The sequence below is a fragment of the Peromyscus eremicus genome, chromosome 1, assembly GCF_949786415.1.
Source record: "Peromyscus eremicus chromosome 1, PerEre_H2_v1, whole genome shotgun sequence".
Taxonomy (NCBI): domain Eukaryota; kingdom Metazoa; phylum Chordata; class Mammalia; order Rodentia; family Cricetidae; genus Peromyscus; species Peromyscus eremicus.
Genome location: NC_081416.1, coordinates 57,583,551 through 57,654,036, shown reverse-complemented (window position 1 = coordinate 57,654,036; position 70,486 = coordinate 57,583,551). Strand labels below are relative to the sequence as shown.

Below are 70,486 nucleotides of genomic sequence, written 5' to 3'. Positions count from 1 at the left end.
ATTCATGCAGTGTGCACAGGATTCAGGCTCCATCGGGCCTGATTTGCTTCTGGATGCCCAGCGGAGAAGAGAAGGCCAGTCTGATCCTGAGGAAGCCGAGGCATGGCCTTGATGCTGCCCCCAAACAGGTGTGGGATGAGCTCTACACTTTAAGAAGTGGCAGTGGGGGAACTACCTGGGAACCAAAGCAGGACTAGATGGTGGTTGCTGCTGTGAACGTGCAGCGCTTGCCTGTGTGACACTAACACTAACAGCAGCTTGCGTGTCTCCCATGGCATTCACAGGCAGGTCTAAGGTGAGCTGTCAGGAGTAGGCTCAGTGTGCCCATGCATTTCACAGGTGTGGACACACATGACAGCATGTGTTGATATGCCTCCTCTGTGTGGCCCCACTGTATCTGACTATCCCTACTTCAGTTCCAGGGCAGGATGTGAAGGGGTCACCGTGGATGCATGCCACTTGGAGTTTTGAGGGTTTTTTGGTTTTGTTTTTGTTTTTTAATTTTGATTTTCTTTTAGAGACAGAGCCTCACTATATAGCCCAAGTTGGCCTTAAAGGGTGATTCTCCTGCCTCAGCCTTCTGAGTGCTGAGATCTCAGGCCTCTGAACCTAGGACACTGTTTTTACTATCATGTATGTCATAGCATCTTGATAGAGTAGGGACCTCTGTACAAGCTGGAGCTCCTGCCTCATTCCATCAGCCCAGGCAAGCCGGAGGGAGGGATGATGCTGGTGCCCGAGGCTTGGGGTGCCATGCCTCTGCTTCCGAGTCTGGCAGCAGCCTCTCAGGAGGCCTGCACCGTTCTCCCAGCCGCTCCCAGGACCAGGTGCTCTTCAGGGTGCTTCTCTGGGTGGTAAGCTCAGAGAGCTGTGGCTGCTCTTTTGACCATTTTACTTTTCTATTTGGAGAAAAGAATAAATGTGTATTTTAAAGTGATACTCTGCCTGGGATCATTTGTACTGACAGCTGCTGCGGTCCCCCAGTACCAAGATGCTGAGGTGTCAAGATCTTGGTTCAGAGCTGAGGGCCCGCCGTGCCTGTCACATTCTGCCTGGATTTGATACCACAGTAGCAGTTACTAGTTCCTCTCTTGTCTCTGCCCCCTCCCCCCCTCCTTGTACATGTTAGGTATTCCAGTTTCCACCTACCAGCAGAGCCACAGCTGCCTGCCTGATACCCCCTGTGTTCCCAAGGTCCTCATCCAGTCCCCAGCATGCTTTGGTCACCCCAAAAGATCTTCTGGATCAGTGTAGACAGAGACCATTCTGCCATGTGGGCGTGCCTCCTCTTCCCCCCACTGAGATGGTTGTGTCTGCTGTGAAAGGAGATGTAAGTCATGAGGAGGATGCTGTTACTTCTAGATGCCATCCCACGTAGGGGACACTTGGAACTGCCATAGACAGCCACGGGAAGCTGTAGTGAAGCTGTTCTTGAGTGTGGCAGAGTCAGGCACCACTGGAACCTGTGTCCTTACTGTCACTCCTGAGCTGCTAGCCAGTCCCCTGCCTTTTCAGACCACATCCTGTGAGCTGTAAGTGTCCCCACTGCTGGACTGTTTTCTGCTACCCATCCCACCCTGTCCTGGCTGGCTTTCTGGCAGATTGACCTTCCTATGACTTTAGGATTGATGTCATCCCTTATGAATGTCACTGTGTCACATGCTGGAGGCTGGAGGTTTGAGACAGAGGTGTCTGGGTTGGCTTCTCCCCAGTCTCTCCGCTGAGCTTGCTGCCTGCGTCTCCTGCACAGCTGTGTCCTGACTGAACAGGGACTGTACCAGTGTCTCCTTCTCCCTCAGTCACCTGCAGATTTATCTCCAGTCACAGGGCAGGGCTTGTGACGGTCAACTTGACAGGATCTGGAATCACCTAGGAGACACACCTCTGGGCGTGACTGTGAGGGTATTTCCAGAGAGGCTTAACTGAGGAGAGAAGACCCGCCCTGAATGTGCTCTGTCCCATGGACTGGAGAAAGCAAGCTGGATACCAGTGTCCATGTCGCTCTGCTTCCTGACTGGACATAATGTGACCATCTGCCTCGGGCTCCTGTTGCCATGCCTCCCCACATGATAACTGTCACCTTATAAACTGGCCAGAATAAACCCCCTTCATCCTGTAACTTGCTTCTTTTGGGTATTTTGTCACAGTAACTAAACCCAGGGCCTTAGGCCTGCAGGGACACAGGCAGCCTGTCTGTGACTGTGGGACCGATTTCAGCCTGAGGCTAAATACTGAATGAAGTTCTTCCATGCAATGCTAGTGTTAGTGAGGATTTTTAAACATAAAGACTATGGTGGCACACGCCTTTAATCCCAGTACTCTGGAGGCAGAGGCAGGCGGATCTCTGAGTTCGAGGCCAGCCTGGTCTATGGAGTGAGTTCCAGGACAGCCAGGGCTACACAGAGAAACCCTGTTTTGAAAAACCAATATACATAAATAAATCAGCACAAAGGAAATATATTTGCCCCAGAGGGACAAAGGACAGGGAATAAGAGACAAAGACAGGAGACAGAGGAGATGGGGAAGGGACAAAGGAGATGGGGAAGGGGGATTTGCTCTGGAGGGACAAAGGACTGTCTCTCCACAGAGAGGAGACAGACGTGGCCCATAGACAGATGGAAGTTTATAAAGGGAAAGGGGAAACGCTATGTTAGAATGAGGTGTTTAATTTTGACTGGGCATCTTAATTAGGAGGACCACAAGGGGTCTTTTGATCACAGGACTTCAATACTTTGATAGCTGGACCTTGGTAGTCGGCATAGGGGGTAGATGGCCATATAAGGGCATAGACCTTGGTGGCTCGCTTTAGGGATGTAATCTAATGGTTTAGCAAGGCAGAGGGAATGGGGAAGAGCAAGGCCTGCCAGAGCCATGTTTGCATACTTGGCCTGCTAGAGCCCTTCAGGGTGTATGAATTTTTTACTTGCACCACATGGGGCAGTGCCTGCGGAGGTCAGAAGAGAGCATCAGATCCCTTAGGACTGGAGTTTCATAAGGTCGTGAGCGACCATGTGGTGCTCCAAACCAAAGCTGGGTCCTCTGCAAAAGCAGCAAGCACTCTTTTTTTTTTTTTTTTAAACATTTGTTTATTTATTATGTATACAGTGTTCTGCCTGCATGTATACCTGCAGGCTAGAAGAAGGCGCCAGATCTCATTACAGATGTTGTGAGCCACCATGTGGTTACTGGGAATTGAACTCAGGACCTCTGGGAGAGCAGCAAACACTCAACCACTGAGGCATCTCCTCAGCCCTGCTGTTCATGAAGTGTGATTTTGTAGGATTGTAGTGATGGGACACGAGTGAGATAAAACACTCCAGAAGCTCCGGCTGGGGCTTGCTCTCAACTCCACAGTGGCTAATGATGGAGCACCCCACACCCTAAAACAGTGGTTCTCAACCTTCTAATACTGTGACCCTTTAATACAGATTTCATGTTGTGATGAACCCAACCATACAATAATTTTCATTGCTACCTCATAGCTGTAATCTTGCTACTGTTATGAATCGTAATGTAATTATCTGTGTTTTCCAATGGTCTTAGGTGACCCCCATGAAAGGGTTGAGAACCACTGCCCTAAAGCAAGGCCACAGTTCATTTTCTGATTATGTGGTATTCACTCTGTAGTAAGATGAGGAGGAGAAGAAGGGGCGAGAAGTTCTGTTTGCCGGGTCCTGACTTTTCTACCCCATTAAGTCCACATGTGCCAGACTGCAGAACGGCATCGTGGGCTGTGGAGTGACTGCTGGTGGCTGCAGTAAGTGGCCAACTCCAGGCTGGACAAAGCACGGTCGGGGAGAGTGGTCTGTGCCAACTGCTCCGGACTGGCTTCTTGCTCATCTGAGCCGGTGGCAGGTCTTGTATCTAGCAGATCCAGGAAAATGGGGTTATAAAGAAGGAATCCAGGGTTGGAGAGATGGCTCAGAGGTTAAGAGCACAGACTGCTCTTCCAGAGGTCCTGAGTTCGATTCCCAGCAACCACATGGTGGTTCACAACCATCTGTAATGAGATCTGGTGCCGCCTTCTGGCCTGCAGGGATACATGCTGTATACATAATAAATAAGTAAATTTAAAAAAAAATCCTTACAAAATTAAAATTAAAAAAAAAAAAAGGAGCCTGTTTCAGGAGGAACAGTGAATGAAGGGGCTGTCAGATGCCCCAGACCCTTTTGTGGGCTTGCTTGCCCTTCTTTCCTCCCTCCCTCCCTCCCTCCCTCCCTCCCTTCCTTTTTTTGAAACAAGGTTTCTCTGTGTAGCCCTGGCTGATCAGGCTGATCTACCTGCCTTTGCCTTCTGAGTGTTGGGACTAAAGGCATGTGCCACCACCGCCTGGCCCATGGACTCTTTGATGATGGATGCCATCACCTTCTGGGAGCCTAGAGGTAGGGGAGCACTCACCTATGCCTGAGGAGGTGCAAGGGAGGTTCCCATGTCAACTTTGGGGTTCAGCCTAGAGATGACCACAGTATACCGACTAGGGAGATCACCTCACTCTCCACAGTTGTTCCCATCGTCGTGACAGAGCCAGGAATTGGTGTGTATCTCAGGAAACTGAAGTCACAGGGCTAACTGTCAGAGAAAATGACATGTTGTGGGACCCCAGAGTCCTGGCCCCCGGGATCCAGCCCCCAAAGGTCAGTGGCCTGTGGCTCTGTGTCATAGTTCACTCCGCCACCATCTTACAGTGGTGTAGAGATGTGGTGTAGGTAGTTGTGGAAATTAGTCAGAGATAACCAGGTCTAAGGTCATGGTAAGGGGGATGACACCCCATAGGAGAAGGCTGGGTGGGCCCTGGGGTTCCAGCCATTACTTCTCCTTGCTGTTTCCAGCAGCAGAGATCTTACAGGATGCTAGAGTATACAGGAAATAGGGAAGTGGGGCTCCATTATCATGAGATCCTCATCTGTGATGGGGTGGGACTTTGTGGTGATGTAGCTGTTTGGGGTCTCCATGCTCCTGGAAATCACCACCCAGAAACTCATTAGTTCACCAAGTTGGACTTTGGCAGAATTGTACTTTGGTCTGTCACTGGGGCTCCATCTGGAGTGAATAGAGATTTGTTCACTTCTCCCGAAAGTTAAGCCAGCGAGGACCCCGAGTTAGCTTTCCAAGAAGGGAAGTCACTCCTTGCCTTTCTGTGATCAGCCCCCCAAGGCTGCTTTCCCAAGGCCCTGTCCACCCCTGCGTTGCAGGCTGGAGTGGCTGTCCCTGTTCCCCATGGAGGGGGTCCTTATAGCCTCTGTTGGAGAGCATGCATGACTGAACCCAAGGGTCTGAAGACAGGACTACAGACTTGGGAGTCCTGGGCCAGTTCTCCTAGCGGGGGTCTTACTGTTGCCAGTGGGTGTGTACCCCTGAAACCAGAGCTCCTGACCTGCTCTTGAGCTCAGAGGCCTGCTGCAGGTCCACTGTATCTGCTTTGGAGTAGGGTCTTAGCCATCCTGTTCAGATGGAGTCTGCTTGTGTTTGTACTTGAGTAAGGAAGGCCTGCTCAAGCATGGCTGGGACCTATCACACTTGGTGTCTTAGTTGGGGTTTTTATTGCTGTGAAGAGACGCCATGACCACGGCAACTCTTATAAATAAAACATTTAATTGGGGTGGCTCGCTTACAGTTTCAGAGGTTCAGTCCATTATCATCTGATGAGGAGCATGGCAGTGTGCAGGCAGACATGGTGCTGGAAAAGTAACTGAAGTCTTACATCTTACAGGCAACAGGAAGTCAACTGAGACACTGGGTGGTGTCCTGAGCATAGGAAACCTCAAAGCCTGCTCCTACAGTGACATATTTCCTCCAACAAGGCCATACCCACTCCAACAAAGCCACACTTTTTAATAGTGCCACTCCCTATGAGATTATGGGGCTATTACATTCAAACTACCGTACTTGGTATCAGCTGGGAAGCAACTGGCTCCTTTGAAAAAAAGGGAGAGGGGAAACCCTGATGAGGAGTATGGTGGTATTTTATTTGTGCTGAAATGTGATTTTATTTGTATGTTAATAAATAAAGTTACCTGGGGTCAGAGCTAATAGCAAGTCATTTAGCAGATGGTACCACACGCCCTTAATCCTGATCACATGACAGGCAGATCTCTGTGTGTTCAAGGACACAGCCATCATGGAGACACATGCCTTTAATCCCAGTACCAACCACAGAGACCTGGAGGTCTGTATAGACAGGCAGTGATGAGGAAGTCATGTGGTTGGGTTTAGAACCAATGAGAAGGCAGAACAGAAAGGCAATAAAAAGACAGACACACAGGAGAAGGTCTCTCTCTCAGGGGAAGGACGGCAGCGGCATCGGGTGGTAAGAAGGTGGTCTCAGCTCTTAGCTACTGCTCTCTGACCTCTGGGCTTTAACTCTGCATTTGGCTCTGTGTTTCTTATTTAATAAGACCGTTTAGAATTACATCTACAGAGGAGGCCACGAGAAGCTGCAGCACACAGACCTAAGGTGGCCTGCAAACAGGAGGCCCAGATGAGTAACACTAAGGCTTGCCAGGAACCCACCAGGAGCAGAGGGTGGCCCAGCCACACACAGCCTTACCCTTTAGCCCCCTGAACTCCCACTATCGAAACTGTAATTTATCATTTGTCAGGGCTGTCCCAGGACACTGACACCAGGTCTCTCTCCCTATCAGGGTTGTTATTTCTCTATCCACATGTGAAGGAGCTGGACACACACACCAGACCCAGCCTGGCACTATGGGTTCTTCCCTGAGGGACTGACCTTAGCTTCCCTGGTGTCTTCTGCTTCTGCTGGTAGGTGGCAGGAGTGCCACATTTTAGAGGCAGACCAGGAGGTCTTAGGTCTCATGGCTCTGCATGGGAGTGACCAGGAGGTGTCTGCTAGAGACGGCCACCCACACCTCCCCTGCCATCAGTCTGTGTGGGCTGAGCAGCCTCGCCTGCCGCTGGGGAGATGGCTGATGGTCCAGCAAACGCTCTCGGTTTGCATGGTCATCTGCAGCTCTGGGTTATACACAGTGTGCCTGGAAGAGGGGCCTGACTCAGAACAGAGGCCTTTCTAGATAGAGCAGCTCCTCATGTCTTCCATGCCTGCTTTGTGTAAGGCAGAGGTAATCTAGTGCCCAGCTTCTTAAAACCATGGGTCTCAATTCCGTGTGGGGTCACACAAACTCAGTGTAGGGGTCCCAAAAAAACATGGGAATAGTAAGAGATTTCTAACATGCAATGAATAAAAAATAAATTAAAAAAACCAAACAGACAGATATACCAGGCATGGTGACACACGCCTTTAACCCCAGTACCCAGGAGGCAGAGGCAGATGCCTCTGCAAATTTGAAGCCAGCCTGGTCTACATAGTAATTTCCAGGCCACTCAAAGCTACATAGTGAGATCCTGTCTAAAAATAAAGTACACCAAATGCTTAATGAATTGAATTTCGGGGTGTTTCTAGAAACACTCACCTGTGTAGGGGCCCGTGACATCACGACAGCCTCAGTTCTGCACCCTGCTCCACTGGATCACTGCATCAGTACCAGTGCACACCACCTGAAGCACCTTGGTTCAGACTAGTGTCTTAGGAACCACAGTGTTCCTATTGTGTACACAGTTCTCCGCTCTCACAGAGACATGATGGCTTCCTCAGAGTAAACTAGGACTTTTTTTTTTTTTTTTTTTTTTAATTCAGGTGGTAGCGGCACACACCTTTAATCCCAACACTATCGATGCAGAGGCAGGTGCATCTCCAGGTTTGAGGCCAGCCCGATCTACACAGCAAGTTCCAGGACATCCAGGGCTATACAGAGCAATCCATTCTGCAAAACCCAAAAATCTTAAACAGCGGTGGTGGTGCATGCCTTTAATCCTAGCACTCAGGAGGCAGAGCCAGGCAGATCTCTCTGAGTTCAAGACCAGCCTGGTCTACAGAGCAAGATCCAGGACAGGCTTCAAAGCCACACAGAGAAACCCTGTCTCTAAAAACCAAAAAAGAAAAAAAAAAAAAACTTAAACAATAACAAAAAAAAGAACAAAGGATTAAAATCACTTTATGGGCTCTTTGTGGTTTTTGGCACTGAGGTTTGAACTTAGGGCCCCTCACAGAATAGATAAGTACCTCACTGCCAAGCCACACACCCAGCCCTTTCTTTATCAAACTAGGACTTTTAATGTGTTGTGCTCTCAGGCCTCGGCAAGCATGAAGTTAGAATAACTCTGGATTGTATTAGAATGTCTGATTTCAAAAATTACCGACTTTCTTTTCTTTTTCTTTCTTTTTTAATTTTTAAATTTATTTATTTATTTATTTATTTATTTATTTATTTATTTATTTATTTGACAGGGTTTCTCCATGTAGCGTTGGCTGTCCTGGAACTCGCTCCGTAGACCAGGCTGACCTTGAATTTACAGAGATCTGCCTGCCTCTGCCTCCTGGGTGCTGGGGTTAAAGGCATGCACCACAGCTGCCTGGCTGGCTTTATTTTCATAAAAAATTGTTCAGAGAAATTTGTCTTGGGATTAGGACAGAATTCCCACTAATTTCTGAATTGGCCTTGTGCACACTTTTGCTCTCGCATACTATGTATTTATGGGAAGTGGCACTTTCAGCATTGACCATTATAAAATCAGAATGTTTGACCAAAAAAATAAATTTTTTTTTTGAGCTGAGGATCGAACCCAGGGCCTTGCGCTTGCTAGGCAAGCGCTCTACCACTGAGCTAAATCCTCAACCCCTAAAAAAAATTGTTGTAACTCTAAAAAAATATTGAATATTCAGCCAAGATTTCCTTCTTTTTTATTTTAATTTTATGTGTATGCGTGTTTAACCTGCATGTATGGGTACCATGCCTATGCCTGGTGCCCACAGAGGTTAGAAGAAAGTGTCAGATACCCTGAACCGGTGTTACAGATGGTTGTGAGCTGCCATGTGTGCTGGGAACCAAACCTGGGTCCTTTGGAAGAGCAGCCAGTGCTCTTAACCACTGGGCCATCCCTTCCGGCCCTAAAGGATTCTCTTGACTGGGCTGAGATGGGAATACCCACTCTAAACGTGGCAGACACCATGCTACGGGCTGGGGTCCTGGACCGAATGAAAAGGAGAAAGCACGCTGAACCCTGTGTTCGTCTCTTTTTGCTTCTCTTGTGGATGCGGTGTAAGCTGCTGCCTCGGGCCCCTCTCTCCATGCTTTCCCACCAGGATGGACCAGACCTTCACCTGTGAGCCAGATAAAACGTTCCCCCTTAAGCTGCAAGTATCTGGTATTTATCACAACAATAGGGAAAGGAACTAAGGCGGTCAGAGACTTGGCCTAGCCACTCGAGACAGAACAAGGGAAGGAAAGATGCCCTGTGAGCCCTGAGCTGGGAGTCCCCACACAGATGACCCCAAGGGTGAGGCTTCTCAGTATTAAAGTGGCTTCCAGCTGACAGGCTGTCTCATGGGGACAATTCAGAGGCTTAATGGATGCCACAGTCTGAGAGGCTCAAGGCCCGCTGAAGCCCCTTCAGCAGAGCATTCTGTGTTCTCTCTGTGTGTCCTCTTCGTGTGCCCTGTGAGTAGCAACGCCCCCAGATGTGGGCCCCAAGGTCTGCAGCCCCAAGCTGCCTGCCCACCATCCCCACCACCCCCAGGCTATTGTCTGCTAGCCCTGTGGTGTGTGCTGGGCTGCAGGGGCCCTGTGAGCCAGGGCACTGGGAAGGGATTAGAAGTCCTGCGCTCCCTTGCTTCGCCCTCTTGCACAACGGTTTGATCAAAGACATTCCTGGGATGACAGCCCTGAGCAAGAGAGGCCAGCTCAGCTCAACCAAGGGTACTGCATCCCATCAGTACTGTGCTGTGCCCATGTGGGGTCCTTGTATACAAGCCTGTCCACCTCATGCTAACCAGCCTGTGTACCCCACACTGGACACACATAGGCTGTCACATCAGACCAAGTACAGGTTTGCCTGGCCAGCACACCTGGTAGTGCCAGCTCCCAACACTGGCCTTGTGTGGCCTGCACAGCCGTGCCGCCAAACACAGAGGCCAGGTCCAGTCCTGTAGAGCCTGAGAGGCGTTGTCTGCCCCCTGGGCCGCCATGGCAAGGGCTCTGGGCACTGCCTGGAGGACACCTAGTCCCAGTCCTCTGCCTTGTGTCTCACCCTAGGAGTCCTCAGCCCCCACTGCTGGCATTTTGTGGGCCCCCGGAGCCCAGATACTCTGTAGGGTCAGTGAAGTTGGTTTGCTTTCTAAACAAAGTGTAGCAGTTGGGTTGGCCTGTGAGCAACAGGCTAACTTCCTTACACTTAGTCCTAGGATGTGGAGGCAGCAGGAGAGGCCATAGCCGCTTGTGTAATGTGATGCAGAAGCTTCACAGAGGCCACACTCACTTTGAGCCCTCTAGGACAAGCGGAAATGAAGGTCCAGGCAGTGAAGTAACCTAGAATGGGGAACCGGGGCAGTCGTCAGTGTTCAGGGAGCTTGAGGCACACAGAGGCCAGGCAGGTTTAAGACCTTGGCCTCCCTGAGAGGGGTGGGATGGCTCAGCAGGCTGGTAGGAAGCTTGGCAGAGAATGGAGAGAACGGACTTGGGCTTCTGAGAAGACAGTTGGGTGGGCTAGCTCCCTGAGTCTTTGTTTTGGAGAGTCCTCAAAGAATGTTGTACCATCACCCGATGAACAGGAGTGTGTAGACATTCTCCTCAGGGGATCTACCCTCCAGTGTTATCAGTACAATTTGAGGGTTAGAATCAGAACCTAGAGTGGCCAGTGCTATCTGGGGTTACACTGTTGAGCCAAGGAAAGAGGCTTGGACGTCCGCCATAGCTGGGCGCCACAGACCACTGGATGAAGAGACCAGCCAATTGCACCTTTAGAGACCGCATCATGGTGTGAACACTCTGCATTCGATGGTGATGCTTGACCACTCCAATTGGGTGTCCTTCCATGACCACCCTTGATAGGCAGTGGTGGGAAGCAGAAGCCTGCCTTCCTGAGTGTGTATGCTCAGCCCCATGCTATTTGTGTCTGCCTCCTTAGGACCCCTCTGCTGCACATGCGCCAGCCTGCTCCATCCCAGCATATTTTATTCTGTCTCTCCCACACTATCCTTCCCATCAGCCCATCTGAACATAAGCTTGCTCCACAGTGCGTCCAAGATCCAAGGAGAAAGCAGCTCTTCCACATCAGTGCCCTTTGGCCTGTTCCTGGAATGCTGAAGTCCCCATGTCCACTCTCCTGGATGATGTAAGGCTGTGAGGAGAGATCTACCGGTTCCTGGGTCCCCACCCTTATTTATAACAGGCTCTGATGCTCAGATGGAGCTGGGCTGCCAAAATACCTTTCTGGACCCTGCCCTCAGGGGGATCGTGCTTTTATAAGCCACCAGAGGGGACACTGGAGTCTCCTTTGGCTCTGATGTTCCCTTAAACTCCCATGGGCTGGCAGGGGCTTCATCTGCTTTTGGGTCACTGTGGGTCTCCCCACCAAGTCCCTTTCTGCTTTCATCCTCAGATCAGCCCATTCAGGCCAGGTGTCAACTACATCCCCGCATTCCAGAAGGGCAGGGGCCAGCCTGGCACCAACACAGCCAACCTGAGATCTAGAGGCCACCTTGTAGATGATGCCTAAAAGGGAAGACCTGGGTCTTCAGGTGGCTTCTAGATGGCTGCATGGGGTGATGGCAGTGTTAGGGAGTGTCATACCACCCACTCCCCCCCGGGTTGGGAAACAATGACAGTCATAAGCAACTGCCACCCAGAGGACGTCAAAGGAGTCCAACCAGGCCACTCAGGTCCCCAGGAACTGTGTGAAAGGCCACCTTGGGCCTTGGCCTTAACACTAAGCATCGCTCTCTGGGCACTTGGCAGCACCTAAGGATGGTGATTCACCCAGAACAAACACCCATTTGCGCCAGACAAGGGGCAGTGAACGCGGGCTCTGTTGATCTTCCATCTGCAAACAAGCAGGAGGGTGAGCTGGCAGCAACAGACCCAGAGCCGCTTCTGATCAGTGGCTGCCGCTGGCCTCCCTGACGCCAGAGGCTGCCACCCTGGTCAGCTGCCACCTGCAAACACCCTTTCCTCTGGGAATCCCAGGCTGATGCCAGGGTCAGAGATGCCACCAAACACTCTGGGATGCAGAAGACAGGGTGGTCCCACATGGCCATGGCATCAAAATGGTACATGACCCACTCCAGTCTCCAAGGCCCAGAAAATACAGGAAACACTATGCTGGGATTTTACCAATTTTATTTCTAGACTTTTTATGTCTTTTTTTTTTTTTTTTTTTTTTTTTTCCTGGACCATGCTGGTCACATGTCCGTGCTGGGAAGCGCCATGGTGTGTCAACCAGAAATACATAAACCCAACCTGGCCACCAGCCAGAGCCCCTCAAAGCCTTTCATGTCACAGGGCAGACTCCGGGGACCCACCACCAGCCTTTGGCCTTTTGGCCAAACCCTTACCCATCACCATGAACCCAGTGGCCCTGCCTGGTTCAGATGCCTCAGCTAGGCTGGTGGTGACCGTGGAGGTGACCATTTTGGTTTGGCAGCTAGCTAGGGAATTTGGAGGCCCGCAGCACTGGGGCTGGCTTTGCCAAGGCTGAAGTCTTTAAATTAGCACAATGCTGTAATTGACACAAAACAAAACAACAGAACACTAGAACCTAATAGAATAAATGATGCACCGGAGACGCAGAACAAATTCCTCCGGGCCCAGCAGCATGGTGGCATGCACAACAGGCCGCTACAAATATAACAATATTGATAATTAACAAAGAAAAATAGAATTGTCCCGACTGCTGTGATGCTATATGTCCCAGATCAAATGAAGGGCCCAGCGTGACAGGTGCAGGGGGATGATCCCCATCAGACCAGTCCCAGGGTCTCTGGAGGCAGATCACCTGCCTGCTAGGCCCGTGCATGGCTAGGTGAAACATGAGGTATTGTGAACAGGAACCTGTTTTTTTTGGAATACAGCGGCAATCACATTAAGCCAAAATTGATCACAATTTAAAAAGTACAAAAAAAAAAAAAAAAAAAGGGTATCTGTAAATACAATCTATGAGGAAATTAAAACTTGAATATGGCAGTCTATGACATTGTAACAAAACAAAACAAAACAAACCCTCCAATAGCAGCGAAAACAATGTGAAAGATACAGAGCGACGCGAACCTGGTTCTGAACGTCTGGGATGTTGGGAGTCATTGGTAGCAGCGCTGTGTGGAAGGAGCTGCAGCCTGTCCCGTGTGGTCCCTACCCTCCACACTTCCTCCCTCCCGTCCTCTCTCCAGCCTCCCTCTCGTCACCTTCCTTCAACACTTCCTAAATAGAAAAGCACAGAGCCAAGGGGTACAAATTACCTACTGTTGTGGGGGTGGGGGCAAGAATGTGCCGGAATTAAACTCCTTTGGGATCCCCTGTTTTCCTCAGTTTGGATGGCTCTCCAATGGGGTCGTTGGGGTTTGGAAAGTTAAGCAAACCGAATGCCCATCCTCATATGGTTTTTGAGGATCTGCTCTCCCCCCCACCCCCAATAAAAGACCAATCTCTCAGACATGGCATTGAACCTTCGCCAGCAAGGGCGGAAGGTGTGCTCTTGAATCAAGGGAAATCACATTGCTTTAAAAATCACACTGGCCATGGGCAGCCTTTCCAATAAATACTCTTCTGTAACCTTAAGTATAAATTAGACATTTTAGTGTTTAAAAGCCTCCTATGTGAAAGACTTCCAGAATCTCCTCCTCCAAGTAATGCTATCACAGTTCCTACTTCCAAACACCAGCTGGCACCAAAGGATCCCTTCAATCCGACTTCTCTATAGGACAGATCCTGGTGGTGCAAGAACAGAGTTCTCTCTTCTTGACCCAACAAAACTTTCCAAGCACCCCATGCGACCAGCCCCACCATGCTACACATCCATTGTGCGGCCATCTGAATGAGTGTGTGCCTATCCCCCAACCATCCCATTAGGAACCGCCCCCACCCCACCCCCACACCAGCAACACTGCCTCCAGCTAGCTGACCGAAAGTGCTTTGAAATGGAATGGTTTTGGAACACAGAGAAGGAAAACACAACAAAACAGAACAGACCATACACACAAAAGAAAAGCTGTGGGTTTAACCTGATGTGAGTGGGCTGCAGGGCCGCCAGGCAAAAACCAGCAGCTCTTTAAACAGGAACTACAAAATAGGAAGATTACAAAAATAGAACATATGATGTCACTGTCTCAGCCCCTCTCTACTGGAGCACACTGCCTAGAGTGGGACGCCTACTGCCGTGTGGCCGGCACTGTGAACCTGCAGGTTGGGAGAGGGCACAGATGAGCCCTGGTGCCACACGCCGTGAGACCGCTAGAGGTCGCAGCGGCCATCAAGAAGGTGAAGAGGTCGCCCCATCCCTGGGACAAAGCACAGGAAACAGGTGACAGGCGGCGGCTGCACTGAGCAAGCAGGGAGTGAGGCTGAGGACCACGCCAAAGCTGTGCCTTTCAGCAAAGCGAGTGCATCTCTACCTAAAACTCCCTTCTACTTAACAACGAGTTTCTCTATTGGCCTTTTTTTTCCTTCTTTTTTTTAAAGCAATTTTTCTTAAGCTTTTTAAACACATAAAATCAAAATCCTCCTGGAGACTTCCTGTGTGTTAATCCTATTCTTACAACAGACAAGCACATTAATAGAAAACTAGTTGATTATTGGGGTATAAAATCCTAAATTGGTAGCACCCCCCTCCTCCCTACACTCAGGTGATGCAAATTCTATCTCTTTCTCTCTTTAACAGTTTTCAGGTATTTTTTTTTTCTCTTTTGCTTAAGTCAGATAGAAAGGAGAAAGATTAAAGAAAAACAACCAACAAAGAGAACAAAACTTCCCCTTCTGGTAACAAATGTCCCCAAGAGGGACGTCATCAGGAGCACCCCGGGCTGGCTCCTTCCTCATCGCGGGCTGCCACTACTTGGTGGCACCCGCCTGCCCGGCGGCCTTCAGATGTCCACGTCTCGCACGTCAGTGGGTGTGCAGGCCAGGTCAGTCTCTCCCTCCGCTTCCCCCTCCTCTTCGGTGGCCTTGGGATCAACGTTCTGCTGGGCTTGGCGCAGGCTAGACTCCAGAAGGGCTTCAATCTGTTCCTGGCAGGCGCGGAGGCAGTCCTGGAGAGGCGGGCGGAGATGGAGGGGGTCCTGGTTTAGCCAGAGGCTAGTGGCCAGGGCCTTGACCTGCGAGGCAGGCTTTGCTGAGGGCAAGGCTAGAAGAAAGTCCTCGAGCCATCCCCAAATTCACCGAGCAGTCAGAGAGCCGCAAAGGACCAGGAAGCAAGAGCATCACCTTTGGTTCCCAGCCTTCAGCCTGGAAACCTCGGTCCCGTGCCATGGGACAGTTGGCTCTCGCCTGTAGGACACTTACCTGCTTGTCCACCCCAGGTCTACCCAGCAGAAATTCCTCCCTGGGCTCCCCACAGCACTGCCTGATATATTTCCCTTGCTTCAACAGGGAGGTCCTGGGAACTCCACATTTCGGATGCAGTTTCTGTAGGTGGTTCCAGGAGGAGAACCCAGCCCAGCATGAGCCCGTGACAGGTTCTGCATGGCCGAGGGAAAGCACCTCCACCTCTCTACGTCCCGCCTCTGGGGGAAGCCAGCTCCAGTGTCACCACTGGAGCCTGGACAGCATTTCACCAGGAATGAGACTCATGAACTTGAGTCCTGCCTAGCTGGGATGAGGCTAGGGCACTGCCTACATTCCTCAAGCCAGCAGTACTTCTGCAGAACCCCTGGAGAGCCCCTACATTCAGAGCTTGCTACCCTTTTGTTTGATGGATACCGTGGCTAAGGAGGGTGGCAGGGCAAATGGCCCCATTTTACAGAAGGGGCAAACTGAGGCCCAGGTGGTTTGGTATGGACCCACAGGCACCCTTGAATCCCTCTCTGAAGCCCACAGGCTCCCACCTGCTCACATACCCTACCCTCCGTTCTCAGGAGCCCTAGATGGTGCATGCTGAGGTACACTTGAGTGGTGCAGGAATCAGGGTCCCCGCGGCTGATGTCAGACAGGGCAGAGTCTGTCACACATGGAAGCCTTGCGCATGCCCAGTGGCTCTGGCCTCCACTGAACCTCCAGCTGAGTCCAAGCTAGAACTGGACTTTTGTCTGTCCTTCTGGGTATGCCAGCCTGCGACGTCCTTGGGGACGCCTTCGTGGCTAGAGCTCCATCAGCCATATTCCTCAGTGAGAAGGTATTCACATGTGGCCTAATGCACAGCCCCCAACCCCCACACACACTAAGAAAGTTCTAGAGTGTGTCTTCTGCAGGTAAAAGGTCTACACCAGTCCTCTGTGGACTCCACCCCCAAAGGCCGCACTGAGGGAGATGTGGTCCTACTGTAGCTGGGCCAGACTTCAGCTTTACCTGCCAATTACACCATGCCCCCGCCCCCTGCCTTTAGGATCAATGGCTTCTGGAAGCTCCCTCAACCTCAAACCTGGAAAGAGGCTAGTGAGGGAGCCCAGGTTCGGCTCCCCCTTGCAGTAGAGCCCCACCCCTCACAGCCCCAGCCTGGTCACACAGTGTCTTGACACTGCCCCCCAGCAGGGTTCCCTGGCCCTTGCCAGAGGCAGCAGCTTCCCTTCCATGAGACTCACTCACCGGGTCACACTTGATCACTCCGGAAAGAAAGTGCGTTGTGCAGTAGCACGACAGGAAGTTGTTGGGGCTGCCCAGGTTCAGGCCTTGCATCGCGGCCACCACGCTCCCAGCAGCCACCATGGAGGGGGGGTTGGAAATGAACTTCACATCTGCAGCAGAGAAGGACAGAGGTGGCTGTGAGCTGGGACAGCTACAGGCCCGTGATTCAGCTCCCACCCAATTCTCAGCGTAGCCTCAACCTGTCCTCCAAATCTCCCCATGCAAGCATCAACTCCAGCTCCTTTGGAGACCCCTAGGTGGCGCTAGAGGTATGCGACCCCCAGCACTGGGGAGGATCAAGAGTTCCAGGGCAGAGCCTTGGCTCAACTTTCAGTAAGGCCTTGTCTCACTTTAAAAAGCTGAGCCGCGGGGCTAGAGAGATGGCTCAGAGGTTAAGAGCACTGACTGCTCTTCCAGAGGTCCTGAGTTCAATTCCCAGCAACCACATGGTGGCTCACAACCATCTGTAATGAGATCTGGTGCCCTCTTCTGGCCTGCAGGGATAACACTGTATATATAATAAATAAATAAATCTTTAAAAAAAAAAAAAAAAAAAAAAAAAGAAGCTGAGCCGCTGACCCTGGCCTGGGTTCCATCCCCAGCACCTCAAGCAAACACCAGGAAGAGTAGGTCATGGCCTGCTTGTCCCTTTAAGCACTTCAAAGTTTAAGAGGGCAAAGTACAGAATCCAAGGTGCAGGCTCTTAACCCTTTAACCCAGAGCTAGCTTTCCTGGTTCACTGATGCCAGGTTAGGGAAGAGGACATGTGACCCCAGACCAGGTAAACCAGTTGGAAGTAGCCCCAGAGGGGGCTGGAAATAGTCACCCCAGAACTCCAGGCCAGGGTCTCTAGTGAAGGAAGCCTCCCTCACCCCCAGTCCTGGGGACTCTTTCATATGCACAGGCCCCAGGTGGGAGGTAAACTCCAGGGTAATGGCAGCTTTGTAGTCTGTCCCACTAGTAAATGTTGGGGTCAGGTCCCCCACAGTGCTGCAGCAGGGTGTTACTTTAGGACTTTGTCCCCCTCTGCCACCCAAATGGACTCAGCTGCTTTCCTGTCACATCCAACAAAGTGGTGCCAAGGACAGCCACTCAGCCTGTGAATCGGGGGTTCCAGGCCAGAGGACACAAGGAAGAACAGGTGTCAGCGCCCATTACCCCCTCTGGTGTCACCCCGTGACTGGGAACAGGGAGGCTTGAAGAAAATGAAAAGGAATCACCAGGGGAGAGCGCTGTTATTGTGAGGCCCTTTGGAGACCACCCTGACACAGTCTACAGCTCTGGCTCTGTTGAAGGTCAGAGGTACCAAGAAGGGGCCAGGCAGAAGAGCAGCCACACAGAAGGGAGACAGCACCTCCAGGTGGCACACTGAGGACTCAGCTCCGTTCAGTGAACCAAACTTGCTATGGGACAAATTCAAATCAGATACCCCCTTTCCAGAAAGAAACTCCAGCCAGCAGCTAGCACATGGGCCGGGGTCCCCAGCCCCTTCCCAAGTGCAGTAGCATGATCCATTACGTCCTGTAAGGAGCCCTAACACCTGCTTCCACACACTGCCTGGTTGCTGCTGGCACAGCCGTCACCCAGCTCAGCGACATGGTTGACACTCACCAACACCCTCCATTTAGCTCAGTTCCCATTGTCTGAACCCACATAAGGGTACATTCTGGCCACCTGTACATGCCTGTGTGTAACCCCAACCTAGGTTAGTGCACTGTTCACACGAGCGGGACCCAGGTCTGGGGGCATCCAGAAGGGAGAAGACAAGTCATATCCTCCCATCTCCTGTAAGGGGAAACCTTGCCACATAGATGGCAGATCTCCCGGCCTTGACCTCTGGCCTCTTTCCAGAGTGACCTCTTTGTGACAGAAGAGCTGGTTACTCCTCCAGGGGGACAAAGCCTCCAGGCCCAGAACATTGGCCTACTGCAGTTCACCAAGCTGTGCTCTACCTCCACCTGTCTTTTGGGGGCTCTTAGTGGACCCTATCATAGACAAAGGCCATACAGTAAGTAAGCTGAGTCCAGCCACACCCACGATGCATTAATGCTTGTTGGCTTCCCTGCTAGCATCCAGGGGTCCTGGGAGGGGCACGTTGCGGCCAGAACCGTCCTGGGGAGGCTGTGCCACCCCATCCCTCATGTTATCTCGGGGAAACTCTGCAGCTTCTCCGAATCCACTTTCAGCTCCATAAAAGGCTTCCTGGAGCCTCCAAGGGCTCTGCTCTCCCCAGAGGAACCCCAGCCAGACGCCTGCCTGCCAGCCAGCAGGGCCACCCCCGCCCCTTAGATCCTTCCAGGCTACTGATGGCCTTGGCATTCCCATCTGCCACCCCCCTTGCTTGGCAGGCCTCTGGAGAGGGGCTGGCACCCTCAGCAGGTAGTTGGGAGGCTAGAACCCCCAAATCTTCACACCCGGCACAGCTGTGCAGAAAACACCAGCCACGAGGAATGCCAGACATGAGAAGATGCCACAGAGATGGCAGGTAGGAGAAGACACTACCTGCCCCTTACACCACGTTGCCTTTCGGCCGCCCTACAAGTCACCCAGCCTGAGCTCCAAACAGATGTGGCAACCCAGGCCTGATCAGGGAAACCTGGGTGGAGGGGTCCTAGGCAGGTGGGAGAGAGTGCAGCACCCCCTTAGCATCTCTAAACCTCCTGGGCGGGGCTTCCAATTAGAGATGGAGAAGCAGCTGCCAGATGTGTATCAGGAACACCCAGAGGCAGCCAGATGTCTGTCTACCCTCAGTTAAGTCAGCCTGTCTACCTGGGGTCTGGGTACAGGGAGGGTCCCCTGGAGGAGCCATGGGGAAATTCTTGTCTCTCTGCTTCCAATCAGCCCTCCCAGGACTCTGCCAAAAAGAACTGGCCTGCAGCACCCCTGGGGAAGGGGGGGGGGGGGGGAGAGAATCTAAGCCCCTGAGCTGGTCACCCTGCATGTCGCACTGGGAATGGTGTCATTTGTCCTGCCCCTGTTAAACACTCCTGGCAGGTGGCCAAGACTGGAAGAAGCCAGGAGCCGCCCCTCCGCGCCCCCCATAGCTGGCTCCTTGAAGACCCAGGCAGGACAGGAGGTAGGTGGGGGCAGGCAGCCCAGGAGCAGAGGCCAAACCCTTTTCAGAAAGCATGCAGTGGTCACACCGCTACCTGGCGGTGGAAAGCTTGGCACAGGGAGGCTGGGCCATCCAGTTAGGTCTCCAAGGCCCTTCAGTGTGACCCCCAGCACCATCTATCCCCAACAAGCTCCCTGGACCCTGGGCTCAGAATAGAGATGCGGGAACCCCCTTTCTAGACGTGCCTGAGACCATCACCTGGTACAGAAAAGACAGCCAGAGGCATTAGCCAGGGAACCGCAGGGAGTCTGAGATCTCCCGGGGAAGAGTGGGGGTGGGGGCCTACCTGTGGCACAGAGAGCCACAAAGGTTTGCGCATGCTTGCGGATGATCTGCTTGTTCTCATCCGCCTCTGGCATTTTGGAGAGGAAGTGTTCGATGAAATCGTGGGGAGTCATGGCAGCCAGGTTCCACTTGAGCTTGTTCACCAGAAGCAGTTCCATTTGCTGCAGAAAATGGAGAACAAGGTCAGTAAGAGGTCAGGCCGGTTGGGGGGAGGTGTAGAGAGTGGGTTCAACCGGGCACCACAGATAGGTAAACAACAAACTATAGACAGACTAAGTGGGCCACACGCGCTAGACAAAAAGACCCCCACCGCCAGCGCTGCGGCTCCAGCGCCGCAAGGGGGCGCACACCGTCCACATTTCAGAGTGGCTTCACGGCCAGACATGGTGGGCAGTCCAGGAGGAGAGGGGGGCCCACAGAGGTGGAATGGGTTTGGGATTCTGCCCACTGCCACTTCGGTGTCTACAGTGTGGGTGACTTCCATGGGGCTGGAGATGTGTCCGAGGCTGGCTGGGCCTCCCATCATTTGCAGCTCCCACCACCCAGGGGTCGCGTAGCTAATGAGGGATGGCGGGTGGTGGGGTCCTCGGTTACCAGCAGCTCCTCGGGCCGGATAGAATTGTCAGTGTAGATGCACAACTTCTCGGCGGTCAGGGGAATGGTCTCCTTCATCTTGGAGGCTACGAACATGCAGGCGGCCCCCAGCAGCTGCAGGCGGCTCTTCTTCAGGGGCTCCAGCGACAGGAAGCGGTCCAGGTAGTTCATGGCCAGCGGGAAGACCTCCTCTTCACACTTCTGCTCCTCGCAGACCTGCGGGGACCGGGACCATGACCGTCAACGGGGGTGGGGGGGAGGGGAATGAGGGAGGAGGAGGGAGAGGGTCGTGGCTCGATGTGATCCTGCATCCCTTTCCTAGATAGATTACATAGCGAATGAGTGGTGAGGGCGCGGAGAGGGGTCGCCGTGGCACACTCCCCGGGATGCGCGGGAGCCCAGGACCCACTCACCCTGAAACTGAAAGGGAAAGTCCCTGGGCAGCTGGCGCTGGGGAGCTCAGCAGTGGTGGCCTTGGGGACCCCGGCCCATGTTGGAATTAGAAGGCCGCAGGCCAGGGAATCCCACCGCGGAGCTGGCAGGGCGCCGGGGGTTGGGCGCCGCTCGCGCACGCGAGACACAAAGGTGGCGTCCCAGGCCGCCGCGCCTCATTTCCCAGACGTCATCTTTTCAAAAAATATTTAAAAATATTAAAAAAATAACTAGGTGCCTAAAAACGGCCCGAAAATAACCATCAGGCGACCCTTGATATAACCCGAGGGTCAGGAGCTCGGTATACGTTGGAGAATGGGCCCCAGCGACTCAAACTCTGGGGCCCCCCTTTTGCTGGGTGCGGGTGCCTCTGCAAGGGCACCATGCCGCACTTTAGAATTTATTTTAAAATATTTTGGGGCCCTCGAGCCTCCTATTGAACATCTGAAAATGTGCTTTGGTTCCCCGACTTGACCTGGGTAGGAACCCCCAAGTGCAGACCCGCGCGGACGACGGTCAATCTCTAGCGACTAGGGGGCCACGCGACCTTGCAGACTGGCGTGCTCTCTGGGCCAGGCAGCCTGTGCGGGGGTGCCCAGGGGTCCGCTGCTTGAACAAAGGGTCCCTCCCCAAAATCCCTCGCTATGTGCTATTTAGTGATTCCTGGCTGCCGCGAGGCCCCTCGTGCCTGTCCCAGCGCCCCTGCCGCCGCTCCCCGCCCTGCCCCCAATTATTAATAAACACTTTTGCTTTGCAATAAAGGAGCAAAGATGGCGCATAATACTGGCACGAGCGGCCCTTGCATACGTGTCCACGGATATTAATTTAAAAATCAAATCTATGCCCCCTTCCCCCCCGAGCTGGCGGCTACGAGCGGAGGCGGCCACGGCCGAGGCGCAACAGGAATGGGGCGCAAGCGGGGGCCACAAAAGGCGCCCAGTCCGCACCCTCTGGGGTGTCCCTGGCACCCTTTGGCACGGTCCTCTCTCGAAGGCACTCCTCCCCGACTGCCCCCTACCAGGAAAAGGAATCCCCATCACCCCAACTCCTACACTTTCCTCAGTCACAAAGACCCGCAGTATCTATTTATTTTGAGAATCCGGATTCCTAGCAACACACCGGCAAAACTCCGTGTCGGAAAGGAAAGGAGGAAGATGTGGGTGGGAGCAATAAGTTGCCAGGGGATCCTAAGCCCCTGTAGCCCCTTACCTCCAGCATCCAGGTGGCCACGATTTTCCGCATGGACGGCACAATCTCCCTCTGCACGCACTTGAAGTAAGACACGGAGGGCGCGCAGGTCTCCTCGGTCTTGAGCATAGCTCGCAGCACTCGGTCGTTGAGGAGGTTGGTGTCAGGGTACGCACGGCGGATGGTCTCCACTTCGCAGCACAGGAGCTGGTGTTCCATGGCGCGGCCGCCTGGGGAGGGCTGTGGACCTGGTTGGGCTCCGGTGGCTGCTGCTGGCGCGCGCTGCCTCGCGCTCTACTGCCGGTCTCCGGAGCGCGGAGTCTGCTGCTCTCTGCTACTGCGCCGACAGCCCTCTGGAGGCTGCAGGACTTTGCAACTTCAACAAAACTCCCCTGTAGTCCGTGTGACGTTACTGTTGTTAAGCAGAGATCAAAGTTAGGCAGAGAAAGGGAGGGGTGAGGGGGGAAGGCCGGGGCGGGCGCAGGGGGAGGGGGCTCGGGAGCTGCGAGCGGCAAGGGGACAAGCCCAAAGCACCCCCCCTCGACCTTCGTAGATATGCAAATCGCTCGGACTGCTTCTCTCCAAGCTGGGAAAGAGCGGTGCAAGGGTGGTGGTGGGGGTGTCTTCTTTGCCCAAGTGGGTCCTCCGAGACCTGTGGAGGTGGGGTGGTGCTGGCTCTGGACAGGACAGCTAGGAGGGAGGCCAGGCCACACACAAGCCAGGGAAGACTTGGATGGGGGATCCTGGGGACGAAAGGACACCCTATATTCAATCCGGGAGAATGGGCACGTTTCCGAGGACGCCACGAGGGCACCCACGGGCGGACCGACTGCTTAAAAATCCCGGCGTTCCCATCTTCTTTCAATTTCATCAACACGTGTAAAACTCAGGAACTGTTTAACACGTGAAGATGCCGGACGAGCCCTAAGCTCCGGTGCAGGCTCCATCCTGGTGCACTGGGGGTCGTTGCAAAGGGCCAGAGATGTAGCTCTGAACTTCAAAGGCTCCCCAGCCTAGCATGCGCTCGCTCAAAAATAAAATAAAATCTCGAAAATCCCCAGCAACAGCTCAAGATGGTGGCCATTATTTCCTTCATCCATTCCTCACCGAGGGGGAATCTTCGATTTGCCTTCTCACGGTGACCAGCTCATTCTGTCCAGGGTCCTCCAGTGCGGGCGATTTACCCAAGAAAAATAAACCTTTTAAGGAAAGGCTGATACATGATGGGCTTTTTCCTAATTTATTTTTTAATTAAGAAAACTAAATCGGTGAAAGTATTAGTCGCCTTGCCAGGAACCAGACCACCGGAAGCTTTCCGATTGGCTTTGTTGGGGGTGTGGCCGTTCCTCCACCTTTAGAACTGCTGCTGGGGCCGCATCCTTGAGTTCCGGGGGGCTAGTCAGAATCAAGACAAATGTGTGCGTCGATATGACATTTAAGAAAACTTACGGATGTCCGTGGTTACACGAGTGGATTCCCAAGCGTCTCTAACATTTAGTCAAATAAAAGTTTTTAGGATGAAGGAGTTCCACCACCTTGGCCCATTTAATCCCCTTGTCTTTAAAGTTTTCACAATCCCGACCCCAAGTCAGGTGAACTATTCACATATTTTCCCATAATAGTTTTGTGTCCCCAAGAGTGAATGGGCGAAACTGGAAAAGGAGAGCACGGGGGGAGGGGGGAGACAGGCTACACGCAAGAAGTGGACCCCCTTATCTTCGGAGCGCATTCCTCCCGATCCCCCTCCCCTGACATTGGGGTCCCTAATATCTAGATCCTGTGGGACAGTGATCCCATTGCGGCTCTGAAGGTGGTGGGTGGCCCGGGCAGTGCGCCCACGCTTGCTCGGGCCACAGGCCCCGCCAAGCCTGGGAGCTTCAGCCTGAGCACGAGGGCGGCCCAGCTGCCTTTTCATTCATAAAATCCCTACCGGGCGGCAGTAAGCATGATTTATGGGGCTGCGCACTATCACCCGCGGCTGAGTGCCTGTGAGCGGAGCACGCGGGCCTGGCCAGGGTGCGCCATCGAGGGCAGCGGGGCATAAAGGGGCTCGCCCACCCGGCAGCACGAGCTCGGGACCCGCAGCCAGCACCCCCACCACCACCACCGCGGGAAAGACCAGGAAACTGGAATTAGCATGAGCCAATCCGGACGCAGCGCTGTTACTAGGCGGACCGGGCAGATCTCCACGAGGAACTTCGTTGATCAGTGCGCTCAGGGACGGGCGCAAAAGTGCAAGTCCGGTTGGCGGGCGTGCAGAGCCGTCCAGGAACCCGTGGGGGAGGCGCAGGAATTTGGGACCCGATGGGGAGCGCCCATCCCCCATCCGGGGAACCCCGCTCGGCCAGCTCCGGAGCCCTGGAAGGGGACAGCAGTTCAGGGTTCTTTCCGGGCCAGTTGTTTTAAGAATCTCAGAGAAAGCGTTTGGATTTTTAATTTTTTTTTCCCAACGAAAAAGTAATTCAGCACACACTTTTCTCTTGTGATTTTAACTTCTACACTGGCAAAAAAACCCAACCAAACAAAAAAAAAACACCACCTCAAAGCAGGAATTGCACGCTCTGGGCTCACTTAAAGTGCTCTGCGCTTATTTTCGGTAACCTTTTGGAGACAAAAGGCCACTCGACCAATCGAGAGGAGACTACGTTATTTGGAAAGAAAATTTCAAAGTAACTTTAATCTCCTTTCCGACTTCCTCCCTCCTCGACCCCTCGCCCCGGGCCAGGGTTCCCGAGAGAGCGCGGACTCTGCGGTAGACTTGCCACCGTCCCTGGCTGTGGGAACTTCATTGAGAGGGGGAAGGGAGCATGTTCATTGAGGAACCCGCGCCGCCTAGCTCGGGGCTCTGATCCGGAGGTGTGGAGCTGGGCCGCAATCCTGAGCCTCTGGCAGCAGCCCCTCAGGGAAAGGAATCGGCAGTGAGCAGACGCACCTAGGTGGGGTCACCTGCACCCAAATACCTGGCGAAAACTTGAAAGGATTTCGTTGATTCTGTTCCAGTTAGCCATTGTTAATTTAGTCTTTAAGTCGCCTTGGGAAACGCTTCCGAATATTGGCCCCAAGGTTCCGGCACAATGCGGCTCTCCTCCCTACACCCTGCAGGCGTTTTGGGGCGTGCATGGCAGCCCACGTGCTACGCGGCTGCTCCACTTAGGTTACCCTGAGCTGATCCCAGGCACCCTTAAGCTAAGGAGGGGTGTGTATGCTCAGCTCATCCTGTGCACACCTGGGGTGGCCGTATCCCATTTTCCGGAGCTTGCATTTCCGAGTTAGTTTCAGTCCCCCATATCCAACCCCCGGAGCGAAGCTCCCAGCGCCGGGGAATTAGCACTGGAGTGGCCAGGCTGGCTCTAGGGACCCCGAGGGTGGAGCTGTAACTTTAGGGAGGGGTGGCTACTCGGTTGGTCTCCAGCTCTCCGAACGCATCAGATGCCCCGAGCAGTCCGAAACCCAAAGTCCTTTTGGGGTTTGTCGACTTTATTGCTCTGGCCCACGTCTCGTCCCAGACTAAAAGGTGGGGAGCGGGCACCCAGGTGGAGAAGAAAACCCTAACAATCGGGCCAGTGTGAGCTACCTGTGGTCAGGCAGGACCACGTGGCCCAATCGAGGGTGAGCAAGCCCTAGGGCCTGGGGCTGCTGGAGCTGGGGGCGGCGCGCCTCCGGCATTGGTTCCTCTGCACCCCGAAGGTGGTCAGGGGGAGAGAGCCTCCCTGGCCTGCTTCCTGCAAAACCTAGGCGTCTCCATTCTTCACTTAGGCCAGTGGGGGACAGTGAGGGCTTTAGAGTTCTGCGGGTTCCAGATCTCGGGACACCGGCTGTGGCGGGGCCCGAACAGGAAGGGCAAATTTAGCTCCAGGTTCTCGAAAAGGCTGTCTAGCTTCACGTGCTGAGCCCTCCCCGGGGTCCCTGCTCCCTGTGGTGCTTGGTGGGAGGGCACGCGGGCGGACCCCAGGCTGGGTTCCGCGGTCCCCCGGGGTCACGGCTGGAAGCGCGCAAGGCCGCACCGCGCATTCCGCGCATTCCCGCCCGGCCGGTGTTTCGCCGCCACGTGGTCGTCCTGCGCGCCGCGCTTACCGTAAAGTTTGGAGGCGACGCGCAACAGTGGCTCGCGAGCGCCTGCGGAGGCGCCCCCGAGGCGAGCTGTAGGTGTGCGCTTCCACAGAGGCGCCTAACTCGGGGCGCCCCCGCTGGGTAGGTGCCCTTCCACGTTTATAAGGAGCACTATACTGCCCTGGCTCCGCTGGTATGTGTAATAAGGTGACTGACTGACCATCTAAGGACCTGGACTGGTGGTGACTGACCGAGGAAGAAGACCGAGAGGAGCTGCAGCCTTTGCTTCCGAAAGTTCAATTTTCATCATTCTTCCAAGTTAGTTGGGGCTCAGGCCAAGGCCCTGTTGTCAGGAGGCTCCAACGGAGGGTGCGTAGCAAACAGAGAAGTGTCCATAAACCTGTTATAACTTTTTTTTTTAATGAGTTAGAGTGAAGTTGGATAGATGGCTCAGAGCTTCAGAGTGCTTGCTGATTTTCCAGAGGACAGGATTCAGTTCCTAGCACCCACATCAGGCGGCTTCCAGCCACCTGTAACTCCAGCTCCAGGAGATCCTACTGGACTCTGGGGGGTACCTGCACCCGTACATGCACATAGATACACACACTAATAAACATACACACACACAAATAAATAAATAAATAAATAAATAAATAAATAAATAAATAAATAGAATTTAAAGGTAAGATTCAGTCCACAGAGGAATGACAGGTTCTGGCCTTAACCAATGGGATGGAGGCCTGCCTTGGCCACATCAAATTCAGCGAGTAGTTGGACCCTGTAATGGTTAGTTTTAATTGTCAACCTGACACAGCCTTGAATCACCTGGTTAGAGCGTCTCAAGAAGGCCTGTGGATATGGTTGTAGGTGATTGTCTTGGTTGACTTAATTGATGTGGGGAGACCCAGTGTGGAAATGGGGGGGGGGCAAATTCCCAAGGCTTGGGTCCTGGGCTGAGTAAGAATGAGAAAGATAACTGAGCACCCATGCATTCGCATCTCACTGCTTTTGGTGGATGTCATGTGGCCGGTGGCTTCAGGTTCCTGCCACATTGATTTTCCTGTAATAATGGACTGTAAGCCCGGAATTCTGAGCCCGAATAAGCCTCTTCTCCCCCCTAAGCGGCTTTTTGCCATGGTATTTTATCACAGCAGTAGAAATGAAGCCGAGACAGGCCTACTGGGAACATGTCTGGTTTGTGACACCCCAGAGTCCTATAGGGGTCAGAGATTTTGAGACCTCTCTCGGATCATTCCTCAATCCCTGCTTTGACAGATGGCTTCTTTTGCCATCAGGAACAGGGCAGAAGCTGCTAGTGGACCCGAGGGCCTCCTGTGTGCCCCCAATGTAGCTCTAGATGAGATGGGTTCCAGCCCATGTTCAGCCAAGGGAGCCGTGCCCTCTCCCACGGGATGGAGGAGAAGGCTTTACCAGGTGGCTATTGTCATTTCGGGCATTTAACAGCTTGGCAGAAAACTGGGGTGCAGAGGGGTGGGTTGGCAGGTTGGCCCTCCTTGTAGAGCTGGCCACAGGCACCTGTAATCCCAGCACTCCCAGGGGAGGATGGGATGCAAAGGCTGCAGAGTTCCCAGAAGCTCATAGGCCAGCTTTCTGCTTTAAATACCAGCACTCGTGAGGCAGAAACAGGAGGAGCTGAGTTCAAGTTTAGCCTGGTCTACACAGTGTGTTCTCGGCCAGTCGGGGCCACATGGCAAGACCCTATCTCAAAAACAAAAACAGAAAAACCCAAAACAAATGACACCATCACCCAACAAAACAACCAAGGCAAACCCAAAGAACGCTGTTACAAAGTGGGAAGTGAGTCAGACACACAAAGCTGTCCGATGGTGTCCACACAGGACAAGAGCAGGTACACACACACACACACACACACACACACACACACACACACACGCAAACACACACACACACACACACACACACACACACACACACGTGGTGGTATTGTGTTCCCCAAAATATTGTGCACCCTAATAAACTTATCTGGGGTCAGAGACAGAACAGCCACTAGATACAAAGGCTAGAAAATGGTGGCACTCACACCTTTAATCCTAGCACTCCAGAGGTAGAAATCCCTCTGGATCTCTGTGAGTTCAAGGCCACATTGAAAACGGCCAGGCATGGTGACACATGCCTTTAATCCCAGGGAGTGGTAGTAGAAAGCAGAAAGGTATATAAGGCGTGAGGACCAGAAACTAGAAGCATTTGGCTGGTTAAGCATTTGGCCTGGTTAAGCATTCAGGCTTTTGAGCAGCAGTTCAGCTGAGACCCATTCTGGATGAGGACTCAGAGGCCCCCAGTCTGAGGAAACAAGACCAGCTGAGTATCTGTCGAGGTGAGATAGCTGTGGCTTGTTCTGGTTTGATGATCTTCCAGTGTTCACCCCAATACCTGGCTCAGGTTTGATTTTATTAAGACTCTTTAAGATTCTGCCACACACACACACACACACACACACACACACACACACACACACCACAAAGAAAATCCATGCACTACCACAGCTAGGTGTGGTGGCCCATGTCTGTCATTCAGCACTAAGGACTCTGAAGGATGGAAATTTGGGGCCAGCCTGAGCTACCTGTCAAAGGGAAAAGTAACCTTAAAGCTAGCCACTTCTTCTCAGGACGTCCCACAAGTCGGAAAACATTTCTGTTCCTGTGGGAGGCGGCAGCACAGAGAGGCTGTGGGTGTATCTGTGCGTCTTTACTGTGCAGTGTGATGGTTTCTCTTGCCAGGCCAAGGCCAAGAGTAATTAAGGTAATATGGGTAGGACATTTAGCACAGTGCTGGCGGATGGCTGGGAGCTGTTCTGTGCATTCATTCATGGATTTGTTGTTATGCAGAGTGAAGGCTGTAGTGTACTGCCTGCAGTATGTGGAATTAATTAAACATGCTGGTTTATATTCAGAAAGGGAATTTTTAAAATGACTTCATGATGAATCAACTCTCTTCTCTTTGCTGACTTCTGAGCTGTTGATGGGAGTGCGATTTAAATCACAGAAGAAACATTTAAACTGGCGAGAACTGTAGACGCATGACTCTTCCCTTGTTCCTGTTCCCTGTCCTTTTAACCCCTAAAAGGCAGAGTAGAGTTGGTGTACTTACTTTAGTTTTGTTTTTGGAGAGTCTCAGTAGCCCAGGCTGACCTTGAACTCTTGATCCTCCACTTTCCACAACCTTGCACCAACCACCATGCCTGCTGTATGTGGTGCTAGGGAAAGCGTCTCCAACAAACTCAGGCCTGGGACCTGCCCTTCAGTGTTTCTTCAGGCTGGGGCCCTCACCTCCTGCTTTTCAGGGACAGCTGAGACCAAGCCTAGACTCCACCCACCAGCAAATTCCCAGGTGACAGAGGCAGAGCTGTGTAGAGGTGCTGGAAGACACTCAGGGACTAACTCACTGGGGGAAGGGTAGGCACAGGGCCCTTTTGAAGCCCTGTATTCTCCATCTTGGTCTGGTCCATGTGAACAGTAACATGGCCTACATTGGGTTGCATCCTGGATCCTCTTTCTCAGACACTGTGCATGCATGCAAAGTTGTAGATGGCTAAGCAATATTCCCTGGGTGTCCAAGGCTTCATTTGCAGGTGGCCCTGTTGGGAGGTGGTGGGACCTTCAAGAGATGGAGTCTAGAGTCAGATGCAGTGGTGCACGTCTGTGGTCCTAGTACTCAGGGGGTCAAGACAGGAGGACTGCAAGTTTGAGAACAGCCTGGGCTGCACAGGAAGATTCTGTCTCGAAAACAGACAGACAAACAAAAACAAGAAAACAACAACAAGGAAACCTCCCAAAACTCAAGACAGAGAACAGACAATGCAGCATGGCAGGAGGTTCTTTGGTCACTGAAGGTGTGCCCTCAAAGAGGAAGACGGGAGTACTCTTCCTTAGTTTTCTTTGTGGTCACAAGGCAGTTCAGTTTTGTTTGCCCAGCTGTTTGCTCTCCCCATGTGTACTAGAGACCCAAAGCAGAAAGATGTCCTGTTCCGAACTAATACCCCCAAACCGAGAATTCGAACAACCTCTGTTCTTTATAAATTAATTACCTCAGGTATTTCATTATAGTAAGGGAAGCTAACACATCTTCAAAGTCACTGTAACTGTATGCTCCCCATCTGTTATTAGAGTTCCTCTTCCTCCTCTTCTTCTTCCTCTTCTCTCCTCCTTTTCCTTTTCCTCTCTCTCCTCCTTTCTGTCCTCCTCTTCTTCCCCTCTCTCCTCCTCCTCTTCTGCCTCCTCTTCCTCTCTCTTCTCCTCTCTCTTCCTTTCTTTCCCTCCTCCTCTCTCTCCTTCTCTCCTCCCCTCTCCTCTTCCTCTCTCTCCTCCTCCTTTCCTTTTTTGAGACAGGGTCTCATGTAGCCTAGGCTGGCCTCAAACTCTTTATGTAGTCAGGGATGAATTTGAGCTCCCTATTCTACCGTCTCTACTTTCTGAATGTTGAATTACAGGGCAAGCCATCATGCCTCATTCCTTCAGTTATTGGGGATGGAAGCCAAGGCCTCGTTTGCTCGGTGAGCACTCTACCAGTTGAGCTACAGCCTAAGCCTGGTTTCATCATTTTTTTTTTTGTTTTTCGAGACAGGGTTTCTCTGTGTAGCTTTGCACCTTTCCTGGGACTCACTTGGTAGCCTAGGCTGGCCTCGAACTCACAGAAATCTGCCTGCCTCTGCCTCCCGAGTGATTAAAGGCATACGCCACCACCGCCCGGCTTCATCATTTTTTTTTTTTTTAACCAAAAGTTTGAACTGGGAGCTGGTGGTTGGAAGAGTCAGAAAAGTTCCAGTGTAGGAGCTGACAATGTAGCGGTACCCAGGGTGACGATCACAGGGCTGTGGGATGGGGGACAGGTAGGCCTGACGTGACTGCGTCTCAGGTGGGGATAAGATTATGGGTGTTTGGTGGGACACAGGCTGTCCCACCTGCCTGGTTCCTACCTGTTTTCTGCATCTTTCTCCCTTTCTTCTCAAAGCCACTACCTCTTGGGTCATTGCTGCTAACAGTTACAGCAAGACCAGGACACCAGATTCAATCCATTGGTAAGCGATGTTGTTCTTGGCCTGGAGCAATGGCTCAAATTTTGAAAAGACACCCCAGAACTATCTCATGTCCACAAAGCAAGGAGAAGCCTGCCAGGGTGCTGCCATAGGAGGCAGGAGGGCGTGGTCAGTCATGGCAGCAAGGGATAAATAAATTCCAACAAGTGTTAGTGCTAAATGGGAAGCTGTGAGAATTAGAGGGCCAGTGTGTTTACATGTGTGTATGGGGCAGGGCAGCAGTCGACTTCAGGTGTCACTTCTTGGGTGCCATCCACCTTGTCTTCTTAAGTTTTTACAAAAGATTTATTTATTTGTGTTTGGTGTTTTGAGACAGGGTTTCTCTGTGGAACAGAGGAAACCTGCCTCTGCCCCCCAACTCCAATGCTAGAATTCGTGTGTGTGTGTGTGTGTGTGTGTGTGTGTGTGTGTGTGTGCAGTACCTGCAGAAGCCAGAAGAGGGCATCAGATCCCCCTGGAACTCAGGTTATAGATGGTGGCCAGCCACCATTTGGGTGCTGGGAACCAAACCCAGGTCCTCTACAGGAGTAGGTCCTCTCCACCTCATTTTTTTGAGACAGGGTTTCTTATTGGGATAGAGCTCATCAATTTGGCTAGACTGGCTGGTCAGCAAGCCCTAAGGGCTCCTTCTGTCTCTACACACACCTAGTTTTATTTATTGTATTGTTTTCTGAGACAGGGTTTCTTTATGTAGCCATGGCTGTCCTGAAACTCTCTATGTAGACCAGGCTGGCCTAGAACTCTCAGAGATCCACCTGCCTCTGTCTCCCTCAGATGATATTAAAGGTGTGTGCCTCTAAGCCTGGTCTTTTGTTTTAGTTTTTTGAAACAGAGTCTCACTGTATGATCCTAGCTGGCCTAGCTCACAGAGATCTGTCTGCCTCTTGAGTATAGGGTTTAAAGACATGTGCTACTACACCTAGCTTTTTTCTTTTCTTTCTTTCTTTTTTCTTTTTTTGGTTTTTCAAGACAGGGTTTCCCTGTGTAGTCCTGGCTAAATTCACTCTGTAGACCAGGCTGGTCTCGAATTCACAGAGATTTGCCTACCTCTGCCTCCTGAGGGTCCTGGGGAGGGACTTAGAGTCTCATATTTGTATGGCAAGCACTTGCTGGATTGATCCATTTTCCCAGCTTTGTGGGTCTTACAATGTATTTTTAAAATGTCTTTATTTGCCGGGCAGTGGTGGCACACGCCTTTAATCCCAGCACTCGGGAGGCAGAGCCAGGTGGATCTCTGTGAGTTTGAGGCCAGCCTGGACTACAGAGTGAGTTCCAGGAAAGGCTTCAAAGCTACACAGAGAAACCCTGTCTCAAAAAACAAAACAAAAATAAATAAATAAAATAAAGTGTCGGGGTTGGGGATTTAGCTCAGTGGGAGAGCGCTTGCCTAGCAAGCGCAAGGCCCTGGGTTCGGTCCTCAGCTCCGGAAAAAAAGAAAAGAAAAGAAAACAAAACAAAACAAAACAAAAAAAACTCGGAAAAAAATAAAGTGTCTTTATTTATATTATTTTATATCGATGAATATTTTACCCACATGCATGTGCAGCACATGTATACAGTGCCTACAGGACCTGAAGAGGATGCCAGATCCCCTTGAACTGCATTTACAGATGGTTGTGAGCCACCAAGTGCATTCTGGGAACCAAACCCGGGTCCTCCGGAAGAGCAATAAGTACTCTTAACCACTAAGCCATCTCTCCAGCCCTGTTTTTTTTTTTTAAAGTTTTAAAGACTTATTTAATATTTTTATCTATATGTATAGTAGTTGCCTGCATGCATGCATGTTTACCATATGTGTATAGTGCCAGTAGAGGCCTTAGGCCATGGATCCCCTGGATCTGGAGTTATGAATGGTTATGATCCACCATGTAGAGACTGGGAACTGAATCCAAGTCCTTTGCAAGAGCAGCAAGTACTCTAACCATTGAACATCTTCCTAACCCCTTGGGTTTGTTTATTAAACAAGGTGTTGTTTTTTAAATTTTACTTTTAATTAAATGTTTACATCATTTCTCCCTTCTCTTTCCTCCCTTCAGTCCTTCTCATGCCCCTCTATGCATGACCTCTTCTTTTATTTAAAAAATATATATAAAATACGGGCGGTGGTGGTGCATGCCTTTAATCCCAGCACTCAGGAGGCAGAGGCAGGCGGATCTCTGTGAGTTCGAGGCCAGCCTGGGCTACAGAATGAGATCCAGGAAAGGAACAAAGCTACACAGAGAAATCCTGTCTCAAAAAACCAATATATATATATATATATATATATATATATATATATATATATATATATAATAAATTCTGTATTCTAGATATGTATATAATGTGACACACACACATATTTATTGGCTAGTTTGATGTTAACTTGACACAAGCTAGAATCACTGGAAAGGATTCAACTGAGAAAATACCTCAATAAGATTGGGCAGGCCTGTAGGGTATTTTCTTAATTCATGATTGATCGGGGAGGGTCCAGCACATTGTGGGTGGGACCACCCTGGGCTGGTGATCCTGAGTGCTATAAGAAAGCAGCTGAGCAAGCCACGAGGAGCAAGCCAGTAAGCAGCACCCTTTCATGGTCCCTGTATCAGTTCCTGTCTCCTGTTTGAGTTCCTGTCCTGACTTTCTTCAGTGATGGACTAGATGTGGAACTGTAAAGCAAATAAGCTCTTTCCTCCACAACGTGCTTTTGGTCATGGTGTTTCATTGCAGCAATAGAAACCTTAACAAGACACACACACACCCCCTCTGAGTCACTTTAGTGTTGCTTGTGATATTTATGTTTCTAACCACTTGTTACTGGATAACCAATCAGGAGGCTCATCCCTGGGGAAGACGAATTCTCCCCCTTTCAGCCGTTGTGAATTACCTGTAGCTCTTCATCTAGGGGTGGGGCCCTATGGCATTTCCCCATCTATGCTGTCATGTTAACTGGTGTTATCATTGTTCAGGTCTTGTTTAAGCAACCACATTGTTGAGATTTCATGTGTGTGCCGTCCCTGTCATAAGTAGAAGACTTATCTTGCAGTAGACTTCCTGGTCCTCTGGACTGTGTCTTCTGGACTGTGCCCTCTGGTTCTTACAGTCTTTCTGCCCTCTCTTCCATGAAGGACCCTGAGTCTTCAGTGGGGGTATTGTGCTGTAGATGTATTAGTTGAGGCTGGGGACCCCACAATCAGTGGTTCTCAGCCTTTTGACTGGTTGTGGCTTCCTGTAATGATCTCCATTAACTAGGCTGGAGCACAGGATCTGGGGTGCCATTTTAGAGCACAGCACTTTGGGACAGTTTTTCAGGCAACAAGTAACAGAAAAGGAGAGGCATAGCTTCACATGAGCCTTTCTAAGCAGACTTCAGGCTCACTCTCCCGTGCTCCTCCTGCTCCCAGACCGCTGGCCAGCACATGGATGTCACCCGAGACCAAATCCCAGCCATGCCGCAAACTGCCATGTCACCTTCAGGAACCAGGTTCCTCTTCCTTCTGGAAGGAAACAATAGTGCTGAGAATGTGTATTGCTCTTTAAGGATGTCCTCTCTTGCTTCCTGGTACATGGCAGTCAGGACCTCAGCTTACCTGGGACACGGAGCTGCCATCTGTCTCCTCTGTCCCTTGCACCTGACAGCTTGACCCATGATGCCACATCCTGCTCGGGTGCCCCATGGTTCCCAAAGGTCCTCTGAAGACACATCGACACCACTACTACATGTCTTAAACCCCCTTCACCCATGCCCGCTACTCCCCTGCGTTATTCCTGTCCTGTCACTTTCCAGGCCCCAGCTGCTGCCAGCATTGCACCATGGTCTTTAGGGTCGGCTGCTTGCAGCTCTTTCCCAAGCAGCTCTGTCGATGGCCTAGCACTGCACTTCCAGGTCCTTTTCTTCGCTTGGGACTGCTACTTTCTGCCCTGTGGATCAGCTGCTTTCTGGAGGGCCTATGTCCAACCTGTCCCCTCCCAGACCATCCCAGTTCCAACCTCCAAGGGATGAGGAGGGACTCAACATAGGAAGGCACACTTTGGAAAGGGGGCCAGCTGTGAGTGTAGAAGCCAGAGCAGAACAGTGTGTGTGTGTGTGTGTGTGTGTGTGTGTGTGTGTGTGTGTGTGTGTGTTCTGTCTGTTTTAACCATGAAGGTCCAGCGCTGGAATGGCTCACCACTGTTCCTGCCTGTTTTGTTGCCAGTCTCTTTACCATGGAACCTTGACCTACTGTCCACAGACCTCCTCAGAGGTGCATTTAGAGGAAAATTAGAGGGGGGCCATGAGGATTCTACAGGGCTAGCAGACCCATGCAGCTCTGTGAGGAGGGCACGACGTGATGATCAAGGCCAATGAGTGTTTGTGGGTCATTCAGCAGAAGGCCTCTTATTGCGGGGCAATTTTGTGGCTTTGGCCTACAATTTGGATGCAAAGAAGCAGGCACAGTTAATGCAACAACCTTGTAAACCTTATCTCTGCCAGCCCCCATCAAAGCAACCTGTGAACACACATTCCACACCCTCAGCAGCCCTCCTCTGCCCAAACTGGAATTTTACAAGAATGTCCATGGGGCCTGTTAACTCATCTTTGAGTTGAAAATGTACATTCCCCTTGAGACCCTTTTTTTAAAGAGGAGAATTCGTGTGTGTGTGTGTGTGTGTGTGTGTGTGTGTGTGTGTGTGTGTGTTTGAATTATGAGGCTGTGTGTGGGTATGTGCATGTGAGTTGTCCATAGAGGCCAGAAGAGAGCATAGTATCCTCTGGAGCTGGAGATACAAACAGGTATGAACCTTTCTACATGGTGTCTGGGAACAGAACTTGGGTTCTCTCTCCATAACAGCAGCAGTACTCTGTACCACTGAGCGTCTTCCCAGCTCAGTATCTTGTTTAAAAAAAATTATGTTTATGTATTTTGTGTATGTGTGTGGTCACATACATGTCATGGCGCATGTGTGGAGGTCAGAGGAAGACCTTTGGGAGTCAGTGCTTTCCTGCTGTGTGGGTCCCAGGGATTGAACTCAGGTCTTTAGCCTTGGCAGCGAGTGCCTTTACCTGTTGAGTCACTTGCTGGCTCTTGGGTTTCATTTTTGCTGGGCCTCATTGTCTGCTGGTGCCTGAGTCCTAGGATACCAAAGTTTTGATGTCTTACCCCGGGGTCTTACCAACTTAAGGGACTTTGCAGAAAGGGAAAGGCAAGCAGGGAATATGAGTGAAGGTGTCTTGGATTTGAAGAGTGAGGCATCCTAGTTGGGATGTTTGTCCCATGGCCAGGAGTATCTTGGTGTCCTCGAAAAACAAGGAGCATATGTGTCCTGTTGGACTTACAGGTTGGATTGGAAGTGCCATGCCTTGGGGGCTTGGTCTCCAGTGGTGGATGCAGGTGTGTTATCACTGATGGGTCCGGAGTTGCTGGCCTCCTCACGGGTCTTATAATCTGATGAATTTCCTAAGAGAGCGTGGAAACACCTGGAAGTGGGCCTCAGCTGGAGGAAACAGTCACTGGAGATGTGTTCTTGGGAACAACATCGTGTCTTAGGCCCCTCTCTCCTCCTCGTCCTGAGATGGAGTGAGGGATGGGGATGGAAGGAGATTGGCTAGAGCAGGGTCCACTACCTAAGCTGAGTCCCCATCCTCTCAGTCCTGTGGGCCTGTGCACCTGTGATTGCCACATTGTCCTGTGACTCTTGGTGAGATGTTGGTGTCAACACAATCTTGGAGATTTTAGTTTTCTTGTTAGGCTCAGTTCCTCCCATCCCATGTCCAGTGCAGGGTGACCCTCTGGTCCTCTGTCTAAGAGAGAACTGGAAGTTTCCAAACAGACTGTGTCCTAGGACACTGAGGCTGACAGCCATCAGAACACACCCCATGTGAATGTCCCTCCAGTGCAGGTGCTTGGTCCTGACCCTGAGGTCTAACGGAGGTCAGCTGGCTGAGATGACTCACAAAGGACAGAGAAGCAGACTCAGGGTTCTCCCCATTTCCGGTCTGGCTTCCTCAAGCCGATAATTGTTTTCTTTTTGCAAGTGATTTCTGGTCACATCTCGGGACCACATGAGTGTTTTGCTAACAAAACAGAGATAGGGGAGCAATAGCTGTAGAGGAGCTAGGTCTCTAATGACTAGTATTGACAGGGTTCTGCTCCCATTCAACTCCAGTATGCCTGAAAAACAAACAACACCACCACACTGTCTAGCAGGAACAGAGTGCCTATACTCTAAGGGTTACATCTTCTCACTGCTGTTTTAAGCTGGTGTCTCACTGTCTGTTCAAGGCTGGCCTGGAAGTGGAGATCCTTCTGCCTCGGCTTTTTTTTTTGGTTTTTCGAGACAGGGTTTCTCTGTATAGCTTTGCGCCTTTCCTGGAACTCACTTGGTAGCCCAGGCTGGCCTCGAACTCACAGAGATCTGCCTGGCTCTGCCTCCCGAGTGCTGGGATTAAAGGCGTGCGCCACCACCGCCCGGCTGCCTCGGCTTCTTAACTGCTTGGGAGTACCTTGTGCACCACCACATCTAAGACCAGTAGATAAGTGGAGAGGGGATGCTCATGGAGGTCAGAGGACACTTGCAGGATTCGATTCTTTCCTTCTAGCGGGTGGGTTCCAGGTATAGAATTTGGGTTTGTCAGGCTTGGCTGCAGGCCCCTTTACCCACCAAACCATTTTGCCAGCCCCCAAGATACTTTTCTTATTTACAGCCCAATATCAACAGGCATGGACTCTAAGTGATGGATTCTGAAGTCACGTGAGTTGGGGAGGAACACTATTGCACGCTTTTAGTACTCATAGAGCAGTTACATGTCAAAGCTCTGAGAAGCCCTGTAGCCAAGAAGCGTACCTGCTTGCCACCAGGCTCCCCTCTCTGTGCCTTTTGTCACCCCCACAGATGCTCTGGAAACAGTATTTGGACCTCAGTGCCTGAGGGACAAATGCTCAAAAGCAAAACAAACAACAATGTAGACGAGTGTGTAGAATAGTCTGCCCTTTGCTCTCAATAAGGACAGTAAGACTGTTGAGACACTCCAGAGAAATACAAGCAGACTCTGCCTGGCGCCACCAGTTGTGAGGGACCTGTCCTCTCCTCATGCCCCGACAACCAGGGTTTCCTCATTTCATTCCCTTGAGGAAATGTTTAGCAGGTGTCTAAGGATGATTGATTTGGTTTTAAGACAGGATCTCACGTAGCCCAGGCTGTTTTGCTATGTGGCTGAAGATGGCCTTGAATTCCTGACCTTTCTGTCTCTACTTTCAGGTGCTGGGATTACAGGTGCTCAGCACCAAAGCCTGGTTTGTGCACTGGGGGGCATGGAACCCAGGGTTTTGTTCAGTCACGTCTGGTCAGTACTCTCCTGACGAAGACGTACACATACCCAGCCCCCAAGGATGTTTGTACTCTTCTGAGTTTTATTTCTCTAATTTCCAGAAATGCTTTGTTTTCCCATAAATAGTTTGTTATCTGAGATTTTTGACCTATACATTATGCTATTGTTGTTGTGTTGTTTTTGAGACAGGATTTCTCCTTATAGCCCTGGCTGTCCTGGAACTATCTCTATAGACCAGGCTGGTCTTGAACTCACAGAGATCCACTTGCCTCTGCCTCCCAAGTGCTGGGATTAAAGGTGTGTGCCATCGCTGCCCAGCTTTATCTTTCTTCTTTTAGAAAAGATTTATTTATTTTTATTTCATGTGTGTTTGCCAGCTTATCTGTATGTGTACCATGTGTGTGCAGTGCCCACAGAGGACAGAAAAAGGTATTGGATCCCCTGGAATTGGGATTATAAATGGTAGGTGCTGAGTGCAGAACCTGGGTTGTTTGTAAGAACCACCAGTGCCTTAGCCACTGAGCCATCCCTCTAGTCCCAAAGCTTGAGGGGTGATAATGAAATTTCAAGCATGTGGCTCACTGCTGTTTATTTATATGAATGACTCTTGTCCCCCGTCTGTCTGTCCCTCCCTGTGCTTTTTATGGAGCATAGGATTATGGAAAAATTTAAAATAGTTTTTCACATGTTCAAACCCGTTTGTCCTCTTGATTCTGTTTGTGTGTTTGGCATCTACTTCCACACAAACGGAAAAGTACAGTTCTGTTTTCTCGAGGTTAGCTTGGGCTGTGTGAGACCCTGTCACAAACAAACAGAAAGGGAAGGGGATCAAAACTGCATGTGTCCCAGGACCCTTTATTAGAGACCAAACTACTAAATATTAGTCCAGCCTTTTCAAAGGACCAGTCAAAGGCAGAGAGCTGAGCCTTCCTGACTGTTCATTAAGAAGGACTTTACAGCTGGGCGGTGGTGGCACACGCCTTTAATCTCAGCACTCTGGAGGCAGAGGCAGGCGGATCTTTGTGAGTTCAAGGCCAGCCTGGTCTACAGAGTGAGATCCAGGAAAGGCACAAAGCTACACAGAGAAACCCTGTCTTGAAAAACCAAAAAAAAAAAAAAAAAAAAAAAAAAAAGAAGGACTTTACAGAGGGCCAGTGTCGTGGCTTAGTGGGTAAAAGTGTACCACCTAAGCTGATGCCCGGAATCCACATGGTGGAAGGAAAGGGCCGACTCACAGGAGTTTTCTTCTGAGCACTACATATGTACCATGACATGTGTAAGTAGATGCGCGCGCGCGCGCGTGCGCGCGCGCGCGCACACACACACACACACACACACACACGCAGAATAATTATTTTTGTTGTTGCTGTTGTTATTATTATTATTATTTTACTTTTTGAGGCCTTGTCTGGCCTGGAGCTTGACCAGGCTGGCCTATAACTCAAAAGAGACCCACCTATCTTTGGCTCCCAAGTGCTGGGATTAAAGGTATAAACTACCACACCTAGCTAGAATAATAGTAATTATTATTTTTTGTAATTTATTTTTATTTTATGTACACTGGAATTTTGCCTGCATGTCTGTCTATCTGAGGGTATTGGATCCCCCAGAACTGGAGTTACAGACAGGTGTGAGCTGCCATGTGGATGCTGGGAATTGAACTCAGATCCTCTGAAAGAGCAGCCAGTGCTCTTAACCACTGAGCCATCTCTCCAGCCCTAGAACAATTATTTTTAAAGAAAGACCACTCTAAGTGCTGGAGAGATGGTTGAGTGAGTTGAAGAGTTTGCGGTATGGCCATGAGGACCTGAGTCCAGATCTCCAGCATGGTACATGTTCCTTTAGTCCTAGCACTTGGGGAGGTTAAGACAGGTGGGTCACTGGGAACTCCCTAGTTCCCCGGAAGCAACAGGTTCAGTGAGAGTCTGTCTTAAAAAATAAGGTAGAAAGTAATAGGAGACACCTGACACTGACCTCTGGCCATCATGTGCATCTGCATGGGTGAGTGCAGTGTGTGTGTGTACATACATACACACGCACACACATGCATTTGCATACATACACATCCGTTAAGAAACACCTTTTTGATTTGGAGCAATTTTCCCAGGAGTGTGTGGCGAGCCAGGTTTCCCTTATGGCACTGCTAAGGATAAGAGCACTGTGCAGTCACAGTAAAGAGCCAGGAGACATTGCTGAAGACCTCCATCCAGGTGTGTCCTATGTCAGTGTCCCACATGGTGATGGTTAGTTTTAGTTGTCAATTTGATGCAACCTAGAATCACCCATGAAGAGAGTCTCAAGAAGGGATTATCTGTATTGGGTTGGTCAATGGGCATGTCTGGGGGTGGTGGCGGATTGTCTTGATTAAGTTAATTGATGTGGGAAGACCCAGCCCACTATGGGTGGGACCATTCCCTAGGCAGGGGCTCCTGGACTATGTGAGAATGGAGAATTAAACCTGAGTACCAGCAGGCAAGTGACTATACCTACATTCATTTTTCTAAGCTCTCCACGGCGGGTGTGATGTGACTAGCTGTTCGAAGTTCCTATTTCCTCACAATGACAGACTGCAACCTGGAATTGTAAGTTGCTTTTGATCAGGGTAAAATGCACAGGAATGCAAGGGACCCTAGATGTGTGAGAGCAGGTAGAGTGAACTGTGGCCTCAGAGTCAGCTGCTGTGGATAGGACAGTTCAGATAAGGCCCGCAGTGTTTACTTTGGAGAGGCAGACGTCTGATGAGATTCTGGAATGTTCTGTGCTTGCGGTCTCTTTTCATCTGAGGATCTGAAAACATCACATAATTACACTTTGCTGAGGCCCCCTGCAATGGGTCTAATCAGATCCAGGTCGAGCCTGTTTGAGGTCCATTAAAACGAACAACTACCATGGTCCTCGGATTCTAACGTTGCTCTAATCAACTCCAGCTGACTCAGTCTCTCTATAATTTTTTTTTTTTTGCATTTATTTGTTTGTGTGTGCATGCAGCACTGTTGCTCATGTGGAGGTCGGAAGACAGCTTGTGGGAACCGGTTCTCTTTCCACCATATGGGTTCCTGGGATTGAATTCAGTACATCAGGCTTGGCAGCAAGTACTCTTTACCCACTGAGCCAGCTTACTGGTCCTGACCCAGACTGTTTTAACATCTTTGGGACAGAAAGAGACACAAGCATTTCAAGAAACTTATGTGGAAACTCTGTGACATAGGGAATTTCTGGGTGACCCTTGACCACGGTCTTTTATCAGCACTGAGTAGCTAGTGTATTTGTGTGTAAGTGTGGTATGGTGTGTGTGTGCGCGCGCGTGCGTATGTGTGTGATACATGCACATATGTGTGCATGTCTTTCTCTCTACAATAAACGCAGAGGCCAGAGGAAGCCACCAGGTGCCCTTCTCTATCTCTGTCCACCTTGTCCCTTTAAGAAAGCATCTCTCACTGATCTTAGAAGTAGGCTGGCAGCCAGCAAGCCCCAGCCATCCTCCTTTCTCTGCCCTCCACACCTCTGGGATTTCACTCACAAGACCACACTGGCTTTTTGAGTGGGTGCTGGGGATCTGCACTCGGGTCTTCATGCTTCTGCAGTAAGCACTCATACCCACTGAACCATCTCCCCAGCCCCCAAGATGTTTTTGACATGGCTTTACAAAAAGACATTGTATGGAAATATTGAAAAGTAGGTGGTTGATCTCAAAAAGTGCAAAATGCTCCTGTCCCATGGCCACCAATCCCCACACTCCAGGGAGGAAAAGAGCGGCTGGTGAGCTGTAATTTCCCAGAGGTCCACGACTCGTCTTTCATCTTCCGTTAATCAGGAGACTTTAATCAGGAGACATGTTCCGAGGCAGTCATCTTGGGAGGAGGGAGCCCTATTGTGTGTGCACAGAACACTTTTGATGTCTTCGAAGGGACTCCTAAGTCCTAGGAGGGAGAAGCCTACACAAAAATCCCTTTGTTCTTAAGCAGTCCTGGTCTGCCTAGGAGGGCAGGGGCAGGAGAGTCAGGTACTTTAACTATCTGTTGCAGATACCAACACTGAACTTTCTGGCCCCATGAACCCACCCTGTCTTCCTCAGACAAGCACCTGGGGCTTTGTTTGCCTGAGAGGGTTACAGAAGCCATAGGAAATCCTTGATAAGCCCACACCCCTGTTCTAATGGCTCCCCCACTGAGGGTGAGGGTGAGGGGGTGAAGGAACCCACAGTGCCCCACCCCTCACATTCCTTTCCCTTGGCTAATTCACAAAAAGATCTATTTCATTGATCAAGAAGAAAAACAGTATCTTGGGTGATATTGGCCCATTTGGACATTCACGGTGTTCAACAGTCAGTCTGAGCTTGGTGATAGGGGTCACAGATAAAGGGATAGCTCCAGCAGGCAGCTGTGCCTCTGAGGGGGTCTTAAGGAAAGCTAGCTGATCAAGGGGGTCAGGAGCCAGAGGAGGTGAGGGAGATCTCACAGCTTGATTTCCTCTGTAACCTTTCTGGGGAGAGTTCAGGCGATGTTTCTGAGGATGTGGGGGAGAGAAATTTAAATTCTTGGGCTCTGTCCTTAGAGCCATTTAAGTGGGGTCCCTGTTGGAGCCTAGGGTGACTCTGCCATTTAGGATGGCCTCTGAGCTGCCAACAAATACCTGAGAGAAGGTGGCCTGCCCGAGAGCCACGGAACTCTACTCAAGTCACTGTCCTGCTCAGTGCCTGGACTGACAGTTGACTGATTTGGTGTGGAATGCAGTGGTGGATAAATTAGACCACTAGACTCTCTTGGGAGCTCAGGACAGCCAAAAACAAATCAAAAGCAAGTAGGAATGATGTGGGTCTATGGGAATGGTAGAAGAATGTTCCAGAAAAATCTGTAAGGAAAGGTAGAAGGGAATTCCCGAAATGTGATTGATCCTGCCTTGGAGTGGCTGGAAAGTTACTGCATTGTAGGTGGCAGTCCGGCTGGACCGTAGAGGACACACACATTCTCCATGGTGGAGCGGTGCACCAACTTACTTGGGATGGGGGCTCCAACAACAGGCGCCATCAACTCTCATCCCAGAGGCTAGCGGTCTGATCTGGAGGTGTCTTGCGGCTAGTTCCTGTGCAAGCTTCTCTCTTTGGCTTGTACATGCCATCGTCCCCTTATGTCCTCATGAGGTCATCTGTTTACGCATTTGTTTTCTGATCTCTTCCCACAGAGGAGATCGCCATGGCAGCAAAGCCAGGGATATCTGAAAGAATGGGCTCTTAAGTTTTTCAGGATGCAGAGCCTGAGACAAGGCTTTGGCCCCTCCATGTGATTTAGTAAGGGCTTGGAAATGTAGCTTGGTGCTCGAACACCTGTGCCAGGGCCTGGGTTCAATCCTCAATACCCACCTAGAAAGGAAGTGAAAGTGAGGGAGGCAGCATTGGTGGGGGCAGGGCTCTAGAAGGCCGTGAGGGATCTTAGTCAGAGAGTGGCCTCGTGTGAGTTCTGGAGTGTGGCTTCCACCACATAATCAGTCCCACTGTGGGTTCTTGCCTCCCGGGATCTCACAGGTGCTGGGAAGTCAGTAAAAGAGATGATAGGAACCCTCCCTCTCCAGGGCTCAGCATCAGTGTTTGAAGACCTTCTTAGTCTCCTAGAGTAGAGGTCACTCTCACCTGATGGATCCGTCAAAGCAAACTGAGTCGACACACAAATCTGTGACCACCTAGAGGAAGAGAAGGCAGGCTGAGTGGTGAACACCAGTCACCAAGTGGCCATCCACAACCCTAGGGTGGATAGCGAATATCAAGAATGGACCGTTCCTATGGAAGATGCATGGTCACTTTCTCTGAGAGGAGCAGAGGTAGGGATACTTGGGGTGCAGAGCTGAAGGCATTTGGAGCAGGGAATGGGGGTTGCATGCCTCCTTCACCAAGGCCTGGAGACAGAATCACTCTGGCTACATTCATGAAACTGAAGGCAGGGTGCCCAGAGTCACGCCATCATCACAGCTCGCCATTCCTCAAGTGTGTTTGGTACTTGTACCTTTGTTATGACAAATAGCACACAAGGAACAATTTAAGGAAGGGGGCTTATTCTGGTCACAGTTTGAGGGTACAGTCAGTCCATCATACTGGGATGTTGTGGTGGCAGGAACATGAGGCAGTTGGTCACATCAGAATGGGAAAAAAAAAGATTAAAAAAAGGAAAAACATGACTGGTCCTAGGTTTTGATACCAGATGAATAAAAATAAATAAATCAAAGGAGAAGGAAAGGATATGATTGCTCCTAGGTATCGTGAAGGAGAAAGTTTATTGTAGATATGTGGGAGAACACAGCCAGAGGCAGGGATATCTGGAAGAGTCCAGAGTAGACGTGACCAGACTGAGCTGGGCCATGTGGGGAGAGGGAGAAGGGGAGAGAGGAGAGAGGGGAACCATGTGCAGGAGCCAGGAGACCCAAAGAGAGTAGACAAAAGGACCAGGTAACTAAAATGGTTGAATTACACAGGGAAGGGCAGCTGGGGGAAGGGCAGCCCAGCCCTTGGGCTGGAGAAGTTTAGGGTAGAGGGAGGGGTGTGCTAACCAGGAGGGTCCTGCAACAGATAAGAACTGAGGGATCCAGGGAGGACCTGGAGGCCAGGTCCACTTTGATATGTTCATCTGGCACCTCAGTCCCAGGTTTGAAACCTAAGGACATCGAATCCACGGTCAGGAAGCAGAGATGAACACTGATGCTCAGCTCCCTTCTTCCTTTTTGTTCAGTTCAGGACCCCAGCCCATGGGAGAGTGCCCCGACATTCAGGGTAGGTCTTTCTTTATCAGTCAACCCACTCTAGAAACTTCCTCACAGTCTCTTCAGTGATACCTGATGTTGTCAAGTAGACATCAATATTAACCACCACCACATACACCAGATCTCAGAGACCCTGAGTGTGGTGCCATGTCCTGAGCAGGGAGAGGGAGGGGTGCCTTCATTCAAGTCACTGTGGTCCAGGGGAACTACCTGTGCAGGCTTTGGAGCTACTACAGTTCTTTGTGCCCCAGGCATTGACCTTGACTTCAGGATGCTGAGTGGCGGCATGTTGGCAGATGACCCCTTAGGCCACAGGCCCACTGAATCCATCCTAGGCTTGGGGTGGAGGAGTGGACAAGGGTGGAGACTCCACTCCAATCCTGCCTTGTTTTGATCCTGCACAGACAGTGGAGGGTCCCAGCATCCTCAACCCTGTCCCCAGGGCAGTCTGGCGATGATTTTATCTTGTTTCTTCTTCATATTTTATTCCAAGGGCAGAGTAGCTTGCCAAGAAACAGGGTGAAATCACTCCAAAGGGGTGGACCACCTGCTGCTAGCAAGCTGTTCTTAGAAATTAAGTGGTAAAATTGGTGTGATGGCCTCGTGTTTGCAATCCTCCTGCCTCGGTGAGTATCCCAATACTCAGAAGAAGCCCGAGATAGGAGGATTGCTTTGATTTGATAGCCAGGGTGGCTCACTAAGTGAAGCCTTGTCTCAAAAGAGCCAAAACAGAGGCCTAGTGGGATGGCTTATCAGTTAGGAGCATATACTACTCTTGCAGAGGACCTGAGTTTGGTTCCCAGAACCCACATGAGGCAGCCCACAACTGTCTGTAAGTCCAGCTCCAGCGGATCTGATGCCCCTGGCCTCTGTAGGTACCTGCGCTCATTTGCACAAACTCACACAAGACACACATACATATAATTACAAATAAAAATCTTAAATCAAGACAAACAACAAAACCCAAACAGTTTGGTGAGGTGGCTCAGCAATAAAGGTGCTTGCCGCCAAGACAGACAACCTGAGTTCAATCCCCAGGACCCACGGCTGTTCTTGGTTGTCAACTTGACCATGTCTGGAATTAACTTAAACCCAAATGTCTGGGCACACCTGTGAGGGATCTTTTCTTAATCAAATCATTTGAAGGGGAAGATCCACTTCTAATCTGGATCTTTGAGGCAGGAAGCTCCACCTTTAACCTGGGCCACAGGTTCTGGTGGCGGCCCATATAAAGGACATGGGAGAAGAAGAAGGAAGCTCCCTCTTGCCAGCTTGTTCTCACTGGCAAGTCCATTCCTCCGTTGGCATTAGAGCCTACTTCTTCAGGATTCCAGTGTACACTCAAGACCCCTGTGGACCGAACAGCTACTGGATTCTTGGACCTTCTGTTGGTAGAGAGCCATGGTTGGACTAACCAGACCATAGCCTGTAAGCCACTCTAATAACCCCCCTCTATACACACACACACACACACACACACACACGCACACACACACGCACACGCACACGCGCGCACACACACATACACACATGCACACACACGCGCACGCACACTCTATAGGTTTTGTTCCATTAGTGAACCCTGATTAATATCCACATGTTGGAAGGGGAAAACTGACTCTCATGGGTTGTCCTCTCCCCTCCACAGGCTTGCTGTTACATGCTTGTACACACTCTAAATAAAATAAATGCAATAAAATTTGATTAAAAAAGAAAGACCCAAAATGGCAAAAAAGAAACACATGGGCCTGTTGAACAGCAAGCATTAGGGTTCTCTCATTATAAAGGTGCGTGTTTGCTTTTGAAGCTGCAGGGCAGGAAGGCAGGCCGGGGGGAGACTGCTATTTAACTCGGCAGCTGCCCGTCAGCAGTCTGGGAGAGATAAGGCGAGGACGGGTTCAGATGCACAGTGCTTACTTCTCTGCATCAAAGCTGGGCAAACAGTGAGAAGGTCTCTCTGCAGAACTGATCCCTCCCCACCCACAACCAACCCCTGGGAAACATGGATGCCCTGGACTCTTAAATAACTCTGGGAACAGCAGGCTGATTGTGCGGCAGGGCCCCTAGCTGCCCCAGGTAGCCGTGACTTCCTGTGCCCAAGTGGTGACTTGAGATTCCATCCTGAGATCCTGCAACCAGGAAATATCAGCTTACAGACCCGCAGTGCCTTAAGGTAATCGTGAGAACTACATTAAAGTTCACGTCTTAATTAAGCCAAACACCAGCCTAGGAATCACAGGCATCCAAGGGCTTAGCGGTCTTGAGGGATCTGGTTTCCCTGAGGCCAGGAGTGGGGACTGCTGGGAACTCAGAGGGAGGTATCCGTTGCAGCCAAGGGCACAGGGCTCACACTGCCCAGATCACCACTGCAGAGGCAGAATTCAGGGTGCACGTGGCAGCTCTCTGCTTCTTGGCTGCGGTACTGCTACGCCTTCATATGCTGCTGCCTGGTCCCTTACTCCAGGCAGGGTGTGTGGATGTGCGGCTTCTATCCACCATGGTCCTCCCTCCTCAGCCTTCATTTGATAGTGGATGTCGAGACATAGTCAGGACATCATCCAGTGCTGCCAAAGGAGTGAGGTGGGGGATGGGAACAGCCCACCTCCTTTCCAACTCCCAAGTGCTAGGATCAAATGTATGAGCTACTAAGCCTGGCTTTTTTTTTTTTTTTTTGATAGATACTTTATTCTTTGTCATTTTATTTTATTTTACATTTATTTACTCTCTCAATGGAGGGCATGGGCAAGCCACAGCATGGGTGGTGGTCAGAAACAGTTTATGAGAGTGGATTCTTTCCTTCCACCATGTAAGTCTTGGGGATTGAACTCAGGTCACCCACAGGCTCGGTGGCAGGTGCCTTTCTCTTGAACATAAATGATGATTTTTGAGGCAGGCTTCCTTGGAGCCCAGGCTGCCCTCCTCCAACTCCCTAAGCAGCTGAGGATGACCTTGAACTTCTGATCCTCTTGTCTCTACCTCCAAAGTGCTGGGGTTACAGGTGTGCACCACCACATTGTATCTCTTTTTGAACTTGGGAATCCAATAAGATTCAATCATGTGTGTTCGTGTGTGTGTGTGTGTGTGTGTGTGTGTGTGTGTGTGTGTGTGTGTATGCATGATGGCCTTAAATGCGCCTAATCACCTCACATTCAAGGCATATGCAAACAGCAGTTATGTTAAGTTTCTGCCATTATAGTCTTGATCACGGAGACTACCTAGAAACACTCACACCATATCCATGCCAAAACGGGGATACAGTTGGTCACGGTAGATGTTCCTTCCCTTTGAGATGCTCTGTTTGAGTCAGTTCCGGCCACCATGGTTAACACCCCAGCCAGCCAGCTCAGCTTCAGTCCCCAGCATCTCAGGTCCTGGAGGCTAGAAGTCCCAAATCAAGGTGTCACCTGCCAGACTCCTGCAGAAGCGTCTGTTCTTGGCTCACAGATGGCGTCTTCTCCCTGTCCTCACATGACTGTCCTCTGTGTGCCCGTGTCCTGCTCCACAGTCAGATTGGCTCTTGGCTTTCCTAGTGAACTCATCTCTCATAATCTATTAAGGGAAGCCCCCCGCCCATCTCCAGAGACAGCCACAGGCTAGGTTTTTGGGGTCAGGACCCCAGCAGGTGGGTTCAAAGGACAGAGTCCGACCCTCACACGACCTTTATGGTGGTTAGTGAATGGGTTCCCTCGGACCACCCTGTCCAGTCAGCCTAAAATCCCACCATCATATGACAATTCTATCATTGAATCCAAAACATCTCTTGGCAGGAGAGAAGTCTGATTTATCTGTATAAGGAGATGTTGGGAGGTGAAGCAGGGGGACACACCCTTTACGGGAGCAGGGGGTGGGTGGGGTGGGGTAGGGTGGGGGTACAGATGGAGGCAGAGCGGTGTCTTTCTGATCATTGTTTTGTGAGATGTTCACAATGGTGCCATGTATTAGTCAGCTCAGACTACTGTAACAAAACACCTTAGGTCAGGCAGCTTAAAGAACCGCAATGTTTGTGGCACATTCTGGTGGCAGGAAGTCCTGAATAAAATCCCAGGGGGGCTGGTGGCAGGTGAGGGCACTCCAGCTGGCAGGTGGCACCTCTGGGGTCTCTTGTTAGACATGAGTCAGGACGAGGTTCCATCCAGTGTTAGTCTTCTGTAGCTATGATAAAATACCTGAGAGAATTAACTTAGAAAGAGGAGAAGTTTCTTTTGGCTCACCTTCCTGGTGACTCGGTAGGTTAGACCCTTGCTTTGGGCCTATGGCAAGGTAGAGCATTGTGGCAGAACCGGCTGAGTAGCAGCCTCAAGCATACCACGAACCAAGAAACAAAGAGACAAGGGGCCGAGGGCCCACAATTCCCCCAATGACCTAAGACCTCCCACAGGACCCATCTCCTAAAGGTTCCTCCAGTTCGCAGGCATGCCACTGCGGCATGAAATTCTACTGGGAAGACGCTAACAGGCATCTACTCACCCGACAGGGATGAGTGACAATTCCATCCAAGTGCAGCTTGGTGAACCATTGAGTTTATTGGCCCTACTCACAGGAGTGTGGAGGACCCCAAACCTCTGCACCATCGCAAAGCCCACCCCAGCATGCTTGGTGACCTCAAAGAGGCTGTATCACCCCACTCTTCAGTTAGCCTCCCTACCTCTGTGTACTCCAGCACCTCCTGAGACTGTGAGACCACGTGCAGCAGGAGCAGGTGGCTGGAATCTCGGAAGAAGGTCCCAGGACCCTTCCCACCCTCCTCTCGTGAGGGAGCATCAACAGGCTGGACCTTGAGGGTCTCTTGCCCGCTCAGCTGCTCTGATGGAGATGGTCACTGCTGTTACACTGTGGGGACAGAGATCTGCTTCAGCGGTCCTGTGGACTGAGCCTTTAAAGCTCTGGGGGATGGTCAACACCCAAGCTTCAGCTGGCCCCGTGCTTGGGCTTCCCTTCTTGTCCCTGTGACAACACGCTTGATCCCTGAAACTCGAGGGAGGGGCTTGAGAGCGCTCAGTTCATCCCAGTGTGGGAGGCAACGTGTGTGTAGTGGTGGACGTGTGCTCTAGAACTTTCTCCACAGCAGCCAGACCCAGGAAGACAAGCTTGGGAGAAAGATGCCCTGTAACCTTCAAAGGCCACCCCTCCTCTACCAGCCACACTCCCCATAAAGGTTCCACAACCTCCCCAGATAGTGCCAACAATCCAAGACCATGCGTGCTTTCAGATTGCATCCGTAAGGCCCCATGAGCACGTCTAACTTCTCCCACCTCCTTAAAGACCTTGTCTCCAGCCCTGGCCACACAGAGGCGAGGTTTGTCCCCAGCACGTGCGTTGCAGGATCACAGACAGGCAGTCCATCTGCACTTCTTGTTCCTCCTGCTTCTTACCAGCTGTGACTTCACACAGTCAAAAACATGACATCGACAGGCTGGGGAGACAGCTCAATGGGTAAAGTGTTTACGGAGCAGGCAGGAAGACCCGAGTTCAAGCCCCAGCACACACACTTAAAAAACAAACAAAAAACAAAACAAACAAAAAATCCCCACAAACTGGGTGGTGGTGGTGGTGGTGGTGGTGGTGGTGGTGCGTGCCTGTATTCAGAGCTGGGGAAGTGGAGACAGGAGGATCCCAGGAGCTCATTGGAGGATGCCAGGAGCTCATTGGTCAGGCAGTCTAGTCAAACCCATGAGCTCCAGGTTCAGCCAGGGAAACTGTTGAGAAATAAGGTGGGGAATTATTAAGGAAGTCACTGAATGGCAACCTCTGGCCTCCACATGCATGTGCACATAGGTACACAGAATAAAAAAACGCACAGAGCCAGGCAGTGGTGGCGCACACCTTTAATCACCCGGGAGGCAGAGGCAGGTGGATCTCTATGAGTTCGAGGCTAGCTTGGTCTATAGATACAGAGTGAGTTTCAGGACAGCCAGGGCTACACAGAGAAACCCTGTCTTAAAACAACAACAAAAAGGCACAGAATAAAAACCGAACCCTTATGTTCTTTTTACCCCTATCCTTAGTATTTTGTCATGTTTGGAAACGAATTGTCAGGGTGCTTTTTCCAATTTAGTGTTTGATGGTGCATCTGCGTTTGCACACACCTGTGCATAGGTGTGAAAACTATTGATTTTGTAATGCAGGCTGCTCAGTTGGTTTATCTTGCTGCTTTCAGTAGATTTCCCATGGGCTGCTAGGGTTTCCTGTCACTTGTAGGCAATGATTTCATGCCCACCTTTTGTCTTCCTTCCTTTTTACTTCATTTATTTAGTTTTAGATAAAGTCTCTCTGTGTCACCCTGGCAGGCCTAAAACTCACTATGTAGACCAAGATGGCCTCAAACTCACAGAGGTCCATCTGCCAAGTGCTGGGATTAAAGGCGTGTGCATGCCCTTGTGTGGTGAGCCACACGTGCAGAGGTCTGCAGACAACTTGCTGGAGTCGACTCTTCCTCTACCATGCAATCCCAGAGACTGCACTCAGGCCGTCAGGCTTAGTGGTAGATGCCTTTACCCTATGAGTCATCTCACTAGTCCTCATGTTTGAAAGTTATCAATTGCGTGTCTGTGTGTGGGGGCTTGTGCCTGTGAGCTCATCGCCTCAGAGGCCAGAAGAGGGCGTCAGATCCCCTAGAGTTGGAGTTACAGGCACATGTAAGTCACCATGTGGGTGCTGGGAACTGAATAGGAGCAGCCAGTGCCTTACAGGCTGAGCCATCTCTTCGGCTTCCTCCCTCCCACCCACCCAGAGTTTATCTTATTTCTTGGTCTTGTCTGATTGCATTTGCTGCCAACATTAATGTTACTGAATGACAGATATGACGACGCTTGTTGAGGGTTGAGTGGTGATACCTTTGACATTCTGTTAACACCTTAAGCATGAGGCTGGGTGGTTACCTCAAAAGCACCTCCGTCTCTTCCCTGGACTATCAGGGATTCTGTGAAGTTCCATCCCCATTATACAAACTCTGACTTAACTTCCACCCCTAGATGGAAGTCAGTCACATGTGCCCGGGACTGCTTTGAAGCGTTCTTGGTTTTCCTGGGTGTCTGAATTCAGCCAGATTGTATTTTATTTTAATTCCTCTCTTGAGATTCATAAAGGATATTTATCTTAGGCTGTAGAGATGGCTCAGCAGTTAAGAGCACTTACCACTCTTCTATTGGATGAGAGTTTGGTTCCCAGAACCCAATTCTGGAAGCTCACCTGTGCCCGTGACTCCAGCTCCTGGGGGATCCTACACCTCAGGTCTCTGAGGGCACCTGTGTTCAAGTGGGCACACACACACACACACACACACACACACACACACACACACACACGTCGACATAATGAAAAAATCAAGCAAACCTTTAAACAATGTTTCTCTAAAGCTTTCATCAAGTTTTGGGGTTGATGATGACTTGTCTTATAAAAATTATTTCATTTTTTTTCCAGGGCAGGTGAGATGATTCAGCTGGTGAAGGTGCTTGCCACCTAGCCTAACCCCCTGCATCCTACCCCTGGAACCCATAGGGGCAGTGGAGGAAGAGAATCAACTCAGGCAAGTTATCCTTTGACCTCCACACACCATAGCATGCATGCCAAACTCCCCTTCAAAAAAATTAAGAGCCGGGCGGTGGTGGCGCACGCCTTTAAATCCCAGCACTCGGGAGGCAGAGCCAGGCGGATCTCTGTGAGTTCGAGGCCAGCCTGGACTACCAAGTGAGTTCCAGGAAAGGCGCAAAGCTACACAGAGAAACCCTGTCTCGAAAAACCAAAAAAAAAAAAAAAAAAAAAAAAAATTAAGGAAAATGCTTTTGACTCATCTGTGCCTGAGAGAGCTTTGAACTTGAAATGGGAGATGCTTAGAGCAGCTCCTAAGGATTCCTTCAGGCTTGGTTCTTTTAGGGGGTCAAGAAAGGTGTTTCTAAACTCTCTCTCTCTCTCTGACATGTAGTCAAATCTTTAAACTCTATGTAGCAGAGTCTGGATTTGAACTCCTGATCCTCCTTTCTCTACCTAGCGTGTGCTGGGACTGCAGGTGTGCGACACCACACCCAGCTTTAAACTTTACTGTTAAAAAGAATGCCAGGATGAATACCCTCTCTATCCGCCTTTGCATGAGCTTATCTCTTTGTGAGCAACTGTTATCACAGAGGGCCTGTGGTTTAGACTCTGATCAGCCAGTCCACATGGTCCCCCACCCCTCCTACTGAGCCCATAGCTCTTGCTAGCCATCAGTGACACTGTGGATTGTCAGTCTTTTCTGCCTTTGCCAATCTGATGGTCAAATCGAAACTAAAAGCAAAAACCCTTCGATTTGTGTTTCCTTAACTGGTACTGAGGTTGTTCTCTCTCTCTCTCTCTCTCTCTCTCTCTCTCTCTCTCTCTCTCTCTCTCTCTCTGTGTATATATATATATATATATATATATATATATATATATATATATATATATATTCTGCTTTGCATTTTTACAATAAACTTTCCCACCTTTTGTCATTGCTTTTCAGGAGCTCTTTATATATTACAGCCCCTTAAACATCCCACTGGTCAGCCACAAAACTTCCTAGCATGTTACAAAAATTGCTTTTTTATTTGACAGTATCCAAGTTCACTGTATTGGGCAGAGGCCAAAGTGAGGGTGATTCAATCTTGGGTCATGCAGAGAACTTAAACATGCCCATTGAATATCCAGAGCTAACTTGAGAATTTGACTCAGCTTTTCTGTGTCCAGTTTCAACAAGCTCTTCACAAGGAAATGAAGGAGGAAAAAGAAGCCAGGGGTGTGAGAACTCCCATCGGCTGGAAACTTACTAGAGACACATGGAACCCTGCAGGTCGAAATTCCTTTCTGAGCAGCGGCCAGGGAAGCCAGGGTCTCACCCAGGTTGAGTCCCTCTATGGTTGGTCACTCCAAGAAGGGAGGGAGCTGCTTGCACAGTTTAAGCATCCAGATCTCTTAGGCTTTCCTATCCAGCTCAGGTTTCATTGCTTTGAGGGCTTCTGGGAGGAAGCTGACAACATGTTTTCTGGAGATCAAGCCTTTTCATGAGGCTTCTGTTGGCTCCCACCCCTGGGTGAGGCCAGGGCTCAGAGGGCCTTGTGCCAGCCCAGCCCGATAGCCACAGGGAGGGGCAAGGCGGGTCCTCTCACATGGAATCACCCATAGTTTGGTGGAGTCTTACAGGCAGTTTTTAAAACAGAGAAAACGGGCAGCCGAAGGGTTTCAGACCCATCTCTTTGGAGGCCAGCGTCTCACCCCAGCTCTGACCCCAGCCCAGGTGTCCCAGCGAAACAGAGCCTGATGGTGTCTAGGAGGATGGGGGAGCACTGCTGTTCTTTTCTGGAAAGACAAATATGTTGAGGAAGTACTGCTGAGAAGTACTCTTCTGGGGCTGAAGAAGAGGCTAGAGGGGACAAGCTGTAGATACAAGCTGTGTCAGGGGGTCACAGAAAGAGGGGAGTCTAGGAATTTTGAGCCCCAAGCCCTGGTGCACACCATAGGACCACTGCCTCCCCGTGGTGACCAGTGTGAGCTCCAAGGACGTGAGATGATTGTTCAGAGGGCTCCATGGGGGTCAGGCACTGAGGGGTGCAGAGGGTACATGGCCCAGCCTGCTAGGGGGCAGGGATGCTGCACTGGACCCCAGTGGGAAGGAGCAGGTGTCCTAAGAAGATTGGAGTCCATGCTCTATGACATCCAGGATGGGAACCAGGGGACTCTCTATGGTAGGGGAGACTCTTCAGGCTGGTGAGGGGGCTCAACACCCAGCAGCAGAAAAAGCTCTTTGAGCCTTAAGCAGAGTATGAGATTTGGAAAATCCACAGTGATGGGCAGCAGGGGTGTTGAGAACTCCCCTGACATTGCCCCCTAACCCCTGCCCAGGCCATGGGCTTGGTTCTTCCTATATAAGCCAGGGATGTGTCTTGATTCATTCCTTGTGTTAACTGTGCTGAGTTTGACATCAGGGAATGGAGTGGTGGCAGTGTATGTCACATGAGTGCGTGATTGAGTGTCTACCCAGAGATGATCAATGGTCACCATTAGCTGCAGTATTCTACGCCATCTCAGAGAAATGCAGGACCCTGTCCCCACTCCATTCCAGAATTTCTTTTTCTTTTTTCTTTCTTTCTTCTTTGTGTGTGTGTGTGTGTGTGTGTGTGTGTGTGTGTGTGTGTGTGTGTGTGTGTTGTATTGGGGAATTGAACACAAGACCTGGCAAATCTCCCAAATGATATTGAACTGTGAGTTTGTGTACATTATCTTATTATGTGCATATGATGAGACAGGATCTCATATATCCTGGGCTGGTCTCAAATTTTCTATATACCCAAGGATGACTTTGAACTTGGGATTCTCCTCATTCTGCCTTCCCAGTGCAGGTATGCACTGTCATGCCTTTCACAGGATTGCAAGACTGTTGTGTCTGACCTAACCAGGGTAGTGAGGGGATAAAGAGAGAACAAACAGGAACACAGAAAAGCTGGGATCCGGTGGTCTGGGCTCTCAGATGAGATCCGGTGGTCTGGGCTCTCAGATGGGATCCGGTGGTCTGGGCTCTCAGATGGAGAAGCTGTAGCACCCAGAAGCTCAGCACATTCATTATATTTATACAGTTGAACAAGGAGGTGGGATTATTACATATAGATAAATGAAGGGGCAGGATTATTATACACAGCTGGGCAAGGAGGCAGTTTTAGCTAATCTTGGTAGGAACAGTCTTCAGGCCATAAGTGTGGGGGCAGAGAGAAAACTGTAGTGGACATTTTCTGCACACACTGTCAACATTTACATTCAGACCACAGGAAGGCTTTGCCATTTCCCGGAGCCTCGCCGGGGGAAGGCTTTGCAGTACACACAGGGCTGAGGCACTGGGTTTTTTTTTTTTTTTTTTTTTTTTTTTTTTTTTTTTTTTTTTTTTTTAACATGCCATGCCCATGTCAAACAATACACTTTCACTTAGGACTTCAGCTCCCTGGAGTGCCCCACCATGCCTGGCTTGTGCAGTGCAGACGACAGAACCCAGGACCTTGTGAATGCTGGGTAAGAACTCTACTGACTGAACTACGGTCCCAGCCTTGTCGTCATCATTATCACCATGATGGCTGTTCTTGGTTGTCAACTTAACCACATCTGGAATTAACTAAAACCCAAAACTGGAGGGCACACCTGTGAGGGATTTCTGCCTAATTGGAAGTGGGAAGGTCTACTTCTAATCTAGAACTTTTAGGAACACGCACCTTTAATTCAGATCTTTAATTCGCCTCTCATCTGGGCCACACCTTCTGTTGGAATCCTATATAAGGACATGGAAGAAGGAAGATTATGCTCTTTGCCTGCTTGCTCTTGCCTTGCTAGCAAGTCCATTCCTTCACTGGCATTAGAGCCTGCTTCTTCGGGATTCCAATGTGTACTGAAGACCAGCTGAGACATCCAGCCTCCTAGCCTGAGCAACTACTGGATTCCTGGACTTTCCATTCACACTCAGCCATTGTTGGATTAGCTGGACCACTGCTTGTAAGTCATTCTAGTAGACTCCCCTATAGATACATGGAGAGAGAGAGTGGGTGTGTTGCACAAATTCTAAATGGTCTTATAATAAAAACCCGGAGCCAGATATCAGGGTGAAAGCTGGAAGATCCGAGAAGCGGAGCGTGCCATGGCTACCACCTCTTACATCACCAACTCCTCAGCCTGACAGAGCCTGAATGAACGTGAATTCCTGTCTCCTTCTGCCCTATATTCCTTTCTCTACCCAGCCATATCACTTCCTGTCTCAACCTTCCTAGTGCTGGGATTAAAGGTGTGTGATCCCAAGTGCTGGAGTTAAAGGTGTGTGCCACCACTGCCTGGCTCTGTTTCTCTTTTAGACTGGATTAATCTCGTGTAGTCCAGTGTGTGGCCTTGAACTCACAGAAATCCAGATCTCTGCCTCCCAGTGCTAGGATTAAAGGTGTGTGCCACCACTGCCTGACCTCTGTGGCTAACTCTGTGGCTGCCTCTGTCCTCTGCTCTTTAGGCAAGCTTTATTTCTTAGATTTACAAATATCACACACAGAGAGAGGGGGGGGGGTGTTCTGTTACTCTAGAGCACCCTGACTAGTATAGTCATTGTCATCGCTGTCACCATCATTGGAGTGCTGGTGATTGAACCTAGGACTTTTTGAGCAAGCAAGCTATCCCAGTTATGAATATTATTTTCAAGACCGAAAATGATGTCCTGATGATGGGACATTTGCTGGTTAAATTGTAGCATGAATCTTAGAGAGTCTTATTAATAAAATCAAACCTGGGGCCAGTTATTGGGATGATGCTGGAAGGTCAGAGAGATAGAACAAGCCACAGCTAACCTCACCTGGCCACTTCTCAGCTGATCTTGTTTCCTCAGACTGGAAGCTTCTGTGTCCTCATCCCAATGGCTCTCAGCTGAACTGTGCTCCAAACCTAAAAGCTTAACCAGCCAAAATGCTTAACCAGGCAAATGCTTCTAGTTTCTGGTCCTCACGCCTTATAAACCTTTCTGCTTTCTACCACCACTCCTTGGGATTAAAGGCTGCTTTCTGGGATTAAAGGCATGAGTCACCATGCCTGGCTGTTTCCAATTGGGCCTTGAACTCACAGAGATCCAGAGGGATTTCTGTCTCTGGAATGCTAGGATTAAAGGCGTGTGCTAACATTTTCTAGCCTAAATATCTTGTGGCTTTTCTGTTCTCTGACCCCAGATAAGTTTATTAAGGTACACAATATTTTGGGGAACACAATACGACCACATTAAATCACCCTGATATATTGGGAAACTTTTTTCTCTGTGAGGCTTCTCCTCCCGTGGTGTCCATAGGAGCTGAGTTCTTGGACCCCATCAATACCACCATCACTGGAGACCCAACTGCCCAATGTTCAAGGCCTCTGCTTACAGTAAGCCATTTCTGAATAGCTTTTTCCCCCACTTTGGTTCACTTTGTAGTCCTGGCTGTCCTGGAACTCACTATATAGACCAGACCGACATTGAATTCGCAGAAATTGCCTCTGCCTCCTGAGTGCTGGGGTTAAAGGCATGCGCCACCATGCCAAGCAATTGATGTGACTTCACTGTGTCATTGCAGAATAAAGAAAAAGTTGATTTACGTAGCCAGTACAGTTGCTGGTTTTAGGTTTCAATACTTTTTTTTTTTTTAAAAAAAAGGCAAGATCTCGTGTAACAGGCTGCCCTTGAACTTTCTATGTAGCAGAGAATGTTCTAGAACTCCTGATTCTCCTTCCGTCCCCCAAGTGCTGGGATTACAGGTGTGCACCACCACACCTGGTTTAAGGACCACAGAGATGAAACCCAGGGCTTTGAACATGCCAGGAAAGCACTCGACCCACTGAGTCCCAGCCTCAGCCCCATGTCTGGATACTTTTGATGCATGTTCCTTGAATCTTGGAGGGAGTACCAGGTGTTGGGGGGCAGGCAGCAGATTTTAACATCTGCAGGAGGTCATCTGCTTCATGTTAACGGCTCCTTCCACTTCCTTCACCTTCATTAGCTCGTGTTTGTGCTAAAACTTCAAGGCACAGTGGGAAGAACTCAGCTGTAAGTGGCCCGGGGTGACATGGGGAGGCAGGGGTGTTGGTTCTGCTGATAATACACCCGAGCTCTTTGCTCCTCAGCTTCCATCAGACACCCACAGAGACACCAGAACAGGAGAGTGTGAGGAACCACACAGCACCAAGAGAGAGGTTCGTGCCTGCAGAGACTCCCCCAGATGACTCAGACTGTGAGGTAAAGATGTGCTGAACGGATGGGATCGCCAGCGACTGCCCCTCATCTTCTTTCTCTTCAGGGTTTGAGAACGGGCCAGAGCAGGAGGAATTTATCCATTTGTTAAAATGATGATGTCTACCAAGATCCCTCCTCTCTCAGGATCTTAAGGGACACAAAAAAACCAAAATAAAACCAAACAAACTGAAACTGAGCAGAAAGGACAAACCCACTAGTATGTGATAAAACAGGGAAAAAAAAAAAAGAACCAAATCCACCAAAGAAGAGCACAGAGAGAGCCAAATCTAGCACAGAACCTGCAGGGATGGCATGGCGAGACAGCGGAAGAGGTGGAGCCTCGGGAAGGACCACATCTATCAGTCTGTAATCAGGCCTCTGTAGGCACGTGCACAACCTCTTCCCACCCCACATACATATATAAAAATCACAAATAAATCCTTAAAAACCGAACAATAATAAACGTAAATGGAACAGATTCTCTTGTTAAGGAGACTATAAATTGGATTAAGCTGTACACGTGTACAGCATGTTCAACTGGAACCTCTAAAGCCCCTCTGCTCAGTGGGCAGAAACGTGCAGCCAATGCATACTAACTGAATGTAGCCGCAGGGAGACGAGGGCGCAGGGTAGATACTGGTCCAAGTGAAATTCAACGGCAAACACATGAACAGAGTGGGGAAAGTCATTCTGTATTTCACAGTGAAGACAGGCTGAGGGGGGCTGATGGCAATAGGTAGCTGTGCCCTACCTTATGTCGTGGGGAAATGTTGGAAACGTGAGGAGAAACAGACAGAAACCTATGTTATCCTGGTGTCTCTTTTTCTTCCTTTGATTTTCCCTAAGCTTTGAGAGAAAGAAAAGACTTTTTTTCATGAGCTCGAGCCAGCAGGGTGGGAGTGTTGGCCCAATGTGCCTGTGGAGCTGTTTGCCATCTTGTCTAAGTGTGGGCTTTGTAGATGTCACTAGGAAATATCACAGGGTCTGAGATGGGGTCCCAACTCTAACCCTTTGTGTAAAACACCCCATATTACCTTCTTAGAAGCTGGAGACTGATAATTGTTGAAACAGTGTCTGGGTAAGTGCTGATAAACCTGCAGTAAAGAAATGTTTGCCCAGCATGTGGGGATCCAGCACCCTCTAAGAGAGGCAGGAGGATTGCTGCAAGTGTAAGGCCAGCCAGGAGGAGAGTCCCAGGCCAGCCAGGGCTAAAGTGAGATCCTGTCCCAAAAAAGATTTAGATTTCACGTGTTTTTCTCAGTCTTTGATTTATGACATGTATTCATAGTTATAACTAACATCTGAGTGGGCATGGGTGTGTGAATGTGTGTGTGTGTGTGTGTGAGAGAGAGAGAGAGAGAGAGAGAGAGAGAGAGAGAGAGAGAGAGAGACAGAAAGAGTGAGAGAGAGAGAGAGAGAGGGAGGGAGAGGGAAAGACAGAGAGAGAGAGAGAGAGAGAGAGAGGGAGAGGGAGAGGAGAGAGAGAGAGAGAGAGAGAGAGAGAGAGAGAGAGAATGTGTGTGGTCTAGGAGTGTGTGTGTTATATATGTACGTATGTGTTTTGTGTGTGTGGCATACCTTCTGTGCACACACTGAGAACTGACATTTTTCTGGCTCTTACATTACACTTTTATGTTTCCATAAATCACACTCTGTAATTATAATGCAATAAAAACAAAAATTTATAACCTGAGCATGGGTGTCTAACAGGCCTCTTCTAAATTAGGTCAAAGCAGAAGAAGACTGGAATCTACGTTTCTGGTTATGGTGACGCTGCTTTCTGCCCTGAGTCGAATGTTCTTGTTCTGAAGGAATAAAAGAAGAATGAAGAAGAGTGAGACCAGGGAGCAGAGGGTGGCTCACCATGTCAGCAGGAGGCCGTGAGGCTCAGAATCATGGGAGGCCCTGTGTGCTGCGAGTGCACAGCACTCCTGGGAAGCCTAAGGAAACAGAAATGGTCTCAGGGGGCTAGAAGGAGCCAGGCACAAAAGCCCCTGGGGGGTGGGATGGAGGGGCCGCTGAACTGGTGAAGTGCCCATTGCACAAGCCTGAGAACTGGGTTTGACAGCCAGCACCCATGTAAAAAGTGGGGCACGCGGCTGGCAAGGTGACTTGGTGGGTATTGCCAAGTCTGATGACCCGAGTTTGAGTTCTCGTACCGTATGGTAGAAGGCGAGCGGGGACTCCTGCTAGTTGCCCTCTGACCTCCACAGACGCCATGAAACAAAAGCTGTGTGGGAGAGAGGCTTCTGTGGTTAGGAGGGTGTACTCTCTTACAGAGGACCTGAGTTCAGTTCCCAGCACCGTTTCAGGGGGCTCACAACCACCTGTGACTGCATCTCCTGGAGCTCCCGGGCCAGGCAGCCTACCCTAGTAAGTGTCCCAAGCCAGTGAGAGACTGAGAGTCAAAAAAACAAACAAAACAAAGCAGACGACACCTACGGAAGGACGCCTGAAGGTGTCCTATGGCTTCACACACACACACACACACACACACACACACACACACACACACACACACACACCCCCGAGTAATCCTGAGGGAATTGCATTCCAGAGCTGGTATCCTATCCAGATTCATTTGTCACAGTCGAGGAAGCTGAGCTCAGGGACAGTTTGCAGGGGGTGGACTTCTCACTGCACCCTCGCACAGTAGGAAGAGAGGGAGAGCTCTCAGTGGGACTGGTCCCCTGACCCAACGATCACCTCCTAATGCCACGCTCAGGGGCTTGGGATCCACACGTACGTTTGGAGAGATACAGCATTTAGTCCACATCAAACCTGTCCTGTGGGAGGCAGACACTTCTAAGTGACTTCCAGAAGAAGCTTTAGCATCTCCTCCTCCCCTGCTCTCTCTGCCCACCATGCCACCATTCTGGACACTTGATTAGGGAGACAGTCCCTCCCACAGAAGCTGCAGTAGTTGTCCCCCAAGTGGTCTTCCCCCCAGCTCATAGGTGCTTAGCTATAGTGTAGTCTAGAGGCTCCTGGAGCTTGCATCCAAGAAACACATGGCCCCTGCTTCCCTTTGAAGGGCCAGAATGGCCCCTATATGTGCCTGGTACACACGGAGCAAAGCCACATGCAGCACCACTGCATACCCTCCAGGGTGGCTACGATCTACAGCACCGAGTAAGCTTGACGAGGTGAAAGCAGAAGAAACTGAGGCACTGGGGAAAAGGAAGCCAAGGGCAGAGGGGATAGATAGAGGCTGGTGTGGTTCCTGGCACCTGCTCAGCCTGGCCACCCCCCTCCCACTCCCCGCCTCCCACCCCCACACACCGGTCAGCCCAAGCAACTCTCTTGTTCCTCCGCAGTAGGGAAGGCGATAGCCAGCACACAGTGCCCTGAGGCGATGGAGGAGGAGCCAGGTTCTGGGTGCCACGCCTCCACTAACATCCCAGCATGCTCCTGGTCCGCAATGAATGGTGACCCACCCACTCCTGTTCATCACCATTGGAAGGCACAGGCAGAGCATGCAGCAGGCATGCGTCTACGTCAGTTGCGGCTGTCTGCCTGGAAAGGGACATGCTCCACTCTGCCAGGGCATGCCCCTCTCATGCTCACGTCAAATCTTGGTCAGGGTGAGACCCACCCCTGAATCTGGGTGCCGTATGGGTGAGTCACCATCGACTTTGCCTCCAGTTCTGTCAATAACCGAGTCTGATTGCTTGAGCTGCCCATGCAGTGTTAACAGTGGAAGTGTCCGATACTCTGAGCTGGCCCTGCAGCCGACCTCCTGGGCCACTATCTCCTGTCCATGAGACTCTGGCAAGTGCCATCAAAGACCTGGCACCCTTGAAGTAAGGACTAGTGCCTGAGGCCAGGTATTAGGCAAAGCGGCTGCAAATTGGGGTGGGTGGACCTACTTGGGGCGGGGCTTTGTGAGGGCGGGGCTATTTGGGTTTGCGGTTCTGGAGAAGCTGAGGTACTGGCTGTGGGGGTGTGGCATCACAGCTGGAACTTGGGATTGAGGGGCCTGGCACAAGGTCAGAACCAGAGGTAAGGCAGCTGGGTACTTCTTCCTGTCCCTGGAGGGTTTAGTCTGGGGTAGCTGGAATTGGCCAACTTCCTGATGGTTCTAGTTATGATGCAGCCTGGGAATACACTGGAGTTAGCACCTTGCCTCACTCTAGAGTGGCTTCTGAGGCCTGGCTTTCTCTATTCCTAGAACTTCCGGTTGCCATACTCTCGTTCATTCATTCAGCAAACATCCATTGGTGAACATCAATACTGGGAACACAGCACTAAGAAGATAAACTCAGTCCAGCTCTGGATTCTTCCCCTCTGTGGGGAGAAATGGCATAAGCCTCAGCTCTAGGAAGGGACATATCAGAGGGGAGTGGTGGGAGGACCAGCATGGCCTCAGGCTGGGAGGTGGCGGGAGGCGGGTACCCTGACATACTCAGATAGACCAGGATCCAGTGACTCTCAGGAGCTTGCAGGGTGTTGGACCCCAAGGTGCCTGCATGCACACACCTTGCTGAGTACTGTCCTTGGCCTGGTATTTCCAGCACCACCAGTCCTCAACTCAGGAAGCTCCAGAGACTTCCTGCAGGGGTACAGGAGGAGGTGGGAAGTGGCAGATGGCCTCTTTAACCTGGGATGTCTGAGGCCCAGTCCCCAAGAAAGGAGTGGCTGCTGTACTGACTTTCTGAGGTGGTACAGGCCCTCAGACTGCAAGGTTGGTGTCATACCACCTGTGATCTCTGTTCAGACCAAAGGGTTGGGAGCCTGGCCTGGCATCACAGCCAGGGCCTTCAGTGCACACATACACACACACACACACACACACACACACACACACAGAGTACAGTACCAAGGTGCGGTGGAGCCTTGGTCCATGGTAGGGGATAAATGATGGAAGGAACCACCATGGACTCCAGGGGGAGGGAGGGATGACTGGGTTGTGGGGAAGACATCCCACAGAGAGCCGCTTGAGGTTTAGAAATGTGTCTTGGAAGAAATGGGTCTTCTGCAGAGGCTCCAAGAACTGTCATGAGCTTGGCAGGTGAGGAGGCAGGAAAGGTATGTTAGAGAGGAAGAGCATGAGGAAGACTTGGCAGCGCTGAGGCCCTCTGTTCAGCCTTGCATTGCATGCTCACAGAAGGACAGGAGCAGGACAGGTGGGGACAGGCCACCAGGGGAGCCTCAGGCCCTCTCTAAGGGGCTGTTGTAGCCCATGCAGGGGACCTTGTGTGAACTAAGCCCTGCACGGGTTCACCTTCAAATCTGCAAGGCCTAGGGACCTGAGTCTTTACACAGGTTCTCCAGGTTTTTAAGTGCCAGCCAACAATTGAAAATCAGGCCAAATAAAATATCACTTTGAGTAAAACTGAAAGCCTGGGTGACTCTGCTGCATCCTGGATCCCGTGTGTGATATCTGTAATTAGAGAATATGTGCAATTTTCCCACTCAACATGTACTGAATATTTTCAGTGTTTGTGTAATCTGCTAAAAGCTATTTACAACAATTATATAACACTTGGGACATGTTGGGATTTGCCTTTCATTTTACTCTGGTAGATGCCAAGCTTGTTGGGTGGAGTCTCGGATACACCTCGGCCTGGTTCATTGTTTCAGTGGCCCCAGGATAAGCTGCACAGAAATAGCAAATATGCCGCAGCCTTGAGGGCCTCAGAGACCTCAGGATGCCAGTGCTGGGAAGACCATCATCGACCCGGCTTCCCATCTGTCAGTATCAGCCAAGGAAACTCATATCTTATCTCAGATGGCAGTGCAAATGGAGGGTTACTCCATTAGGGTGAGCAGATAGAAATGAAGTATATATGTATGTGCCTGTTTGCATGCATGTGTTTATGTCAGTAACAGCTCCTTTTTTAAAATAAAAGATTTATTTTTATGTATATGTTTGTGTTTGCACAAGTGGCTACAGGGCCCTGAAATTCCAGAAAATGATGTCAGATTCCATGGAACTGGAGTTACAGATATTTATGAGTTGTGAGGTGGGTGCTGGGAATCAAACCCGTGTCCTTTGTAAGAGCAACACGCACTCCTAGCTGACAAAGCATCTCTCCAGCCCCCAACTCTTTGTTTTTGATTGAAAAGATCTTCATTTGGTCCATGGTGGGATAGTCCATCTGGGTATAAAATTCTGGCTCTACAGAGTGTTGTGAAGCCATTTGGAGAGATGGTGAAGCCGAGTCTGTTTCCAGCATGTCTTAGTGGCATAGCTATGTGCACAGTTGCACTCTCACAGAAGCCTGACACACCAGAGCAGTTCCACTCTCTGCAAAATCCACCCCCACTGACCTCAGTGGTCATGGCCTGTTCTCCAAGTTTCCCCATCTCACTTTGCCATTTGTAGATTGTCCTGTCGATGATATCATCCAGCATGGAACTTTCCAGGCTCGTTGCCTTTGCCCAGCACAATTCACTTTGAGTCATTCAAAACACTGTGAGCTCTTCCTGTTTGCTGCTGACTGGTCCCTGGCCAGGACTGACTGCCATTTGTCCATTCACCCAGGGACAGGCCAGTTATTTCCATTTGTGTTTGTTGCCTCTCCATCACTGGGACCAAATACCTGGCATAATTTAATAAAGAAAAAGTCAGATGTGTTAAGTGCACCCCTGTCACCCCAGCACTCAGAAGGTAGAAGATCAGGAGTTCAAGGCCATTTTTGGTTGTGTAGTGAGTTCAAGACCAGCCCATGCAGGAGACTCTATCTTAGTCACTGTTCTATTGCTGTGAAGAAACACCATGACCATGGCAACTCATCTAAGAAAGCATTCAATTGGAACTTGCTTACAGTTTCAGAGTTTCAGTCCATTATTGTCATGGTGGGGAGCATGGCAGCATGCAGGCAGACATGGTGCTGGAGAAGTAGCTGAGAGTTCTACATTCAGGTCTGCAGGCAGGAGAAGAAAGCCAGTGGCCCTGGCTTGGGTTTTTGAAACCTCAAAGCCCACCTCAGTGACACTCTTCCTCCAACAAGGCCATGCCCACTCTTAACAAGGCCATGCCTCCTAGTCCCTCTCAAGTAGTGCCACTCCACGATGACTAAGCATTCATAGCCTCAGAGGTTTCAATCCATAGGTCCTTAACCCTGTTGCTTTAGGCCAGTGGAGAAGAAGCACACTGTGGTGGGTAAGACATGGTGGCAGAGGCCTGCTTACCTTGTGGCATCGGGAAGCAAAAAGGGGCACTGGATGGGGTGGGGAGCCAGCACTACTATTGAGGCTCCACCTCCAATGACTTCACTTCCCCCATTAAGCTCCAACTCCCAATAGCATCACAGTCTAGGAACCACATTTTTAGTACATGGAGGGTAAGGCACAGTCTAGATCCAGTACATGGAGGGTAAGGCACAGTCTAGATCCAGTACATGGAGGGTAAGGCACAGTCTAGATCCAAACCATAGCTCCAGTTTGGGGCATTGTATATAGATTGGAAATATGAATTGGAGATGTGAATTTTGTGTGTTGTTGTTGTTGTTGTTGTTGTTGTTGTTGTTGTTGTTCTTCTTCTTCTTCTTCTTCTTCTTCTTCTTCTTCTTCTTCTTCTTCTTCTTCTTCTTCTTCTTCTTTGTTTGAGATAGGGTTTCTCTGGGTAACAGCTCTGGCTGTTCTGGAACTCACTTTGTAGACCAGGCTGGCCTGGAACTCACAGAGATCCTCCTGCCTCTGCTTCCCGAGTGCTGGGATTAAAGGCGTGCACCACCACCACCACCCGGCAAGGTGTTCTTTTCTTTAGGGGAAATACTCAGGGTGAGGGTGCTGAGCATTGTGACATGCATCAGCTGTGCATTCCCACCCTTAAGGCTGGTCAGGTTCAGCTGCTCTACATCCTTGTCTGCACTTAGTATTATCAGTATTTGTAATTTTAACTCCTCAGATAGACATACAGTGACCCCTTGCTATTTTTTTTTTTACGATTAAAATTTTTTTAAGTGTGTGTGTGTGTGTGTGTGTGTGTGTGTGTAGGTATGTGCATGTGAATGCAGGTACCTGAGCAGCACAGGAGAGGGTGTCAGATCCCCTGGAGCTGGAGTTACAGGTAGTTGTGAGCCACCTAACATGGATACTGGGAACCAAACTCAGGTCCTCTGCAAGAGCAGCGAACACTCTTGAACTATCAAGACAACTCCGTTTCTGACTTCTCATCACCCAGCAGCCCTGCTGTTTATCAGGTGCTCAGACTCAACCCTCACAGCAGCCACAAACGCATCCACCCACTCCTTTTATGCAGAGAGCAGCACCCCTGCTTTCTGCTGTCCCTGGCTGCAGCCCCTTCCGTGGGGCTCTTCTTTCCCTCACTCAGGTCACCGTGCACAGCCCACAGCATGATATGTCCTCCTTTAGACTCCTCCAGGCCCACAAGTCTGCAGTTCAATTCCCAGCTCCAGAGCTGGACCAGGAACTATCCTTGCTCCCACCTGGGTGGTGGCCACCCATCCTCTCCCTCCTCAGTCTCTTGTGTACAGCTGCCAGGCCTCCTCACTGGAATGAGAACCTGTGCGCTCCTGACTCAAGTGTGTAGTGCCGGAGGCTTCCCAGAGCCACCCTGGTCGTGTGTCCTGGCAAGCTGCTGGGGTCTCCGACAGTGGCGTCCCACCACCCCAGCACTCAGTTCCGTTATTGGCACCATTCTCATCTAGATACACTACTTGGTGTGTGTTTATTTATTTTAAAGTTCCACCTGCTTTTCCAGATATGCAAAGATGGGAACTAGAATACAAAGGCAAGACACAAAAACAGGGCGAGGACAGCGTCTGCTTCTAGAATATTCTTAAAAGGGGTTAGGGAGCGACCTCCCAAAATCCTTCTCAAAAATCCAATTCCTGAGCCTCAAAATCTGACTGCATTTGGCAGTGGGGTCATTGGATGGCACTACAAGGCAAGGTCGTCAGCGGAAGGTTGGGTCCCCAATCCAGGGTGATGTCCTTAAAGAAGAGGGACATTGGTCACAGAGAAACAACGGGAAGGCTTGGTGACGATGGATGTAGACATCTGACTGATGTGGCCACAAGCCAAGGATTCCTGGCAAGACTGAGAGTTGATTGAGACAGGAAGGAAGCTTCCCTAGAACCCAGGGAGCAAGCAGGGTTCTGCCATACCCACAGCCTTACTTCCTCCCGCCAGAGATGAGGGCACAGAAGAGAATATGTCTTTGTTGTTTAAGCCACCCAGACTGTGGCTGCAGTACTGAATTCAGGTCCTCAAGCTGGCCCTGTGAGCATTTTGCCAACTAAATGGTCTCTCCAACTCTCCTCACCCTCAAGATAGCACAAGGTAGAGTGCCAAGCTGAGGCAGGGCTTGGCGTGGTAGTCAAGCTACCCAGGCAGGGTCTCTGGATTTCCGGGAGCTCGTTCCCTAAAGGCCTGTGATTGGGGACAGCCTTTGGTGGTTCTCTGGCCAGACAGTCTAGCCTCACTGGCAAGTTCTAGGCCAGCGAGAGACCCTGTATTGGTTATGGCCTTAGCCAGCTCACAGGCCTCTCAGTACAAAGGCACGGACTAGGTAGGGCATGGCCACGTGTGCGATACCACACAGCTCTTTGACTTCCTGCAGAGGTTCATGGGGCTCCATGTGCTACCCCCATCCCTACCTCGTGAGTTACTCAGGCTGTGGGGCTACTTGGCCAAGCATATCTGGTACATAACAGTAGGCCTGTGACACACATCTGCCTGCTGGAACCTGGGCATGCAGGGCTGGTGATCAAGACCTGCCTCACAGAAGCATGGTGTAAGTCTGGCCTGGAGCTCAGAAAAGAGCCTGGGAATTGGGTCAGACCACGGCCTCCTGGGCAGCTGCTGTGGGAAGGGCAAGGGTGAGGCCGGGGAGAGAGCTCCCAACCTGGTACAGCATGCTGCTCCGCTGCCTCCGGTGTGGAGTTGCCTTTGCCCCAGAAAAAGTGGACCGAGCAGCTTCGGTCCCTCTGCAGGAGTTTCCTGGAAGTCATTCTGATAGTTCTCGGGCCTTCTTGGAACTTGGGACAATAGGAAGCAGGTTGCAGTGGGATGGTAGCCCTGGGGAGAGTAGGGTGGAGGTGTTGTTACTCAAAATAAAAAAGTCTCATAGTCTTGGGAGTGGCAGAATCATCCAGAATACTTCCTCAAAGCTCTCTCAGGTGGGTTGGGGAGATGGCTCAGTCCACACACAAAGTGTTGGATGTTAAAGCTGAGGACTTGTTTGATTCCCAGACATGATGGCATACGCTTATAATGCCAGCACCAGGGAGGCAGAGACGGACAGGTCCCTGCAGCTCACTAGCCAGACAGTCTACTCTTCCAGGCCTGTGAAAGACCCTGTCTCAAAAAGCAGCACACTGAGGGATGAAACACACACACACACACACACACACACACACACACACACAGTCCCACAGGAGTCAGCCCCCAACCTCATGGATGCTCTTCAAGTTCACTAGCAGAACAGAGAGATCCATCTGAGGCAAGAAGTTGGCTCTTTAGGGAAATCACCCCTTCCTGCCCACAGGTGGACTTGCTTCTTGCATATTGAAGGGGAGGAAAACTCCTCCTTCCTGCCCGCCTCCCCCATCCATATTTAAAATTGTATTTCTTTAATTAAAATTTATTTATTTATTTAATTTTATGTATATGAGCATGTGTGTACAATGTACGTGTGTACCATGTGTGTGCAGTGCCTGAAGAGGCCAGAAGTGGCATCAGCCCCTGGCACTGGAGTTAGAGATGGCTGTGTGCTGCTGCATGGGTGCTGAGAGCTGAACTTGGGTCCATGCAAGGGCAGCCAGTGCTCTTAACTGCTGAGCCCCACTCCAGCTCTAAGCTTTTATTTTGAAAAATAAGATGCTAAAGTTGTTAGGCTGTAAAAGTATCTGGTGATTCCTCAATTTTTCTGAAACATTGAGGAAAACTGTCTTTGGAGAAGCAGGGGTGTGTGCAGGCTGGTAATCCAAGAACTCAGGGAGCAGAGACAAGAGGCTGCATGTTCAAGGCCAGCCAGGGCTACACAGGGAGTTCCAGGACAGTGTGGCCTACATGGACAGACCTTGTGTTTTAGAGGGAGAGAGGGAGAGGGGAAGAGGAGGAGGGGGGAGAGAAATGGGCTTTTTAGGTTGCAAGCACGTGGCAGACAGTTGTTCAGTGCTGTGTACCCCCTTCTGAGGACACCCCGCCCAGGAATGGATGAATCCAACATCTTTTAAGTGTTTGGGTCCAGCAAAACTCAGCCACTGCCTGCCAAGTTCTTTTTCATTTCATTATTAAGCCCGGGTGTTTTCTAAGGCCCCTCAACTTGCTTTGGGGTGCTCAGCTGGTGACTAGGTGGCCCAGGCCCCTCCCCATTCCCCCTTTATAAACAGGAAGCTGGCTTCTGCCAGTGCTGAGTGAACTGGACCACGGAGAATTTCAAGAGTCCTC

The 70,486-nt window shown here is 50.5% G+C and overlaps 2 protein-coding genes and 1 long non-coding RNA gene across 5 annotated transcripts in view; 2 read left to right on the top strand and 1 right to left on the bottom strand.

The window, feature by feature from the left end:
• Lto1 (LTO1 maturation factor of ABCE1) overlaps positions 1-937 on the top strand; it is a 6,269-nt gene extending 5,332 nt beyond the window's left edge. The window contains exon 5 of the mRNA XM_059249478.1: positions 1-937. This exon is cut by the window's left edge and continues 608 nt beyond it. The gene's annotated coding sequence lies outside the window, so the exon portion shown is untranslated.
• A 12,118-nt stretch (positions 938-13,055) lies between these two features.
• On the bottom strand, positions 13,056-22,657 carry Ccnd1 (cyclin D1). The gene is made up of 5 exons (XM_059263924.1): positions 22,259-22,657; positions 20,618-20,833; positions 20,025-20,184; positions 16,585-16,733; positions 13,056-15,092 (listed from the first exon to the last, which is right to left on the bottom strand). Exons 1-5 carry the CDS (start codon positions 22,454-22,456, stop codon positions 14,928-14,930), a joined length of 888 nt encoding a protein of 295 aa, XP_059119907.1. The 5' UTR covers positions 22,457-22,657; the 3' UTR covers positions 13,056-14,927.
• On the top strand, positions 18,881-59,837 carry LOC131911665 (uncharacterized). Of its 3 annotated transcripts, XR_009379420.1 has the most exons (4): positions 18,881-19,108; positions 56,327-57,166; positions 59,014-59,082; positions 59,187-59,837. It is a non-coding gene; the product is annotated as an uncharacterized LOC131911665 (long non-coding RNA). The 3 variants fall into 3 exon arrangements; XR_009379416.1 differs by having other exon boundaries at positions 56,327-56,880; positions 59,014-59,837; XR_009379413.1 differs by having other exon boundaries at positions 59,014-59,837.
• Positions 59,838-70,486: the final 10,649 nt, after the last annotated feature.

Coding starts and splice junctions, on each gene's coding strand:
- Ccnd1 (XM_059263924.1), bottom strand. CDS start 22,456: ATGGAACACCAGCTCCTGTGCTGCGAAGTGGAGACCATCCGCCGTGCG. Junction 20,185..20,617: donor TCCGGCCCGAGGAGCTGCTG/GTAACCGAGGAC, acceptor CATTTTCTGCAG/CAAATGGAACTGCTTCTGGT. Junction 16,734..20,024: donor TGTGGCTCTCTGTGCCACAG/GTAGGCCCCCAC, acceptor TCTCTGCTGCAG/ATGTGAAGTTCATTTCCAAC.